Here is a 60,948-nt window from a genome sequence, read left to right as displayed (position 1 = left end):
AGAACCACTAATATGGATTCATTTGTTCATCAAATATTTATCGAATGCCTATGCTATGCCAGTACAGTGTTATATACTGGAAACGAGAACTAGATGGTGGTGAATCACTGACAGAAATTTAAAGAAAACAGGAAGGAGCCCGAGGAGGAAAGTCCAGAATTAGTCAAGACACACTGAAGAAAGTAATTGAAAATTTTAAAGAGCCTAAAGATATCTTTTATTTGATATTGACAGACATTTCTATTTGTACATACACAATGTCATAACAATACTATGGCAATGGAAACAAAACACAGGGAAAGTTATGGTGGTGAAAACTGAGATGAAATGGATTTATATTAATACGTAATTCACATCTCTAAGCTGCTGATTCTGAAAATAGAACGCAATTTGTTCCCCAAAAACATTTTTAAAATTTAATTATCAGGTGGATTGATCGTCTGTGTTTCCTACTTCTTGTAATTGCAGTGTTTTTGGAATGATAGTTTGCGGGTCACCTGGGTGGCTCAGTTGGTTAAACGTCTACCTTCAGCAGGGTCCTGGGATTGTGCAGGCTCCCCGCTCATGGGGAGATTGCTTCTCCCTCTCCCTCTCCCTCTCCCTGCCACTCCCCTTGCTTTTGCTCTCTCTCTGTCCAATAAATGCAATCTTAAAAGAAAGAAAGAAAGGAAGGAAGGAAGGAAGGAAGGAAGGAAGGAAGGAAGGAAGGAAGAAATGAAGACTTGCTTTCACAAATGCAGAGATAAACTCTTGGTCTGTCACACACATGACTTATCATGAGGGCTTCCACTTAAATTTTTTTCACCGTAAACACATAATTTTCCTCTTCCTCATGCCAATTACAATTTGCTTCTTAACATTGCCCTGGCCCTGAGATTTGGCACTGAGGGGATGGAGGTGGGTGGGGGTGAGGGAAGGTCACTCCCAGCCATCAGTGGGACTGTCAAGGACACCTGGACTCCACTCCACTTCATAGGGTAATTCCGGACTCCACCACTTGTCCATTGGATTCATGCCTCCAAGCTAAATGGTAATCCATGTTTCTTCATATGGAAGTTACCTTACTCCTTATCGTCCTGTGAATAAAAACTTACTGTCTAAACTGTGGACACTGTAAGTTTACCCTTGTTTCTTTTTCAATTTAAATAAGTCAAGTCATATCAGCCCACTGTTTCCTGAGCCTGAGGGGAATTCAGTTCATGCTCCTTGGTTGGGTATGCATAGAATCTCTGTTTCATAGCATATAGAAACACCTAATGGTTTGTACAGTAAATCTCAGTGTCTCATTTTATTTATTTTTATTTTTTAAAAGATTTTATTTATTTATTTGACAGAGAGAGATCACAAGTAGATGGAGAGGCAGACAGAGAGAGAGAGAGAGAGGGAAGCAGGCTCCCTGCTGAGCAGAGAGCTGATGTGGGACTCGATCCCAGGACCCTGAGATCATGACCTGAGCCGAAGACAGCGGCTTAACCCACTGAGCCACCCAGGCGCCCCAGTGTCTCATTTTATAGGTGAGGATGCCATGGTTCCTAGAACTCAAGCTTGAAACCAGCAAAACTAAAACTAGAATCTTCCATTCTGCGTTCCTTCCTGGAGCTCCTTTTACAATGTTAAATTTCTAGAAGACACAAAACATCAAGATTACTTTCCTTCAGTCCTTTCTGGGCAGAGTTTGGTGGCTCTAACACTGCCCAGGTCACTGTACATTTAGTAGTTGTCTTACATGGATGATGGGACCCAATAGCTCAGAAGAGCCACTGACCCCCTCAGTCTTCTGAAAGGAAGTAAATGTACCCACAGGCCAGTTTCTTGGCTGACAGGGACCTTGAGGGTGGATCCCAGTAGAGACAAATGCTCATTAGATGTAAACACAGGAGCAAGAGAAAAGTAGGTATAATGATTCATTCTGCCCAGGGGGCTCCATTTCCTACAGTGCAAACAGGATTCCATCTCTCTCCAGTTAATACATTGTTCAGTGATTTCCCTAGTGCCAGGGAAACTATGTACTTCTCAGGTGTTCCCACCTTAACAAAAAGGTCATGTCACAAAAATCTTTTTGGTTGCTGAGGGAAAGAGCAGGTTACTCCCAAAAAGTTGTCTTCCTTTTTCTCACAGAAATAAAATTTTTCAAAAAACCCCCAAATAATCCCATTAAAAATGGACAGAGGACTCAAATAGATATTATTCTAAAGAAGACATACAGATGGCCAACAGACACATGAAAAGACGCTGATCACTTATTATCAGGGAAGTGCAAACCAAAAATACAATGAGCTATCACCTCACCTCTGTCAGAATGGCTAGAATCAAAAAGATAAGAAACAAGGGACGGTGAGAATGTGGAGAAAAGGGAATTCTCCTGCGCTGTTGGTGGGAGGGCAAACTGGTGCAGCCACTGTGGGCAACAGTATTGAGATTCCTCAAAAAGTTAAAAATAGAAAACCATATGATCCAGTAATTCTGGGTATTTACTCAAAGAAAGTGAAAGCACTACTTTGAAAAGATACATCCACCCCTATATTTATCATAGCATTATTTACAATGGCCAAGATATGGGAGCAACCTAAGTGTCCGTCTATGAATAAATGGATAAAGAAGAGGATGTGTATGTATCTACAGTGGAATATTGCTCAGACATAAAAAGAATAAGATCTTACCATATGCAACAACATGGATGGACCTAGTAGGTATTACGTAAAGTGAAATAATACAGAGAAAAACAATACTGTATGATTTCACTTATACGTGGAATCTAAAAAACAAAACAAACAAAAGGCAGAAACAGACCCATAAATACAGAGAATACAGTGATGGTTGTCAGAGGGGAAATTGGTGGGGGATGGGCAGAATGGGTGAAGGGGAGTGGGAGACAGAGTCTTCTATTTATGGAATACATAAGCCAGAATAAAAGAGCCAGCCTAGAGGATATTGTCAATGGTATTGCAGTGGTGTTGTATTGTGACAGATGGTAGCTACACTTGTGGTGAACATCGCACAACACATAGAGATGTTGGATGATGATGTACACCTAAAATTATATAACATAGGGTGTCAAGTATACTTCAAAAAAATACTCAGAAAAAGGAAAAAAAAAAAAAAGGTTTTTTAGCCTCGTCCCTGTCTGCCCAGGAAAAAAGATTATATTCTCTCACTCCCTTTGCTTTGAGAATGGTCACGGGATCAACTCCTGGCTGGTGGGACACAGGGGGCAGTGTTGGGTGCAGTTTGCCTCACTGGGACAGACTGGGCTTTCCCTGTCCCTTTCTTCTTCCCTGTTGAGAGGAATGTCAATGTGACAGGGAATCCTTTTGGAAATGAGGGTGTGATACAGTGGTAAGGGAAATGCTGACAGAGCAAGAAGATTGTCGTAGTTACTCAAGCTGCCATAACCAAATACCATGGAATGGACAGCTTAAACAACAGACCTTTCTTCAGTTTCAGAGGCTGGGAAGTTTAAGATGAAGGTCCCACTAGATGGTCACCTTATTACTCATGTGACAGAGAGAAAGTGCTCCAGTTTTTCTTTCTGTTCTTCTAAGGACACTAATCTCATCATCTAAACCTAATTCCTTCCCAGAGACCCCCCTCCCAATACCATTACACTGGGGTAGGACTTCAACATAGCAATTTGAAGGGGATGCAAAGTTCCGTCCATAACATAAAGAAACCTCACCAGCCTAGGCCCCATGGCACCTTGGGCTTCTACAGGAGAGAGATGTGTTTTTCTAACTTGTTAAGCCACTTCTACTGCCTCTTTCACATTCAAACAAATGTATGACACGTTAAATACAGTACTTTAAATTTGTTCTTACTAATATCAAATAACGTTTTCTCTCATCATCATTATGGTATACGGGATAAAGACCCACTCTGTGAGGACGTCTACAGATTCTTACCATACACAGCCTCGCAGGACGCAGGTGGCAGAGTTTACTTATGACTCGCCACATGTGACTGACCAGAAAGCCGCTGTGGTTGGACCATGACTGGTTCACTGAGCAACTTCACTGAGTCACAGACTGTGCAGAGCCCTGGGGGAGGGCACTGGGCACCATTAGATTGTGTCAGGCACTCATTTGATTCCGAAGTCTTTAATTTTTGCCACTGGAAGGGAGGGAAGGAGGAAGAGGTGTTGTGGGCTGAAGGAAAGGGCGCCATCTTCATTCGCTGGGGCTGCCCTCACAAAGTACCACAAAATGAAGGGGAGGGGGAGTTTGAACAACAGAAATTTTCTGCCTCACAGTTGCAGAGGCCAGAAGTCTGAAACCCAGGTGTCAGCAAGGCCATGCTCCCTTGGAAGGTGCTGTGAAGGATCTGCTCTGGGCCTCTCTCCAAGCTTCCGCTGGTTCCTTGGCTCATGACAATGTAACTCCAGCCTTCGGGGGGTGTCCTCCCTGCCTGGAGAATGTGCCCACACTCTGCCTGTCTCTGTGTCCACATCTCCTTTAATAAGGACACCAGTTGTACAGGGTTAGAGCTCACCCAGATGATCTCATCTAAACCCAATACTTTGGCAACAACCCTATTTCCAAATAAGGTCACATCCTGCAGTGGGGGCGGTGGGGGGGGAGGGCCGTGGTTAGGAATTCCACATGTAAATTTTAGGGGGACACAATTCCGCCCATCACAGGGATATGAGCTGAAAGAATATCTTGGCCAAATTATTCCATCCCACCAGCATCAGGAGAAGGGAACCAAACTGTATCAGAGAGCTCCACAGGAAACCCAGTGTGGGAGTAAGGAGGCATTTCCCCACCAGCTCTGCAGTGAAGCAGATCTCCCTGGATGCTCTCCCCGTAGCAGCACAGCCCACGGCAGCCAGGACTGCAGGGTAAGTGGAAATCCAGGACCCCAAAGCCGGGCTGCCAGCTGCTCATCTAGACCTCTGTTCCTGCCTCTCAGCTACCCTTCCCTCTTGCCTGGGAGCCATGGATAAAAACAACTACCTGCTCTGTCTGGAAACCAACACCAGAGGCTGGTGATGTATTTTAAGAAATATATTTTATCCTTTCTTGATGATAAAAATAATGCATGCTCATTATAGCTCACTTGGAAATGACACAGAAGTTGAAAGCCCATAGGAAAATCGCCCCTAATTCTAAGACACAGTCAACCCATTAAATTTTGATTTCTCTTTCATCCATTTTTTTTCTTTTTCTATGCATATTTTACAGAATCTGGACCATGATCTCTATTTCGTTCTATGCTCTCATTTTTCACATAACATAATGTGAAATTTCCTGTTATTACAAATTATGCTTAAATATTCTTCCAACAGCGGAAGAATATTGAGATGGCCAAATAATAATAATACGGAGAAGCTGATATTTCTGCATTCCAGACACAGTTTTAAGCAATTTATATACATTTTCCCATTTAATCCTGACAAGAGCCCAACAAAGTGGGAATTATTTTCAATGATACAAATTGTTAAAAAATATTGAGGCTCAGAGTTTTAGTAATGTGTCTAACATCACACAATTATTAAACAGCCAAAGAGAGATTTATAGACAAGTTTGTTTAAGGCTACTTTCCTTGCTTCTGATTACTGTTTAATTTCTCTATTCTTGGATATGGGGCTTGTTTCCACATTTTTACTGTTATAAATACTGCAATGTACATCTTTGGACAGAACAGTTTTCCCCCAGATAAATTCACAGAACTGGAATTACTAGAAGATTTGAACATTCAAAAACCCACATTTTTTGTTACATTATCACTAATTTGCTTTCCAAGAAGGTTATGCCAACTTGCATTCCCTCGAGCACCATTCTTGTTTCTTTATGCCGAGCATTGGACAGTCAGTCTTACTAAGCATTCCTGCTATTTATGATAGCTGAAAACAGATTGGTTTTGCTTTTTATTTGCATTTTTTTTTGGTTATTAAGTTACATGGTTTTTCATGTGTTTGAAGCCATTTATATTTTCTACTAATAGTCTGGGCCAATTTATCTGTTAAAGCTTTAGTATTCTGATGAGCCATAGGCAACTGAACATTTTTTTTGTGGGTCAAAAACTTGTTGACTTTCAGCTCCAAGTTTTTTTCAAATGCATTAAGAATATTAATCTTTAGATATATTGGCCATAAATATTTTTGTTGATGTTTTGATATAGATGTTTTTATTTCCAAAATGAGCACCCAGTAATCTGGAAAGTATTTGAGTAATGAAAATAGCATGCTAATGAGTCCATAGACTGACTTTTTTTTTTTTTTTTTTTTTTTTTTTGCTTTAGCATCTTATTTGCATTTCCTTCTCTTCCTCCGCCCTCTCAGATCTGAGTCCAGAATGACATACCTGTATGAGGAAGATCACGGCTTGGCATCAACTTTAGAGACAGAATAGGAAATGTCCTTGAAAGAATTACAGGTGCCAGTTAAAATGAGAAAAAATAAATAAAAATTAAAAAATAAAAATAAAATGAGAAAAAAATAATGCATCTTCCCTATGGGCAATGACCTCTTAAAGGAAAATATAAAAATGTAAACTGTAGCCTGAAAGCATGTGGAGGGATTACTTTTACTGTGGTAGCTTAGAGGCTCTTTAAGGGAAGAGTGATGGTGGTGTACGTGCAGAGATGCACCTTGCACGCCTGACAACTCCGAATGGGCTGTGTCTCATTCGTAGCCAAATGCAGAGAAAGCCAGACCATCTGGCTCTGCAACGATTTCATGTCTTCTCTTTCCTGTAGGTAGACGGAGAATCATTTGAAAGAAAACCTTCTTGGCTGCAGATTGCACACATATTTTTGAACATCTCAGAGTAAAAAGGAATGGTTCAAGTCGCTTGTCAAATCTAAGCGGATGGTAAGAGAGACAGAAACACTGTTTCAACAGCCAGGAATCTTTGAAATCAAAGGTTACTGATAAGCATTTGCCTTTTAACATCTCCTGCTCAAGACCCTTTGTAGAAACAGTTTCTGTTTGCTTGTGTTCCTCTGGGGAAAGGGATAGCGTTGTATCGCAATCTGCTGCCTTGAGCCTCTGGTTTAAATGATTTACATCAACTCTCCCTTGGCCTTCAGTACTTTTTCATGTCAAGTACCGATGCCCTGACCCAAAGATGGGAAGCAAATCTTGGCTCCTCCTGTGTCCAAGCCTTTGATCAACCCGATGTATTGTGCTGCCTGTGTAAAGTGTAAATGAGATTATATTTTGTATTTACAGCGTGGCTCCTGGGAGGGTAGCTGAAGATATTACACACAGGGTGCCTGCAAAAACAATAAACCATTCTCCATGGGTGAGGATGACATTCCTGACCGGCCCTCGGAGAGGAGGAGCTTACAGTTGCTTTCCCTGGGGAGACCACCACTCCTGTCACCTGGTTGCCATTTGTCGCTAGCCCGCCGGGTTGGGGGCGCAGCTAGGTGAAGAGAACAAAGTTTGCCTCTGTGCAAAGCTAACTGACCCATTCACCAATCCCACCAATCACACTCCTGACGTCAGTCTTCCTGGCAGGAGCCACAGACCCACATGTCTAACTGCTCCATAGGAACCAATGCGTCTGCAAACAGACTTCTGCCCCCCAGAGCAGGCTTGCTCTGGAGGGCTGGAGTCTGTGCACAGAGCTCTGCCCCCTGTCACCGCCCCCTGCACCCTGGGCCTCTCCTTGTGAAGATGGCTTACACACGCGTCCCAGATGTTCCCTGAAGCCGAGAGCCCTGGAAACGGCTGCGTAAAAACACATGCGCTTGCTAAGGGCCGGACTGGAACGTCACCAAATGGTCCCGGGCTGTGGTCTGATTACTGGGCAGTTTAAGACCCAACCCTGTTTTCTCCTCTCTGAGCTGTGATGGGGCATGATTCTAACAGCTGCGGTTGTAGTGAGGGTTTCTTGGAAATACCATGGGTATAATGGTCATAGTACCACAGGAACGTTAATGTTTTTTTTTTGTTGTTGTTTTGTTTTTTGTTTTGTTTTTAAAGAGAGCAAGAAGAACACAGAGACGAGGAAGCCGATTTGATAGCTGGTAATGAATATGTAGGAAATCTGATCATAGTTTTGGAATGATAATATGGTCTCCTCTTTGCTTTCCAGCAAAATTTATATATGTGTGCCCACCTGCCTCCCCCACCACCGGAGTGTAAAGCTCTCCCTTGGAAGAATGTCAGTAGTGACAACGAGGTCAATCTATGCAGCTGTGGTGTAAATCTTCCCTGAAATCAACTGCACGCATGTGTTCGTCCTCCCTGGGGGCCTGCGGCCGAATAAGGCAGGCTGTGTGACTGTGTCCCTGACTGGCTCCCTGCCCCCCACCCCCTCTCGGTGCAAACCCGTCCGGCAAGCTGCCGTCGCTGGCATCCTCCAGGGGCTTAACCAGCAATAAGCCATCTCTGCAGAGAAGGACATGTGAGGGCTTTGAGCTCCATCATGTGACACGCGCTGGGCGTGAAGAGCAGTTGCTTCTCCTTGGCTTTGGAGACCCTCCCTATTCGGTCACAATCCTGCCTTCCAAAGACCCCTTCCCTCCACCAGTGTACCTGAGCCACCCCGCCCCCTTCCAGCTTCCCAGACCCGCTGCGACCTCCTGCTGTAAACTTCCCTGTGATCTGAACCTCTTCTTCCCAGCGCTCTTCCCCATCCTTCAGTGCGTCTTCCTCATTGGTTAACTGAAGTGTCTGGCAGATAGGGGCTTCGAAAATGTTCGCTCACTGCAGGAGAGAGGGCTTTAGCAGCCCAGTCTGAGTGTTTCATTTAGCTGTTTGCTCAACACGGCAGGACGGTTCCAGGCCAAGCCTCGGCCACCGTTGTTTTCTCTACCTGGGATGCCCTTACCTCTGCCCCACAATCCACATCCTATTTACCCTTCCTACTGGGCTCATTCTCCTCTCCAAGGCCACCCCTCTTGCCTACCCCATCAGATCCAGTGGGAGTTTTCCCTTTTTTTTTTTTTTTTTTAAAGATTTTATTTATTTATTTGACAGAGATCACAAGCAGGCAGAGGCAGACAGAGAGAGAGGGAAGGGGAAGCAGGCTCCCCGCTGAATAGAGAGCCCAGTGCGGGGCTCGATCCCAGGACCCCAAGATCATGACCTGAGCAGAAGGCAGAAGCTTTAACCCACTGAGCCACCCAGGCGCCCCAAGTTTTGCCTCTTCTAAATTCCTGGCGTTCTCATTGCTCAGGGACCTAGGCCTTAATCACATACTTCCCTGCAGGGAGACCTGAATTTTCCTGGGTTCCCTTATCAGATCTGTATCCACCTCCCCCAGTTCCTCAGGGTCCTGACAGTTGCTGAGCACAGACCAGCTGCTCAAACATGTCTGATGGCAATTGGGCACTTTCTACCTCTCCAATTCCCCATATCCTGTCTGTCATTCAAAGTCCCGCTCAAGCCCAGCTTCCTCCATGGTGGCTCTGTGGATGATGCCCCACACTGATCCACAGCTGGCCCTGAGGCCACACTTTCTGTATCTCACACACCTGTGGGATGACATGTCCGGGCACCAATCCCAGCGTGTATGCATATTCCATAACTTGTGACCTTTGTGTGTGCCCAGCTGTGTCCTGGCTCTCTGGGTCCCCGGTGTACTCCCAGGTAACATGCACCCCCACTGAGGCCCTCTTGAGCTGACACTTCTTTCGTTCATCCAGACACACCAGAATACTCAAGGCCCAGAATGTGTGACTGGGTGCCTACTGCCCTCTCAGGATGACCTTCTGTGTGAGTCACAACTTCTGCTCCTGGAGTTTGATCCACACACTTCTCAGTATGGAAGGCTGACAGCAGAGCTCTTTGAGACCAAGTCACCCACCAGCAGGAGACTGAGCATTTCTGGAGCACAGAGAGATGCTCTTAGTCCAAAGAAGGCTCACTGTGCCCGGCACATAGTAGAAAGTCAGTATGCCTTGAAATAGAATAAAAACAACCATGATCCTTGATGGTAAGTGTCCTACTCCAGCATCTCCAAACGTTGGCTTATCCACCTTGTAAAACAATTTTGAAAACCTATGTACTCATCCACACATTTTTACATTGACATCTAAAATTTTTCACACGTTTTTTTTTTTTTCTGCTTCACTTGCTTTATTTTTTTTTTTATTTTTTATTTTTTATAAACATATATTTTTTATAAACATATATTTTTATCCCCAGGTCTGTGAATCACCAGGTTTACACACTTCACAGCACTCACCAAATCACATACCCTCCCCAATGTCCATAATCCCACCCCCTTCTCCCCAACCCCCTCCCCCCGGCAACCCTCAGTTTGTTTTGTGAGATTAAGAGTCACTTATGGTTTGTCTCCCTCCCAATCCCATCTTGTTTCATTTATTCTTCTACCCATTTAAGCCTCCATGTTGCATCACCACTTCCTCATATCAGGGAGATCATATGATAGTTGTCTTTCTCTGCTTGACTTATTTCGCTAAGCATGATACGCTCTAGTTCCATCCACGTTGTTGCAAATGGCAAGATTTCATTTCTTTTGATGGCTGCATAGTATTCCATTGTGTATATATACCACATCTTCTTGATCCATTCATCTGTTGATGGACATCTAGGTTCTTTCCATAGTTTGGCTATTGTGGACATTGCTCCTATAAACATTCGGGTGCATGTGTCCCTTTGGATCACTACATTTGTATCTTTAGGGTAAATACCCAATAGTGCAATTGCTGGGTCATAGGGCAGTTCTATTTTCAACATTTTGAGGAACCTCCATGCTGTTTTCCAGAGTGGCTGCACCAGCTTGCATTCCCACCAACAGTGTAGGAGGGTTCCCCTTTCTCCGCATCCTCGCCAGCATCTGTCATTTCCTGACTTGTTGATTTTAGCCATTCTGACTGGTGTGAGGTGATATCTCATTGTGGTTTTGATTTGTATTTCCCTGATGCCGAGTGATATGGAGCACTTTTTCATGTGTCTGTTCGCCATCTGGATGTCTTCTTTGCAGAAATGTCTGTTCATGTCTTCTGCCCATTTCTTGATTGGATTATTTGTTCTTTGGGTGTTGAGTTTGCTAAGTTCTTTATAGATTCTGGACACTAGTCCTTTATCTGATATGTCGTTTGCAAATATCTTCTCCCATTCTGTCAGTTGTCTTTTGATTTTGTTAACTGTTTCCTTTGCTGTGCAAAAGCTTTTGATCTTGATGAAATCCCAGTAGTTCATTTTTTCCCTTGCTTCACTTGCCTTTTGCGTTGTTCCTAGGAAGATGTTGCTGCGGCAGAGGTCGAAGAGGTTGCTGCCCGTGTTCTCCTCAAGGATTTTGATGGATTCCTTTCGTACATTGAGGTCCTTCATCCATTTTGAGTCTATTTTTGTGTGTGGTGTAAGGAAATGGTCCAATTTCATTTTTCTGCATGTGGCTGTCCAATTTTCCCAGCACCATTTATTGAAAAGGCTGTCTTTTTTCCATTGGACATTCTTTCCTGCTTTGTCGAAGATTAGTTGACCATAGATTTGAGGGTCTATTTCTGGGCTCTCTATTCTGCTCCATTGATCTATGTGTCTGTTTTTGTGCCAGTACCATGCTGTCTTGATGATGACAGCTTTGTAATAGAGCTTGAAGTCCGGAATTGTGATGCCACCAACGTTGGCTTTCTTTTTCAATATCCCTTTGGCTATTCGAGGTCCTTTCTGGTTCCATATAAATTTTAGAATTATTTGTTCCATTTCTTTGAAAAAGATGGATGGTACTTTGATAGGAATTGCATTAAATGTGTAGATTGCTTTAGGTAGCATAGACATTTTCACAATATTTATTCTTCCAATCCAGGAGCATGGAACATTTTTCCATTTCTTTGTGTCTTCCTCAATTTCTTTCATGAGTACTTTATAGTTTTCTGAGTATAGATTCTGTGTCTCTTTGGTTAGGTTTATTCCTAGGTATCTTATGGTTTTGGATGCAATTGTAAATGGGATTGACTCCTTAATATCTCTTTCTTCTGTCTTGCTGTTGGTGTAGAGAAATGCAACTGATTTCTGTGCATTGATTTTATATCCTGACACTTTACTGAATTCCTGTATAAGTTCTAGCAGTTTTGGAGTGGAGTCTTTTGGGTTTTCCACATATAGTATCATATCATCTGCGAAGAGTGATAATTTGACTTCTTCTTTGCCGATTTGGATGCCTTTAATTTCCTTTTGTTGTCTGATTGCTGAGGCTAGGACCTCTAGTACGATGTTGAATGGCAGTGGTGATAATGGACATCCCTGCCGTGTTCCTGACCTTAGCGGAAAAGCTTTCAGTTTTTCTCCATTGAGAATGATATTTGCGGTGGGTTTTTCATAGATGGCTTTGATGATATTGAGGTATGTGCCCTCTATCCCTACACTTTGAAGAGTTTTGATCAGGAAGGGATGTTGTACTTTGTCAAATGCTTTTTCAGCATCTATTGAGAGTATCATATGGTTCTTGCTCTTACTTTTATTGATGTGTTGTATCACATTGACTGATTTGCGGATGTTGAACCAACCTTGCAGCCCTGGAATAAATCCCACTTGGTCGTGGTGAATAATCCTTTTAATGTACTGTTAAATCCTATTGGCTAGTATTTTGTTGAGTATTTTCGCATCTGTGTTCATCAAGGATATCGGTCTATAGCTCTCTTTTTTGGTGGGATCCTTGTCTGGTTTTGGGATCAAGGTGATGCTGGCCTCATAAAATGAGTTTGGAAGTTTTCCTTCCATTTCTATTTTTTGGAACAGTTTCAGGAGAATAGGAATTAGTTCTTCTTTAAATGTTTGGTAGAATTCCCCCGGGAAGCCGTCTGGCCCTGGGCTTTTGTTTGTTTGGAGATTTTTAATGACTGTTTCAATCTCCTTACTGGTTATGGGTCTGTTCAGGCTTTCTATTTCTTCCTGGTTCAGTTGTGGTAGTTTATATGTTTCTAGGAATGCATCCATTTCTTCCAGATTGTCAAATTTATTGCCGTAGAGTTGCTCATAGTATGTTCTTATAATAGTTTGTATTTCTTTGGTGTTAGTTGTGATCTCTCCTCTTTCATTCATGATTTTATTTATTTGGGTCCTTTCTCTTTTCTTTTTGATAAGTCGGGCCAGGGGTTTATCAATTTTATTAATTCTTTCAAAGAACCAGCTCCTAGTTTCGTTGATTTGTTCTATTGTTTTTTTGGTTTCTATTTCATTGATTTCTGCTCTGATCTTTATGATTTCTCTTCTCCTGCTGGGCTTAGGGTTTCTTTCTTGTTCTTTCTCCAGCTCCTTTAGGTGTAGGGTTAGGTTGTGTACCTGAGACCTTTCTTGTTTCTTGAGAAAGGCTTGTACCGCTATATATTTTCCTCTCAGGACTGCCTTTGTTGTGTCCCACAGATTTTGAACCGTTGTATTTTCATTATCATTTGTTTCCATGATTTTTTTCAATTCTTCTTTAATTTCCCGGTTGACCCATTCATTCTTTAGAAGGATACTGTTTAGTCTCCATGTATTTGGGTTCTTTCCAAACTTCCTTTTGTGGTTGAGTTCTAGCTTTAGAGCATTGTGGTCTGAAAATATGCAGGGAATGATCCCAATCTTTTGATACCGGTTGAGTCCTGATTTAGGACCGAGGATGTGATCTATTCTGGAGAATGTTCCATGTGCACTAGAGAAGAATGTGTATTCTGTTGCTTTAGGATGAAATATTCTGAATATATCTGTGATGTCCATCTGGTCCAGTGTGTCGTTTAAGGCCTTTATTTCCTTGCTGATCTTTTGCTTGGATGACCTGTCCATTTCAGTGAGGGGAGTGTTAAAGTCCCCTACTATTATTGTATTATTGTTGATGTGTTTCTTTGATTTTGTTATTAATTGGTTTATATAGTTGGCTGCTCCCACGTTGGGGGCATAGATATTTAAAATTGTTAGATCTTCTTGTTGGACAGACCCTTTGAGTATGATATAGTGTCCTTCCTCATCTCTTATTATAGTCTTTGGCTTAAAATCTAATTGATCTGATATAAGGATTGCCACTCCTGCTTTCTTCTGATGTCCATTAGCATGGTAAATTCTTTTCCACCCCCTCACTTTAAATCTGGAGGTGTCTTCGGGCTTAAAATGTGTTTCTTGGAGGCAACATATAGATGGGTTTTGTTTTTTTATCCATTCTGATACCCTGTGTCTTTTGACAGGGGCATTTAGCCCATTCACATTCAGGGTAACTATTGAGAGATATGAATTTAGTGCCATTGTATTGCCTGTAAGGTGACTGTTACTGTATATGGTCTCTGTTCCTTTCTGATCTACCACTTGTAGGCTCTCTCTTTGCTTAGAGGACCCCTTTCAATATTTCCTGTAGAGCTGGTTTGGTATTTGCAAATTCTTTCAGTTGTTGTTTGTCCTGGAAGCTTTTAATCTCTCCTTCTATTTTCAATGATAGCCTAGCTGGATATAGTATTCTTGGCTGCATGTTTTTCTCGTTTAGTGCTCTGAAAATATCATGCCAGCTCTTTCTGGCCTGCCAGGTCTCTGTGGATAAGTCAGCTGCCAATCTAATATTTTTACCATTGTATGTTACAGACTTCTTTTCCCGGGCTGCTTTCAGGATTTTCTCTTTGTCATTGAGACTTGTAAATTTTACTATTAGGTGACGGGGTGTGGGCCTATTCTTATTGATTTTGAGGGGCATTCTCTGAACCTCCTGAATTTTGATGCTCGTTCCCTTTGCCATATTGGGGAAATTCTCCCCAATAATTCTCTCCAGTATACCTTCTGCTCCCCTCTCACTTTCTTCTTCTTCTGGAATCCCAATTATTCTAATGTTGTTTCGTCTTATGGTGTCACTTATCTCTCGAATTCTCCCCTCGTGGTCCAGTAGCTGTTTGTCCCTCTTTTGATCAGCTTCTTTATTCTCTGTCATTTGGTCTTCTATATCACTAATTCTTTCTTCTGCCTCATTTATCCTAGCAGTGAGAGCCTCCATTTTTGATTGCACCTCATTAATAGCTTTTTTGATTTCAACTTGGTTAGATTTTAGTTCTTTTATTTCTCCAGAAAGGGCTTTTATATCTCTCGAGAGGGTTTCTCTAATATCTTCCATGCCTTTTTCGAGCCCGGCTAGAACCTTGAGAATTGTCATTCTGAACTCTAGATCTGACATATTACCGATGTCTGTATTGATTAGGTCCCTAGCCTTCGGTACTGCCTCTTGTTCTTTTTTTTGTGTTGAATTTTTACGTCTTGTCATTTTGTCCAGATAAGAGTAAATGAAGGGGCAAGTAAAATACTAAAAGGGTGGCAACAACCCCAGGAAAATATGCTTTAGCCAAATTAGAAGAGATCCAAAATCGTGAGTGGGGAGAAAGGGGATAAAAAGAGGTTCAAAAAGGAAGAAAGAAAAAAGAAAAAAAAAAAAAGAAAAAAAAGAAAAGAAAAGAAAAGAATTTTTTTAAAAAAAGAAAACACCTAAGAAAAATGTAAAAAAATATATATATATATATTAGATAAACTAGTAAAAAATCGTTAAAAAAGAAAAAGGTAACAGTTAAAAAAAAAAAATTTTACCCGAAGGCGAGAAAAAAAAAAAAATGAAAAAGAAAAAATTAAATTAACTGCAAGACTAAAAAAAATCACAGGAAAAAAGCCATGAGTTCCGTGCTTGGCTTTCTCCTCCTCTGGAATTCTGCTGCTCTCCTTGGTATTGAAACCGCACTCCTTGGTAGGTGAACTTGGTCTCGGCTGGATTTCTTGTTGATCTTCTGGGGGAGGGGCCTGTTGTAGTGATTCTCAAGTGTCTTTGCCCCAGGCGGAATTACACCGCCCTTACCCGGGGCCGGGGTGAGTAATCCGCTCGGGTTTGCTGAGGAGTGGGGCCCTGGGCTCTCGGCTCCTCCGGGCCGGAGACCAGGAGGCCGCCATTTGTATTCCCGTCCTCTGGAACTCTACGGAAAGCGCTCAGGGAACAAAAGCTCCTAAAATTTTTCACACGTTTTAAAAATAGGTTTTACTAATAGGAGACAGGAAATGTTAACTATTATGTATGTTGAAATGAGATGAGGATTGACTATCGTTTGAATCAATATTTTATATTATTGGATAAAATAAATTTTCATTACTTTACTGAATAAAGCCTGTATAGCTCGAGGATAGCAGGTGAAATTTTTTTTGTGTGTTTGATTGATTGTATTTCGGAAAATCCAACTGCCCTGCAAAAACTACATTTTAAAGGATCAACACCGTGAGCTTATGCTACTTTGATATTCTGAATGATGAGCCCCCATGGGTCAACATGGCCTTCTTGCAGAAATATGTATAAGACAGGGAAGGACACAAAGCCTTATGAGCGGAAGGGATTTGGTTCATCATTAATTTTAATTTATCCCATTGCTTCAGGGGCCCTCCTGCAGCAAAGAACTAAAACGAGATTTGGGATGGGCAAGGGATGTATCCTTCTTTTGTAAATTGAGGAAGATACTTTCTTCCAAGCAGATTACCATTAGCAAAGAATACCTGTGGGCATGGATGCCATTATGGCTATCCTTGCCTGAGTATCTTTTGGAAAGTGTTCAGATTTTCCAGAAAGTGTGTACCCCTATTGGAGGAACACAGGCCCACTGTTGCAGTTTAACAGTAAGAAAGCTGGAGTGGAGGGGTGAGCAAGTCCTGGTCCAGGCCCCTGAGCTCATGCTCCCCCTTTGGCTCCATGGAGAGGACAGCCTTCATCTTCCCTGTGAGGCAGGTTAATATGGAAACTGGGGAAAACTGTTAGGTGTTACACTGTCAAGCATTAGAAACAAAAACCGCCCCTGAGAGGTAGCTAAGCCAGAGAGGCACAGTAGAACACATCCGCTCTCAGAGGAGTCAAGGGCAGACAGTGGTAGGCAGGCACAGCTGAGGAAGGGGGGCAGGAGGGGAAAAAAGGCAGACAGAGGAGCTGGAACAGATGTGTGGTTGGTCTAGACCAATTCAAGGGCCCTGTGCTTCTTTTTGCCAGCCCTGCACCAGAAAGCCCAGAGCTCAGGTTCCTGGCTCCCCAGCTTGCAGCTTTGTCTTACAGAAGGAAAGCTGTTTAAACTTTATTGTATGAAGTGCTATAAATATAGTCTGGCTTCAAAGTCTTTGTGGCTCTGACACCTCCTGAGGCTCTCCAGGCTCATGTTCTGGTCCCTGTGTCTTATTTTTCTTGGACAAACCAAACCCCGCTGGTCTTATGCACCTGAGTCACCTCTTCCCCCTAGAGCACCTTGCCTAAAGCACAAACGATTGCTTCTTTCTCCAGCATACGCACCCCACCTCACCCCGTAGAGCAGAATTTCTCCAAGTGGGATCCACTACTGCATCACCATTATCTGGGATTTTTGTGGGGAAAAAAAGAGGAGAATACATTGCGAGGCAAATCTGGAGATCAAGATTTCAAATCTCTAATATTTGGAACCCCTAGGACAATACATAGGAACTTGCCCTCTCATAAGCTGCCCAGGTACTCCTCTGTGTTCTAAGGCTTGGAATCCATCACTGCTATGATCTGAATGTTGGTGTCCTCCAAATTCATATCTTGAAATGTTAATCCCCAAGGTGATAATATTTGGAAGTGAGGCCTCCGGGAGGTGTTTGGGTCATGAGGATAGAGTCCTTATAAAAGAGACACCCAGAGATCCACTGCCCTTTCTACCAGGGAAAGACACAGGAAGAAGACAGCCATCTGGGAAACAAGAAGCAGGTTCTCACCAGACACCAAATCTGCCGGCACCTTGATCTTGGTCTCCCAGCCCTCAAAGCTGAGAAAACAGTTTCTGCCGCTTAGAAGCCATCCAGTCTGTTGTTTTCTTTAATGCAGCCCCAGTGGACTAAGAGAAGGGGTGTGCCATCAGGGACTTTCTCAGAGTCCCTGGGCTTCCTTCCCATGTCTACTGTAACACTCGCCATCACACGGCAATTTCTTTGTGTACGAGGTTGTTCCCACTAGTCTCTGAATTCTCAAGAAGAGAGACACTCTTCACCTGTGTTCACTCCACACCAAGCACAGTACCTGGTACATAGTGCGACTTAATCATTGCTTTTCTTCCCTTCTCTTCCCTTCCTTTTCTTCCTCCCTCCTCCTCTCTCTCTTCCTTCCTTGTCCTTCTTTCTTTCTTCTTTTTTCTTTCTCTCTCTCTCTCCTTCCCTCCCCCTTCTTTCTTCCTCTCCCTCCCTCCCTCCTTCTTTCCTTCCTCTTTTCCTTACCTCCTTCCTTCCTTTCTCCAAAATAGCTTTTTATTAAAGAGTAAAGCACAGTTGCAACACAATGTTAAGTGTTTGTAAGTTAGGTCACAAAAGGGGTGCAGAATGTTTGCAGTATAACTATTAGATTCATGCAGCTAAAGTCATCCATCATATCTTATACCAATCCAAAAGTAAGTATTCCATCATTAAAAGTAACTCAAATCTAACTACCAAAATGATGTTAGTGGATCTCTTATCCTATTTAACATTTTAACCTTATTTTTAATACTAAATTTCTTACCAAATGGAATCTACAAACTAAATTTTTAGAAACTGTCAAAGTGATTAAACATTACAAACCAAGTAGTTAGGTTAACAGAAAATACTGGGAGAAATAGTGACAGAAAATACTGAGAAAGTATCGCCAGTTACAGGCGTTTTATTAATGATTTTGATACTAATATACTCTAAAGGGATTTTGCAAAAGTTGATCTGCTGGCTTCTGCAGATAAACCTTGACACTAAACTCTTTGTAACTATTCTTTTTTTTTTTATGAAGAATTATGTGATTTTATTAACTTTTCTATGTATGTTGTTTTGCCTGGGAGCTAACACAAATCAGAAAAATCACAAATGCCAGGTTCTATCCACTTGAGGAAAGCAAATAAGCCTAACTATTAACATTGCAATTTTTACTTCATAATATTTTTACAAAGGTTTGTCTTTGAAATGGAATGACTTAGCTGAAGTATTACATTTCTTTTTTTTTTAATTTTTTTTAATATAATTTTTTATTTTTTATAAACATATATTTTTATCCCCAGGGGTACAGGTCTGTGAATCACCAGGTTTACACACTTCACAGCACTCACCAAAGCACATACCCTCCCCAATGTCCATAATACCACCCCCTTCTCCCAAACCCCCTCCCCCTAGCAACCCTCAGTTTGTTTTGTGAGATTAAGAGTCACTTATGGTTTGTTTCCCTCCCAATCCCATCTTCTTTCATTTATTCTTCTCGTACCCACTTAAGCCCCCATGTTGCAACACCACTTCCTCATATCAGGGAGATCATATGATAGTTGTCTTTCTCCGCCTGACTTATTTCGCTAAGCATGATACGCTCTAGTTCCATCCATGTTGTCGCAAATGGCAAGATTTCATTTCTTTTGATGGCTGCATACTATTCCATTGTGTATATATACCACATCTTCTTGATCCATTCATCTGTTGATGGACATCTAGGTTCTTTCCATAGTTTGGCTATTGTGGACATTGCTGCTATAAACATTCGAGTACACGTGCCCCTTTGGATCACTACGTTTGTATCTTTAGGGTAAATACCCAATAGTGCAATTGCTGGGTCATAGGGCAGTTCTATTTTCAACATTTTGAGGAATCTCCATGCTGTTTTCCAGAGAGGTTGCACCAGCTTGCATTCCCACCAACAGTGTAGACTATTCTTTTCTAGATGTGGTTGACACAAGATTAGTCACATTTAATCTATTCTCAGATATACATTCCCCAAAAGATCTAGTCTGTGCCAGAGATCATGCAAATCTGGAGTAAAAACATTTGGAGTTGGTTATTACTGTATGCCAAGTACTTTTCCTATCTTATTTCCATTTTTCTCAAAGTTTCCTATTACAAATATATAACCAGAGCTCATCTTTTTAGATACCAAGTGGGTTATTTTGTGCAAAAGGGAGTTTTTATCAACAAACCTTCCCAATTTGGCAATTCAGTGGCAAAGAGAAGTCTTCATATGTGTAGTCTCTGTTTTCAATTGAGTAAAGAGAAACCAACAATCCTGTCTTAATACTAAGGCAAGCCCTAACTGTAAAAGTATCTTATTTTGGTTAAGTTTCAACAGTTCAAGCTCAGGTTACTCTCACAGATGACTAATCACTAAACTTACTTCTACAAGTGTAAAACCAACATTTCCTTATGGGAGGGGAAATGGGAAGGAAGAAGCAAATGGAGTAGAGGCACCACGTGGCGGACGGGGTACATACAGCTATATGTTCGGTGCATGATTTTGGTCACTTTTCACAACATGATAGCTATTTTCTTGTGTCTCTTCCTGAACCTACAATAAAAGAAAGTGCTAAAATTTATGTTGACTGACATAACATAATAGAAATAATAATAATAATAAATAAAGTTAAAAAGAAGAAAGTGCTAAACCTATAAATCAAAGCAAATTGATAAAACATTCACTTTCAAGTTTCATAAATAAATGCTTTTCTTTCTTTTTTTTTTTTTTAAGATTTTTTTCATCAGAGACAGAGAGAGTGAGCACAAGCAGGGGGAGCACCAGCAGAGGGAAAAGCAGGTCCCCACTGAACAAGGAGCCTGACGTGGGGCTTGATCCCAGGACCCTGGGATCATGACCTGAGCCAAAGGCAGATGCTTAGCCTACTGAGCCACCCAGGTGTCCTAATATACGCATTTCTAATTATAAAGTTTCTACAAGACATTTGCATGTTTACATAGACTAACATATATCACACAAACTCATGGATGTCTTCTATTATGCTCTTAATTTTGCCTAGATCTGACATTATCTTCATAAATATTCAATTAAGCCACAAACAAAAAAACTAACTTTTTGAATCTATCCAAGTTTTAAACAACAAAAAAAGATCAGCAGCAATCCTATAAACCAGAAAACAGAAGGGATGTCAATCCCTTACTTTCTTTGGCTTTTTGTGTCAGTTGTTTGAAAAACACTAGAAGCTGACATGAGGTTTTCTAAATATTATCCAAGAACTCGGTTTTCTGATTTTAGCTTCAGATTTTCTTTCTTAACTGCATCTACTCTTGCTCACAGATCTTCAAGTGCATGTTGGCGTTCCAGCAGTTGATTAATAAGTTGCGTTTTTTTCTCCAGTTCCACCTGATTTTCAGCATCAACTGTATCCATGATGGCATTCATCATCTCCAGTAACAGACTTTTGGGCATTGAGTACAGAATCCTTGATAAATGGTCTGCCATTGGAGGTGCTGGGAGTGGGAGGGATCTATTCATTGTTCTTCAGTGGTCAGGCATCCCTAATAAAAGGCAACAGACAGAAGAGAAACATCCCCATTGTTCCCCTTGAGTATCAGTGAGCATAATGCTCTCAGATTCAAAGACAACAACTTTCTGGTTCTAGGATTAAGCTAACTGGGTCAGAAAACAAGATGCAAAGAGTGGACCCAAGGCAGAAAGTGGTGGTGAAATATCCTGCAGCATACGTCCAGCCTCAGTCTGTGGACTTCTGCCAGCTGGTCAGAATTGTTGGGGACAGTGATGAGATGTGCTATGGAAGCAGTGTGTGGTGAGGCGGCGTGGTTCTGGACCACCTCCCAGAGCACAACTCTTACAGTGAAAGTAAGCATTCACACAGTCTAGACAGCCTCTAAGACTTGCCTGTAATGTGTGCAGTATATTGGACTCCTTGTGGGACAGTGACAATAATGAAGGACCCATTTCCCCTTTCTTCCTCAGTATCTGAATTTTTGGAAGGCAACAAGGTATGCAGCTGAAAAACTGCATTTTCCAATCTCCCCTTGTGGATGGGATTGGTGATGAGATTTAGGCAGAAGTCACTGTGCCCGCCCTCTGCTCTTCCTTCTTGCAGCCCGCAACATGGACTGCAGCTGTGAAAGCCGTTCTGTAACCATGGATGGATGCCATCAACAGGGAGCCAAAAGCTAGAAACAGTCAGGGTCACTGGTAACATCACAGAACCAGCATTTTAGCCATGGATTGCCAACCTCTGGACTACTTTTACATGGGAAAGAAAACAAACAAGCACACAAAATCCTATATTGTTTAAGTTACTGATATATACGTTTTTGGTATAACCTTGACATTCACATTGCTGGAATCATTTGGCTTATGAGCTGATTGATCAGTATGGATTTCTTGTTTGCTGTTCACTGACCTCTTAGAGAGGCAAGCTCAGCCTCCACTCTTACTATTGCTGCTCCCAGTTCCATGAGGTCATTGAGGCTCTCTGCCTGAGACTATTTAATCTTTTAAGTTACCTGAAAGCAAGCGCCTGGGTACACTAGCCACTTGCGATGTCAACCAGATGGGTCTTCAAACTGTTGGCTGAGCCCACTGTGACTGGGGAGCTCTGAAGGACGCTTTCATGGACTCTTTAATTTGGACCCAGAGGAACCACACAGCTGGGAACCTATTACTCCTGAGATTTTCTTCCGAAAAGAGGGTTGCTTTTGAATCTTAACTGTCTATGTTTAAATCTTCCAATTTGCAATAGACACAAGATTTCCTGAGTAGTAAATACCAAACTTATAAGGGAAAACTACAAGGAAAACCTCATGATACTCCCAGAGAAAGAAACAGCATGTACAAAATAATGTGTAATTGGGGGGGGGGGGTAGGCATTTAAGGTATAAGACTTCAAGTCTTCCAGTGTGAAGGAGATTTTACAGTCAATAAATCCAGATATCACCACTAGGAAGATCCAGATAAAGCTGTAACCATCATCCAGTGCTAATGAAACAAAGGCATGTCTTAAGTCTGTCCAGAATATTGTGTGTAAATCAAATCTAGCCAGGGGAAGATCAAATAATCTGTATGCAGTGACCAAAATAGTAGAAAAAGAGGTTTGGGGAAGTGCACCAACAGGGGCTTTGAGAGTCAAAGAGAACTGGGTTCAAATCCCCTTTTCTTCTTTAGAAACAGGTGGTTATCTTGGCAGGGCTGTTGAGGATGAAATAAGAAGTCGTGAGTAAAAGGGCCTGGCCATCAAAAACACAGAATAGAAGCATGGGAGAGATGAACACAGTGGTGATAGGTAGGGGCTTTGCCATCCTAGAGTGGAAGGTCTGAATCTAGCCTCCTTTATTTACTTCTCCATGACCTTGGACAATTCAGCTAAACTTTTCAGGTCTCAATTATCTGATTCAGAGAATAGGGATAATAAACTACCTTATTGAGTGTGTTGTTGTGGGAATTATATAACAAGTGGCATGTCATACAAGCTTTTAGCAAAATGCTGAAAACAGAACAGTATTTATATGAATAACACTGCTGGGGGGCAGCTTCTTCCTCCTCCCCCCACTCTTGTATTTCCTAGTCCCTTAAGCTTAGGTGGGCCCATATGACCAGTTATGGACCATGAGAGGTTAGTAGAAGGGGTGTGTACCATTTGAGTCAGAGCATGGAGAGTGAGCACTTCTCCATGTGCTTTCTTCTCCAGCCTTAGCAAATCTTGGAGTTACATGTTTGAGATGGTCATAGAGTGCTGGAACCTCCATTAACTTGAGATCCTGAGTGGCTATGTGGACCCACCTTGGCTGTGTTTGGCTACTGGATCTTGAGACTGACTTGTTACAACAACATATCCTAGCTTATTCTCACTAATATAAATACTTACAAGTGCTGTTGAGATGAGACACAAAAAACCACTTCAAGGTCAAATAAGCTTAGGAAGTTCTAGGTTACAAAATAGGGTTCCCCCCCTTCCCGGACTTAGGGAGCCCTTTAAATGTTACTGTCCCTTGTAAAGCTCTAAGGTCTTCCACAGTAATTTGACAAAAGATTATTATTACTATTATTATTTTAAGGAAGTGTGTTTCAGAACTCCAGTGTTCCATAAAACACACTGGAAAAGTGTGTTTGGTTAATCGACGGCTTCCTACTGAGACCCTACTCTTGTTTCTCTACCTGCACGTGGATTCGAGCAATGTATTCCTGCAGCTCCCCACTGAACGCATTTCCACATTGCATGGCTTCTTAGCACTCTCCAGCCTCTTCCCTACCTCTGAATTCCAAACTGCTGGGCTCTTCTGGAAAATGTTAAGGGATGAAAACTGATTGGACCTCCAACGCTGTTGCTCTGTATGCACTGTTGAGCTTCCAGAATCTGCGGTATTTTATTTCATTTTCAGTCAGTCACCTACAAACCCCCCACCATAGCTTTTCTTATGGTTACTTTGCTCACACCTCAAACTTACCCTCGTGCCCCTCCTTTCAGCAGGAAACCTCATTTTCTACTTTATGGAAAGGATCAGAATCATCCAACGTAAACTCTCGATGCATGCATTCTTTCCTCTTCCTGCTTTATGTAGATCATTACCATTCTGTCTTATTTAAAAGAAAAATTTGTTTTCTATTTTAGATACTCCCCAAAACCTAAACAAAGCTATTTTTTTTTCTCTTCCCTGTTTCTGTTAAGCAGTATTTAAGCTTTTAGCAAATGAACACAGTAACCACCAAGGAGTCACTAACAGCTTCTTAAAAGCCCTGACCCTCAAAGTTATTATTTTTCACCCTGTGGCTCTCCCCTTGGCCAATTCACATCCTCTTGTAACCTTGATGTAATTTTGCAGGTATGTTATGAATCTAGGTTTTCTTCTTTCTTGTTCTTAAAGATTCAGATTTTCATCTGTCAACTGTGCACCCCCATATGAATGTCTCAGGTATCACACCATTCAAACAACACATTTTCTTTCCTCTGTCATGTACTCTTCCTCCTCTGCTTCTCCCAGAGTTGGCTTCCCAGGAAACCAGCTCAAAATCTCACAGATATCTGTGCTTTTTCCTTTTCTTAGCTCCCTTTACTGTGTAGATAAAAGACCTCTCTTTCCTTTTCCACATCTGTTGCTTTAGTCCTCATTCCTCTAATATGGACCAATAAAATAGTTCCTCAACTGGCATTTCCAATTCCAGACCCCACACACAATCTACCTCCTAATTGGTGCCAAAGAGGATTTTTAAAAAAAGATTTATTTATGTAATTGTTTGATATATAGAGACAACAGAAAGGGAATACAGCAGGGAGAGTGGGAGAGGGAGAAGCAGGCCTTCCACGGAACAGGGAGCCCGATATGGGGCTTGATCCCAGGACCCAGGGAGTGTCTCAAGCGTCTGAAGGCAGATGCTTCATGACTGAACCACCCAGGTGCCCCAAAGGGGATTTTTAAAAAAATATTTTTATTTATTTATTTGTCAGAGAGGGAGAGAGAGAACACAAGGAGAGGAAATGGCAGGCAGAGAGTAGAAGCAGGTTCCCCACCAAGGAAGGAGCCTGATGTGGGGCTCCATCTGAAGACCCTGGCATCATGACCTGAGCTGAAGGTGGTTGCTTAACCAACTGAGCCACCCAGGAATCCCAAAGAGGAATTTGACAGAATTAAACCAACTCACGACTCAAAAATAGTAAACAAACAAACAAACAAACTTCCGGGTAACCTAGAAATAGAAAGACAACTACAGTGATAAAGATTGTTTGTCTCAAACTTACAGCCAGACCTATACTTATATGTGAAACATTGGGGCATGCTCATCAGGGCCATGAATAAGCAGAGATGCTTGCCATTATAATTGGTCAGCATCATAAGGAAAAAGAGACATAACTACAGTTACGAGTAAAGCAAAATTATCTTACAGTATTTATTGATTTTTTTTGAGCCAATGGATGAAAGATTGAATGGCATGGGAAAATTTTTATGATACATTGTTAAGTGAAAAAATAGTGGCTAAAAAAGTATATAAAGAGTATGATCCTAAATTTATGGGGAAAATAAATGCATACTTATTTAGTGAATGAGGAAAAATTTCATGACTGAAGAGAATTAGTTGACAGAACACTTCTACACTATAATTTTATTATATGTTTTCCCAAAATAGATCTTTAAATATGTAAACCAAATTTCATTTTTTTGGGGGGGTGTATTTCGTATGTTCTATAAAGAAATAGATTCTTTTGAAATCAGCTAAAGTATAGGTTCTAGTCTAGATACCAGGTGAATTTTAATATCCTACCATATTCCTGTGGTTGTCTAAAGATTAGCTACTCTTCACCCCTTTGCACAAGTTTTAATCCTCCCTCTTAAATATAGAATGCCTTAGTCTGTTTTAAAGACAATCCTAGTCTGTCTTAAATGCTCCTAAGGAGCATTCTTTTCTGTCTAAGAACTCCGAGGCATAAAATACCCACAGGGACACTTTTCTATTTAGAAGTGATTTGTTAATTGGTTTCTCTCTTCTTAGAAATTTGGTGAGCAAATCATAGACCCTAGACCAGGAATTTGCCATTTGAGTGGGAAGAGAGAGAAGAGCATTGTTGTCTTGTTTAAAGCAAGGGAATTTACACTAAACCTTGAGCCACAAAGAATATTGTCCAGCCCTGCTTCTGTTAGAAATCAGGAAGAATATTTTTGGTGCTTATGACCATAAACTGCCACACAAAAACCCAGTCTAATTAAAAATTAACGAATCCTTCTGATTCAGGAAATTTAGCTGCACTTCCCAATGATGTAAGCCTCCTTTGCTTGTTACCTAATTTATTGGATCCTCCTGTCCTCAACTTGACTTGGTCCTAGTTTTTAAAATTTCTGATTTCCTTATTGTGAATTCCGTTACTAGCTCCCAGTGCTGGCCCTCAGACCATGCACCTCTCAAGTTCTCTGGGGTCCATCTCTGGCCAGCTAGTGAGGTTGAGCATAACATTGCATGCTAGCTGCACATTCAGTTAATAAATCTGGTCAGGCAATAAGCAATGGTAGGTGCTAACACAACAAACCATAGGGTATGCTTTCATGTATATTCTTGCTTGGGGTTTACCAAGTTTTTTGGAACTGTGAGTTTATAATTTGTGTCAAAGTTAGGAAATGCCCAGCCTTTTTATCTTCAAATATTTTTTTCTCTTTTTCTCCTTCTGGGATCCAATTATGCATTAGATAATTTGTTATTGCCCCACAGGTCTCTGAACTATTAATTTTATTCAGTCTTTTTTTTCTTTTTCTCCTGTCTGTACTTTATTTTTGGTAGTTTCTATTTCTGTTTCTTCAAGTTCATTCACCTCTTCTTCTGCAGTGTCTAATCTGGTGTCAAGCGCATCTAGTGATTTTTTTTTTTCCACCTGTTTCCACATGTTGTACTTTTCAGCTTTACAGATTCATTTGGTTCTTTTTTTTTTTTTTTTTTTTTTAATTCTTCCACTTTTCTATATCTTATGGTCATGGTTCATTTTATGCCCTGAGCATTTTTATGATAGATATTGTCATTTCTAGTTCTGATTCCATTGAATGATTTTGCTTTCTAGGTTGTGGATATGTGGGTCTCATTTACTATTTCTTCAATATCTCGTAATTTTTTACTGGATGATGGCCACTGTGTTATTGGGGTATTTATTGTGTGGGTTTTGTTGCTTTCTTATGAATAGTATTGGGCTTTGTTTTGTCAGGTTGTTAAGCTGCTTGCAAATCAGCTTGATCCTTTCTAGGACTGTTTTTAAGTTTTGTTACAGCAGGTCTAGAATAAGTTTTACTCTAGAGCTAGATAAGCCCTCCCCCTCCATTTCCTCTGTGGTCTCTACTGAATGCTGTGGGTATTTGAGAATCCTCACTCTGGATTATTGGAACTCCAGTGTCTCCCATCCCTCTGTAAGCTTCAGGAGTTGTTGAGTTTATAGCTTCCTGGCAATTATTTACCTGGCCTTGTGGGGTTTCACTCTCTGTAGACTCAGGGGGACGCCTAATCAGTTTTCTCTGTATAGCTGTCCCTTTTCTGGTACTTGCCAATTGCAACTGAACTCTGAACTCTGACCTCTATCTCCTCAAATCAGAGAGCTTCCCTACATTGTTTGGGTACCTTCTTTCCATCTTTTGGTATGGACAGTGTATCCAAGCAGAAACTTCTTGTGATTATAAGCCTTATGTCTATGTTTCCCCTCTCTTAGGGATCATAGCTCTGTGCTACCTTTTGTGCAGTGTTTTTAGTTGTTATAATGGGATGGGAGTCTAATATCAGTTCTCCAACATGGCTAGAAGCAAAACTTCACTTTACTTGTATTTTTTATTTAAGTAAGTGGTATTGTGATAAATCGATCTCATTCTATATTTTACCATTGTCTTTTTAAAATTTAGAACTATGGTTGTCAGATTAATTCAGGTTGATATGCTTAAATCTAATTTTTTTCTAATTATTGCATTTGGTTCTTTTTTTTTTTTTTTTTAAATTCTTCCACTTTTCTATATCTTATGGTCATGGTTCATTTGATGCCTGGGGTCCTAAGGAACAATAAGAATATGGAGGGTTGTTTTAAGATCTTTTCTTTTTTAAGAACTTTATTTTTTAAAAATTAACCTGGCAGGGCAATCAGGGCTAAATTAGAGAAGGGGCTTGTTTATTTATTCACATTTCTACAGTTTTTCTAAATCTACTTTCATTAACAAAAATACCTTTGCTCATCCTCCCTGTCAAAATATGCTTGTCACTTACTTTTTATTATTTTTTTTATTTTAGATTTTATTTATTTTCAGAGAAAGAGAGAGAGAGAACAAGCAGGGGGAGTGGCAGGCAGGGGGAGATACAGGCTCCCCGCTGAGCAAGAAGCAAGAAACCGAATGCAGGTCTCCATCCCAAGACCCTGGGATCATGACCTGGGCTGAAGGTAGATGCTTAACAGATTGAGTCACCCAGGCTCTCTGCTTGTCACTTTCTTAACACTTAAAAAAATAGAAACTATATTTCACTATATAGAAATACATAGATAAAACAGAAAACAGTATAGTAGATATATACACAGATAGAGATATAGATATAGATATAGATATAGATCCCTATCATCTAGATTTTAAATACACACACACACACACACACACACAAATTAAAGATTTTATTTATTTTTTGACAGAGAGAGACACAGTGAGAGAGGGAATACAAGCAGGGGGAGTGAGAGAGGGAGAAGCAAGCTTCCGGCCAAACAGGGAGCCCAATGTGGGGCTCAATTCCAGGACCCTGGGATCATGACCTAAGCCAAAGGCAGATAGATGCTTATCAACTGAGCCACTCAGGCACCGCTAGATTTAAATATATTAATGATTCTATGTCTGCATTGTGTGCATGCTTTTTTGTAATGATGATAGAAAATAAGATGTTTCAAAAACAGCTAAAGTCCCAATTTCATACATTTCTCCCCTACTGCCTACCTTAGGAAACCATGGAAGTTGCTGTGTATTTCCCTATGCATGATTCTGTATTTTTATTATATATGTGTTGCTTCATAAAGACATAGTGTTTTATGTGATTTAAGACTTTATAGAAATGGCATCATGTTGTGTGTATCCTTTTGCAACTTGATTTGTGGCTTAGTATTAGGTCTGAAATTTTGATTTATTGAAACTGATAGGTGTGATTAATAGATGTTAATTGTCATATGGGATTCTCTCAACTATTTCATCTGGAGTTCCTTTATCTATCCTCCTACTCAGGGAAATTTCACCTTTTATTCTTATAGCTATTTCCTTGTCCCCATATATCCTTATGCTCACTTCATCAAATTGGCAACAATTTAAAAAGCCAGTAACACTAAGTGTGGTAAGAATACAGGGAAATGTAATATCTTATATAATGTTGATATAGGTGCAATTCTGTACACCTGTCTGAGAGATGGATTTAGTGATACTAACACTGACAGTGATCAAAGGCCCATTCCATATTTTGGTGAGAAAACCGTCAGAACCACTTATTTGGTTCTACTTCATAAATTTTGATGACAAGTAAATAGCTTCTAGCCATCTCAAGAACTGAAAACTGCTATAAGACTTTATTCTTTTTGGGGAACAAAGACCCCAAAGGATGGAAAAAATAGAGTATTAAAAATTGTTGAGTGAGTTTAGGTTCAGTTACACCTGGAATTATTAATAGAAAGTAAAATTATTGATCTTTCACTGTACCCTGCAGCAGTGGCATTTTATGACTTTCCATAGTTATACAAAATGTGTTTTAAGTTAGCTCCCCCGTTAGCTCTAAATGTCCAGCATCTTTACTCTCCATCTCCTCTTTTCTCTGGTAAGGTTATCTCTCTCTCCCTCTGTCACTTAATATACTTCTATGCTCATGAAACAACGACAACAGCAACAAAAACCCAGCGGTTCTCTACTCTAGCTGCTGATTGGGACCACCTGTATCAAAACACCCATCCCTGGGACTCATCCCCAGAGATTCTGATTAAATTGGATTTAGAGCCACTGAATTACACAATTCAATTTACCAGTATGGAGCTTTACATAAAACATTCAATTATGCAAAATATATCTCTATATAATGCACTCATAGATCTTCTTTATCTTTCACTTTCTTTTGGAGCCCATAATTTGGGCATATTTTTCACACGACCACCCCCTCCCAGTTCCTACCAACTAATTGTGTGAATTTGGAGAAATTTCTTAATTTTCATGTAGTATTTCCCCCCTCATCTGTAAAACGGAAATAATAATCACAACATACTTTTCAGGGCTATTGCAAGAATCAAATTAAATTATACATGCAAGTAAAATGGAAAGCAATTTACAAATGTTAATTATTATGAGTTTCTCTGCTCAACATTACCATATGCTGTTTGGATCATATCCGCATATAATTCTGTATATGTTGAATTGTTGTAATTTCCTGTTTATTTTTATATGTATCCTTACACTTGCATAACTTAAATCTCAATTCAATTAAGACATTTTGGGGGAAAGAAGTGAATTTAGACTTCTTTAGTATATTTTATTTCCCCATTACCAAATACAAAACAAGAGGCAAAAGCTGTTGAGTGGAACATATTAACAGAAACATAGTTCATAATTTAAAAATTTTTTCTGTTACAGTACATATTAACTTTGGCTAATAGAAAATTGTTTTTTCACACAGTAACTTTTATTTCCTACCCATGTTACTCTTTTTCCTTTCTACAATTTCGATCAGATACTTGGTTCATTGAGAGTTGGTTAATTTTCTGACGAGAGGGTTGTGTCAAGATCAAAAGCACAGGGGGCACCCGAGGGGCACAGTGAGTTGAGCACCAACTCTTGGTTTCAGCTCAGTTTGTCATCTCAGGGTCAAGAGCTCGAACCCTGAGCTGGGCTCTGAGTTCAGCGGGGAGCCTGCTTGAGTTTCTCTTTCTCTCTTCCTCCGCCCCTGCCCCCCACTAAAACAAAAAAACAAAAGAAAACACAAAGCAAACAAACATCAAAAATAATCTATGTGTCTTTTTTGCCTCTCCTTTCTAAAAGTCTAAACTCAGAGCCGGTGAGAAGATTTGGAGCACAGACAAAATGCCCCATGAAACCATGGAGAACACAGAATTTGTCCATCTCCAGGAGAAAAAAAGATTTACCTGAGTTTAAGAGAGAGATGAACAGAAAAGAAAACTGCAGGGGCATGGCAAGATCTTAGAAAAGGAGACTGAGGGGGCATTGAGGCAGTTGGGCAGCCTTGAGCAGACTCCAGTGTCCCAAACATGACTGAGAGATTGACAGCACCTGGACCTTGAGGAACTGCTATGACAGGAAGGTGGACATTCTCCATGGCAACTTTGTAGACAGATGGCAAAGGAAAGGATTTCCTCTAACTCCCCAGGCCTTGCCACTGTACAGGATTTTGAAGCCATGCACAACTCTGGCTGTTGTGGTAGAGGCACAAACTCATGAAGAACCAGGTTAACATGTCTTAATAGCTTAGTAGCCAAACAGGAAGTAGAGTGCACAAGAAATTAAAGAATGTTCTATTTCTTGCACATTCGGAAACGTGGGCTGTAATATCCACCACATATATGCATATGCATGTAGTTATTTATATTTTACATTTACACACACATACACACCACAGAATTCAGGGTATCCTGCCAGAAATGACATTTATAGTTTTCTCTTCTCTAGGAGGATAAATGCCTACAAATCACAGCCTCAAAGAAACTCAGAGGTCAGAGGTCAACCACATATATTCCTAAAGGACAAACTTACATCAGTGTTAACATTTTCCCATTGCTGACATGTTTTGGTTGATAGGAGGGTAGAGATACAGTTTTTATGATAAATATTAAAAAACTAATGTGATATCATTAGCAATGACAAATAGACACAATGACACCCAGTGGCTAGTGATTTCCACAGCACGGCATGGCTGGGTTGTTTTAAACGTCAAAATGAAGGCAGTCCAGAGTTTCTCCCGTACAGCCTGGAGCATACATCCTCAGAGACTCTGGTTTTTAATTCCTATGAGAAGGAAGGTAAAAAATGGGAAACAAGAAAATTTTGTGGGGGAAAGAAAAGCTGCTCAAAACTTGGAATTGTATCTCTCTTACCACCATATGCTCCCTCTTTGCAATGCAGCTGAGAGGTTAGTAATAGAGAATTTGTCTGGGATGCAATAGCAGTCCTGCAATCTTGAGACAAAGCTACTTGGTAAGTAAGAAAGGTAGAGCTGGAAGACAGAAGGAAACCAAGTTCTTGATGACTGCTGGAAGCCATTGACAGTGGCCCATGACTGCCTACCTCTAGACTTCTTGTTATAAGAGGAAAATAATCTTCTGTCTTCAGCCACTGTAGTTGGATTTTCTGCTCTTTGCAGCTGAATGCTCCCTCATCTCAAAGCCATGTAAACAGCTGTGATCGGCTAATATCCTAAGGAACAAGATATGCTTAGAACAGGGCTCCTATTTAATAATAATATTAAATGTCAACCTACATTTACAAGACAGGGAGCTGTCTTGAAGATGTTTGGCCAGGCCCTTGTTCAATTATATTGTATTATCACTACTTTTACTCACAGTGGGGCTATTTAGAGCCCAGGCCAGGAGAAGAGGTGCCAATTCTGCCACTATCTTGCTGTCCACTTATGCTTACAGTATTAGTATTATCTTTAGTCCAAAGGAATTTTTGTTTTGGTAGGAATCTTTAGAAGTCACTGCTGTATCTTAGGAAAATGAGCTTAATTAAAAGGTTGTAATGCATATGCAATGTAATTCTCTATATTAAAGAAGGGGATGCACCCATGTAATCAGTCACATAAAGTGCCAAAGGAGTTTCGATTCTGATACCAACCAGAAGGAGTTTTCGCAACCTTCTTCCATCACCAGACATGAAGGTCTTCCCCTTTCTTGGGAGCTGGTGGGCCATATGCAATGTGTACCTGAGCAGGAACGATACTGTTAGCCACAACGCCTGGCAATAATGGGACTTACTTATTTTACTTGTTTGTTTGTTTTTAAGATGTTATTTATTTATATGACAGAGAGAGTCACGGTGAGGGAGGGAACACAAACCGGCAGTGTGGGAGAGGGAGAAGCAGGTTTCCTACCGAGCAGCGAGCTCAATGCAGAGCTCGATCTCAGGACCCTGGGATCATGACCTGAGCTGAAGGCAGGCACCCAACAACTGAGCCACCCGGGCTCCCAACTGACTTATTTTAGGAATTAAAATAGATACAGAGGAGATTATACTGAGTGAAATAAGTCAAGCAGAGAGAGTCAATTATATGGTTTCACTTATTTGTGGAGCATAACAAATAGCATGGTGGACATGGGGAGTTAGGAGAAGGGAGTTGCGGGAAATTGGAAGAGGAGGTGACCCATGAGAGACTATGGACTCTGAAAAACAATCTGACGGTTTTGAAGGGGCGGGGAGTGGGAGGTTGGGGGAACCAGGTGGTGGGTATTAGAGAGGGCACGGATTCCATGGAGCACTGGGTGCGGTACAAAAACAATGAATACTGTTATGCTGAAAATAAATAAAAAATAAATTAAAAAAATAGACACAGAGTTTGGTGAATTGGATACTCTAAAGGGACATTCAAGCAAACTTCTTCTATACATCTTGGATACCAGCCCTTTATCTCTGGTGTCATTTGCAAATATTTTCTCCCATTCTGTGGGTTGTCTCTTTGTTTTGTTGACTGTTTCCTTTGCTGTGCAGAAGTTTTTTTTATCTTGATGAAGCTCCAGAAGTTCATTTTTGTTTTGTTTCCTTTGTCTTTGGAGACGTGTTTTGAAAGAAGTTGCTGTGGCCGATGTAGAAAAGGTTACTGCCTGTATTCTCCTTTAGGATTTTAATGGATCCCTGTCCACATTGAGGTCTTTCATCCATTTAGAATTTATCTTTGTGCATGGTATAAGAAGATGGTCATGTTCCATTCTTTGTATGTAGCTGTCCAATTTTCCCAGCACCATTTATTGAAGAGACTGTCTTTTTTTTTTCCATTGGATATTTTTTTACTGCTTTGTCGAAGATTAGTTGACCATAGAGTTGAGGGTCCATATCTGGTCCATATCTCTATTCTATTCCACTGATTTATGTGTCTGTTTTTGTGCCAATACCATGCTGTCTTTGTGATCACAGCTTTGTAGTAAAGCTTGAAATCAGGCAATGTGGTGCCCCCAGCTTTTTCTTTTTCAACATTTCCTTAGCAATTCGGGGTCTTTTCCATTTTCCATACAAATGTTAGGATTGTTTATTATAGCACTTTGAAAAATGCCATTGGTATTTTGATTGGGGTGGCATCGAAAGTATAGATTTCCCTGGGCAGCTTAGACATTTACACAATGTTTATTCTTCTGATCCATATGCATGGAATGTTTTTCCATCTTTTTGTGTCTTCGATTTCCTTCCTAAGTGTTCTGTAGTTTCTAGAGTATAGATCCTTTACCTCTTTGGTTAGGTTTATTTCAAGGTATCTTAAGGTTTTTGGTGCTTTTGTAAATGGAATCAATTCCCTAATTTCTCTTTCTACAGTTACATTGTTAGTGTATAGGAAAGCAACTGAGTTCTGTGCATTGATTTTGTATCTTGCCACATTATTGAATTGCTGTATGAGTTCTAGTAATTTGGAGGTGGAGTGTTTTGGGTTTTCCACATAAAGTATCATGTCATCTGCAAAGAGAGAGAGTTTGACTTCTTCTTTGCTAATTTGAATACGTTTAATTTTCTTTTTGTTGTCTGATTGCTGCTGCTAGGACTTCTAGTGCTGTGTTGAACAATAGTGGGGAGAGTGGTCATCCTTGTCGTGTTCCTGATCTTAAGGGAAAGGCTCTTCACTTTCCCCCATTGAGAATGATATTGACTGTGGGTTTTTCATAGATGGTTTTTATGAAATTGAGGAATATTCCCTCTATCCCTACACTTTGAAGAATTTAAATCAGGAAAGGATGCTGTATTTTGTCAAATGCTTTTTCTGTATCAGTTGAGAGGACCATGTGATTCTTGTCTCTTCTTTTATTTATGTATTCTATCACATTTATTGGTTTGCGAGTATTGAGCCACTCTTGCATCCCAGGGATAAATCCCACCTGGTCATGATGGATAATCCTTTTAATGTACTGTTGGATCCCATTATCTAGGATCATGTTGAGAATTTTGGCATCCATGTTCATCAGGGATATTTGTCTCCAATTCTCCTTTTTGAAGGGGTCTTTGCTTGGTTTGGGGATCAAAGTAATGCTGGCCTCATAGAATGAGTTTGGAAGTTTTCCTTCTGTTTCTACATCTTCAGGAGAATAGGTATTGTTTCTTCTTTGAATGTTTAGTAGAATTCCCTCAGGGAATCCATCAGGTCCTGGACTCTTGTTTTTTGGGAGGTTTTTGATCATTGCTTCAATCTTATTACTGGTTATTGGTCTATTCAGGTTGTCAATTTCTTCCCATTTCAGTCTTGGTAGATTATAGTTTCCAGGAAGGTGTCCATTTCTTCCACATTGCTTAATTTATTGGCATATCATTGTTGATAATAATTTCTAATAACCACTTTTATTTCCCTGGTGTTGATCATGATCTCTCCCCTTCCTTCATAATTTTATTAATTAATTTTAGAGAAATTTAATTTAATTAATTTCTCTTTTCATTTGGTTAAGTCTGGCCAGTGGTTTATCGATCTTATTAATTCTTTCAAAGAACCATCTTCTAGTTTCATTGATTTGCTCTACTGTATTTCTGGTTTCTTTTTTTTTTTTTTTTTTTTTTAATTTTTTATTTTTTATAAACATATATTTTTATCCCCAGGGGTACAGGTCTGTGAATCACCAGGTTTACACACTTCACAGCACTCACTAAATCACATACCCTCCCCAATGTCCATAATCCCACCCCCTTCTCCCAAACCCCCTCCCCCCGGCAACCCTCAGTTTGTTTTGTGAGATTAAGAGTCACTTATGGTTTGTCTCCCTCCCAATCCCATCTTGTTTCATTTATTCTTCTTCTACCCACTTAAGCCTCCATGTTGCATCACCACTTCCTCATATCAGGGAGATCATATGATAGTTGTCTTTCTCTGCTTGACTTATTTCGCTAAGCATGATACGCTCTAGTTCCATCCATGTTGTTGCAAATGGCAAGATTTCATTTCTTTTGATGGCTGCATAGTACTCCATTGTGTATATATACCACATCTTCTTGATCCATTCATCTGTTGATGGACATCTAGGTTCTTTCCATAGTTTGGCTATTGTGGACATTGCTGCTATAAACATTCGGGTGCATGTGTCCCTTTGGATCACTACATTTGTATCTTTAGGGTAAATACCCAATAGTGCAATTGCTGGGTCATAGGGCAGTTCTATTTTCAACATTTTGAGGAACCTCCATGCTGTTTTCCAGAGTGGCTGCACCAGCTTGCATTCCCACCAACAGTGTAGGAGGGTTCCCCTTTCTCCGCATCCTCGCCAGCATCTGTCATTTCCTGACTTGTTGATTTTAGCCATTCTGACTGGTGTGAGGTGATATCTCATTGTGGTTTTGATTTGTATTTCCCTGATGCCGAGTGATATGGAGCACTTTTTCATGTGTCTGTTCGCCATCTGGATGTCTTCTTTGCAGAAATGTCTGTTCATGTCTTCTGCCCATTTCTTGATTGGATTATTTGTTCTTTGGGTGTTGAGTTTGCTAAGTTCTTTATAGATTCTGGACACTAGTCCTTTATCTGATATGTCGTTTGCAAATATCTTCTCCCATTCTGTCAGTTGTCTTTTGATTTTGTTAACTGTTTCCTTTGCTGTGCAAAAGCTTTTGATCTTGATGAAATCCCAGTAGTTCATTTTTTCCCTTGCTTCCCTTGCCTTTTGCGTTGTTCCTAGGAAGATGTTGCTGCGGCAGAGGTCGAAGAGGTTGCTGCCCGTGTTCTCCTCAAGGATTTTGATGGATTCCTTTCGTACATTGAGGTCCTTCATCCATTTTGAGTCTATTTTTGTGTGTGGTGTAAGGAAATGGTCCAATTTCATTTTTCTGCATGTGGCTGTCCAATTTTCCCAGCACCATTTATTGAAAAGGCTGTCTTTTTTCCATTGGACATTCTTTCCTGCTTTGTCGAAGATTAGTTGACCATAGATTTGAGGGTCTATTTCTGGGCTCTCTATTCTGCTCCATTGATCTATGTGTCTGTTTTTGTGCCAGTACCATGCTGTCTTGATGATGACAGCTTTGTAATAGAGCTTGAAGTCCGGAATTGTGATGCCACCAACGTTGGCTTTCTTTTTCAATATCCCTTTGGCTATTCGAGGTCCTTTCTGGTTCCATATAAATTTTAGAATTATTTGTTCCATTTCTTTGAAAAAGATGGATGGTACTTTGATAGGAATTGCATTAAATGTGTAGATTGCTTTAGGTAGCATAGACATTTTCACAATATTTATTCTTCCAATCCAGGAGCATGGAACATTTTTCCATTTCTTTGTGTCTTCCTCAATTTCTTTCATGAGTACTTTATAGTTTTCTGAGTATAGATTCTGTGTCTCTTTGGTTAGGTTTATTCCTAGGTATCTTATGGTTTTGGATGCAATTGTAAATGGGATTGACTCCTTGATATCTCTTTCTTCTGTCTTGCTGTTGGTGTAGAGAAATGCAACTGATTTCTGTGCATTGATTTTATATCCTGACACTTTACTGAATTCCTGTATAAGTTCTAGCAGTTTTGGAGTGGAGTCTTTTGGGTTTTCCACATATAGTATCATATCATCTGCGAAGAGTGATAATTTGACTTCTTCTTTGCCGATTTGGATGCCTTTAATTTCCTTTTGTTGTCTGATTGCTGAGGCTAGGACCTCTAGTACGATGTTGAATAGCAGTGGTGATAATGGACATCCCTGCCGTGTTCCTGACCTTAGCGGAAAAGCTTTCAGTTTTTCTCCATTGAGAATGATATTTGCGGTGGGTTTTTCATAGATGGCTTTGATGATATTGAGGTATGTGCCCTCTATCCCTACACTTTGAAGAGTTTTGATCAGGAAGGGATGTTGTACTTTGTCAAATGCTTTTTCAGCATCTATTGAGAGTATCATATGGTTCTTGTTCTTTCTTTTATTGATGTGTTGTATCACATTGACTGATTTGCGGATGTTGAACCAACCTTGCAGCCCTGGAATAAATCCCACTTGGTCGTGGTGAATAATCTTTTTAATGTACTGTTGAATCCTATTGGCTAGTATTTTGTTGAGTATTTTCGCATCTGTGTTCATCAAGGATATCGGTCTATAGCTCTCTTTTTTGGTGAGATCCTTGTCTGGTTTTGGGATCAAGGTGATGCGGGCCTCATAAAATGAGTTTGGAAGTTTTCCTTCCATTTCTATTTTTTGGAACAGTTTCAGGAGAATAGGAATTAGTTCTTCTTTAAATGTTTGGTAGAATTCCCCCGGGAAGCCGTCTGGCCCTGGGCTTTTGTTTGTTTGGAGATTTTTAATGACTGTTTCAATCTCCTTACTGGTTATGGGTCTGTTCAGGCTTTCTATTTCTTCCTGGTTCAGTTGTGGTAGTTTATATGTTTCTAGGAATGCATCCATTTCTTCCAGATTGTCAAATTTATTGCCGTAGAGTTGCTCATAGTATGTTCTTATAATAGTTTGTATTTCTTTGGTGTTAGTTGTGATCTCTCCTCTTTCATTCATGATTTTATTTATTTGGGTCCTTTCTCTTTTCTTTTTGATAAGTCGGGCCAGGGGTTTATCAATTTTATTAATTCTTTCAAAGAACCAGCTCCTAGTTTCGTTGATTTGTTCTATTGTTTTTTTGGTTTCTATTTCATTGATTTCTGCTCTGATCTTTATGATTTCTCTTCTCCTGCTGGGCTTAGGGTTTCTTTCTTGTTCTTTCTCCAGCTCCTTTAGGTGTAGGGTTAGGTTGTGTACCTGAGACCTTTCTTGTTTCTTGAGAAAGGCTTGTACTGCTATATATTTTCCTCTCAGGACTGCCTTTGTTGTGTCCCACAGATTTTGAACCGTTGTATTTTCATTATCATTTGTTTCCATGATTTTTTTCAATTCTTCTTTAATTTCCCGGTTGACCCATTCATTCTTTAGAAGGATACTGTTTAGTCTCCATGTATTTGGGTTCTTTCCAAACTTCCTTTTGTGGTTGAGTTCTAGCTTTAGAGCATTGTGGTCTGAAAATATGCAGGGAATGATCCCAATCTTTTGATACCGGTTGAGTCCTGATTTAGGACCGAGGATGTGATCTATTCTGGAGAATGTTCCATGTGCACTAGAGAAGAATGTGTATTCTGTTGCTTTGGGATGAAATATTCTGAATATATCTGTGATGTCCATCTGGTCCAGTGTGTCATTTAAGGCCTTTATTTCCTTGCTGATCTTTTGCTTGGATGACCTGTCCATTTCAGTGAGGGGAGTGTTAAAGTCCCCTACTATTATTGTATTATTGTTGATGTGTTTCTTTGATTTTGTTATTAATTGGTTTATATAGTTGGCTGCTCCCACATTGGGGGCATAGATATTTAAAATTGTTAAATCTTCTTGTTGGACAGACCCTTTGAGTATGATATAGTGTCCTTCCTCATCTCTTATTATAGTCTTTGGCTTAAAATCTAATTGATCTGATATAAGGATTGCCACTCCTGCTTTCTTCTGATGTCCATTAGCATGGTAAATTCTTTTCCACCCCCTCACTTTAAATCTGGAGGTGTCTTCGGGCTTAAAATGTGTTTCTTGGAGGCAACATATAGATGGGTTTTGTTTTTTTATCCATTCTGATACCCTGTGTCTTTTGACAGGAGCATTTAGCCCATTCACATTCAGGGTAACTATTGAGAGATATGAATTTAGTGCCATTGTATTGCCTGTAAGGTGACTGTTACTGTATATGGTCTCTCTTCCTTTCTGATCTACCACTTGTAGGCTCTCTCTTTGCTTAGAGGACCCCTTTCAAGATTTCCTGTAGAGCTGGTTTGGTATTTGCAAATTCTTTCAGTTGTTGTTTGTCCTGGAAGCTTTTAATCTCTCCTTCTATTTTCAATGATAGCCTAGCTGGATATAGTATTCTTGGCTGCATGTTTTTCTCGTTTAGTGCTCTGAAAATATCATGCCAGCTCTTTCTGGCCTGCCAGGTCTCTGTGGATAAGTCAGCTGCCAATCTAATATTTTTACCATTGTATGTTACAGACTTCTTTTCCCGGGCTGCTTTCAGGATTTTCTCTTTGTCATTGAGACTTGTAAATTTTACTATTAGGTGACGGGGTGTGGGCCTATTCTTATTGATTTTGAGGGGCATTCTCTGAACCTCCTGAATTTTGATGCTCGTTCCCTTTGCCATATTGGGGAAATTCTCCCCAATAATTCTCTCCAGTATACCTTCTGCTCCCCTCTCACTTTCTTCTTCTTCTGGAATCCCAATTATTCTAATGTTGTTTCGTCTTATGGTGTCACTTATCTCTCGAATTCTCCCCTCGTGGTCCAGTAGCTGTTTGTCCCTCTTTTGCTCAGCTTCTTTATTCTCTGTCATTTCGTCTTCTATATCACTAATTCTTTCTTCTGCCTCATTTATCCTAGCAGTTAGAGACTCCATTTTTGATTGCACCTCATTAATAGCTTTTTTGATTTCACCTTGGTTAGATTTTAGTTCTTTTATTTCTCCAGAAAGGGCTTTTATATCTCTCGAGAGGGTTTCTCTAATATCTTCCATGCCTTTTTCGAGCCCGGCTAGAACCTTGAGAATTGTCATTCTGAACTCTAGATCTGACATATTACCGATGTCTGTATTGATTAGGTCCCTAGCCTTCGGTACTGCCTCTTGTTCTTTTTTTTGTGTTGAATTTTTACGTCTTGTCATTTTGTCCAGATAAGAGTAAATGAAGGGGCAAGTAAAATACTAAAAGGGTGGCAACAACCCCAGGAAAATATGCTTTAACCAAATTAGAAGAGATCCAAAATCGTGAGTGGGGAGAAAGGGGATAAAAAGAGGTTCAAAAAGGAAGAAAGAAAAAAAAAAACAAAAAGAAAAGAAAAAGAAAAAAAAAAAAGAAAAGAAAAGAAAAGAATTTTTTAAAAAAGAAAACACCTAAGAAAAATGTAAAAAAATATATATATATATTAGATAAACTAGTAAAAAGTCGTTAAAAAAGAAAAAGGTAACAGTTAAAAAAAAAATTTTACCCAAAGGCGAGAAAAAAAAAAAAAATGAAAAAGAAAAAATTAAATTAACTGCAAGACTAAAAAAAATCACAGGAAAAAAGCCATGAGTTCCGTGCTTGGCTTTCTCCTCCTCTGGAATTCTGCTGCTCTCCTTGGTATTGAAACCGCACTCCTTGGTAGGTGAACTTGGTCTCGGCTGGATTTCTTGTTGATCTTCTGGGGGAGGGGCCTGTTGTAGTGATTCTCAAGTGTCTTTGCCCCAGGCGGAATTACACCGCCCTTACCCGGGGCCGGGGTGAGTAATCCGCTCGGGTTTGCTTTCAGGAGCTTTTGTTCCCTGAGCGCTTTCCGTAGAGTTCCAGAGGACGGGAATACAAATGGCGGCCTCCTGGTCTCCGGCCCGGAGGAGCCGAGAGCCCAGGGCCCCACTCCTCAGTGCGCCCTCAGAGAACCGCGCCCAGTTACTCCCGTCTGCCTGACCTCCGGCCGCGCTCCGAGCTCACCGAGCCTGCGACCGGTTCAAGGTAACACGGAGCTGCGAGCTTACTGTCGGCTCTGTCTCTGCAGCCGGCTTTCCCGTTCCAATACCCGCAAGCTCTGCGACACTCAGACACCCCCGATCCTTCTGTGACCCTGCGGGACCTGAGGCCACGCTGACCCCGCGTGGGCTTCGCCCCGGTTTAGCCTCTGGAGCGATGTCCCTCAGCGGAACAGACTTTTAAAAGTCCTGATTTTGTGCGCGGTTGCTCCGCCGCTTGCCGGGAGCCGGCCCCTCCCCCCAGGGTCTATCTTCCCGTCGCTTTGGATTCACTTCTCTGCCAGTCCTACCTTTCAGAAAGTGGTTGTTTTTCTGTTTCCAGAATTGCTGTTCTTCTTCTCTTCGATCTGCCGATGGATTTTCAGGTGTTTGCAATCTTTAGATAAGCTATCTAGCTGATCTCCGGCTAGCTGAAGCAGTCTCAGCTTGCTACTTCTCCGCCATCTTGACTCCTCCGTATTTCTGGTTTCTAATTCACTGATCTCTGCTCGAATTTGAAGTGTTTCTCTTCTAATTCATGGCTTAGGCTTTATTTATTGTCTTCCTCCAGTTCCTTAAGGTGTAAAGTTAATTTGTGTATTTGGGATTTTTTTTTTTCTTTTTTTTTTTGAGTGAGGCTTGGATGGCTATGTATTTTATTCTTAGGACTGACTTTGCAGTATTCCATAGGATATGGACCGATGAGTTTTCATTCTCATTGGTTTCCATGAATTGTTTAACTTCTTTGATTTCCTGGTTGACCCAGACATTCTTAAGCAGGATAGTCTTTAGCTTCCAAGTGTTTGATTTCTTCCAATTTTTTTTCTTGTGATTGAGTTTCAGTTTCAAAGCATTATATTCTGACAATATGCAAGGAATAATTTCAATCTTTTGGTATCAGTTGAGACCTGATTTGTGACCCAGTATGTAGCCTTCTGGAGAAAGTTCCATAGCATTTGAGAAGAATGAGTATTCTGTTGTTTTAGGGTAGATTGTTCTGTATATATATATATATATATATATATATATATATATATATGTATATATGAGGTCCATCTGGTCCAGTGTATCATTCAAAGGTGTTGTTTTTTTGTTGATTTTCTGCTTAGATGATCTCAAACTCAACACCCCCAAAACAAATAGTCAAGTTAAAAAAATGGGTAGAAGACATGAACAGGCACTTTTCCAAAGAAGACATACAAATGGATAACAGACACATGAAAAAATGTTCAACATCACTAGCCATCAGGGAAATCTGAATCAAAACCACATTGAGATATCACCTTATACCAGTTAGAATGGCAAAAATTGACAAGATAAGAAATAACAAGTGTTGGAGAAGTTGTGGAGAAAGGGGAACCCACTTACACTGTTGGTGGGAATGCAAGTTGATGCAGCCACTCTGGAAAACAGCATGGAGGTTCTTCAAAAAGCTAAAAATAGAGCTACTCTATGACCCAGCAATTGCACTACTGGGTATTTACCCCAAAGATACAGATGTAGTGAAAAGAAGGGCTGTGTGCACCCCAATGTTCATAGCAACAATGCCCACAATATCCAAACTGTGGAAGGAGTTGAGATGCCTTTCAACAGAGGAGTGGATAAAGAAGATGTGGTCCATATATACAATGGAATATTACTCAGCCATCAGAAAGGATAAATAACCAACATTTGCATCAACATGGATGGAACTGGAGATGATTATGCTAAGTAAAATAAGTCAAACAGAGAAAGACATTTATCATATGGTTTCACTTATTTGTAGAACATGAGGAATAGCATGGAGGACATTAGGAGAAGGAAAGGAAAAATGAAGGGGGGTTGCAATCAGAAGGGGATATGAACCATGAGAGACTATGGACTCCAAGAATCAAACTGAGGTTTTTAGAGGGGGGGGCGGGTGGGGGGTTATGGGTGAGCCCAGTGATGGGTATTAAAGAGAGTATGGATTGCATGGAGAACTTGGGGTTATAAGCAAACAATGAATCATGAAACACTTCATCAAGCACTAATGATGTACTATATGGTGACTAACATAACATAATAATAAAAAAAAGTAAACTTCTTATATAATATAGCTAGATTTTGCATAAATTCCCCCTTCTCAGATTATTTCTGATGCATTACTAGGCCTGTAAGGAAGTCTGGGAACTTTTCAAGGAACAAAAGTAACTAAATCTCACATTTTACATTTTTAAAAAAAGTAATCAATATGGATCATGAAATTAAATGTAAAATGTGAAACTATGACATTTTTTGAAAAATTAATATGAGAAAAACCTGCTGGATTCAGGATTAGGCAAAGGGTTCTGAGACTTTGCATCAAAAGCACTTTCTATAAGAGGAAAAACAATAAACTAGAATTCATCAAGACTAAAACCTTTCGTTCTGCAAAAGACCCTATTATGAGGATGAAAAATCAAGTTACGGACTAAGAGAAAATGTTTTCAAAACACATACCTGACAAAAGACTAGAATCTAGAATATATAAATGGCTCAAAACACAGCAGTCCAAAAGTGAGCAATCCAGTTAGAGAATGGTCAAAAGGTATGATGAGAAATCTCATTGAGGAAGATACAGAGATGCCAAATCAGCACATGAAAAGTTGGTCAACATCATTATTCATTAGAAATACAAATTAAAACCACAGTGAGTTATGGCACACCTGTCAGAATGGCTAAAATAAAAAAAAAATAGTGACAACCTCACATTCTAGGAAAGATGAAGAGAAACTGGTGTCTCACACATTGCTGGTGGGAATATAAATACAAAGTAGTACAGCCACTCTAAAAAACAGTTTGGTAACAACAATTATACATGCAATTACCATGTGGCCCAACAGTTATACTCTTGGGCATCTGTCCCAGAGAAATGAAAACTAAATCCACACAAAAACCAGTACATGAATGTTTATAGCAGCTTTATTTGTAATAGCCTCAAACTGGAAATAGTTTAGATGCTCCTCAACTGGTGAATGGTTAAACAAGTGGTGGTATATTCACACAATGAAATGCTAAACACTAATAAAAAGGAATAGACTATTGATACCCACAACAATCTGGATGAATCTCCTGAGAATTATCCTGAAAAAATTCAATCCCCCAATGACATACTGTATGATTCCATTTCTTAAAGATTTATTTATTTATTCATCCATTCATTTAGAGAGTGGGGAGGGGTGGATGGAGGGAGAGAGAGAGAATCTCCAGCAGACTCCTTGTTGAGTATGGAGTTTGATGTGGGGCTCAATCTTATGACCTTGGGATCATGACCAGAGCCAAAATCAAGAGTCAGTCTTCAACGAACTGAGCCACACAGGTGCCCCTGCATGATTCTATTTTTATGATATTCTTGAAATAAGAAAATCATAGGGATGGAGAACAGATTAGTACTAGGGATTAAGGGGGGATAAGAATGAAAGAGAAGTGGGCATGGCTATAAAAGGCAACATAGGGATTCTTGTGGTGATGGAGATATTCTGTATCTGAAAGTATCAGTATCGATAGTCTGGTTGCTGTATTGCACTGTGGTGTTTTGAGATGTTACCATTAGGGGAAACTGAGTAAATGTACACTGGATATTTGTACTATTTCTTAGAACTGTATCTGAATCTACAATTATCTTAAAGTAAGATGTTTCATTTATAAAGTAAATAAATAAAACAAAATATAAGCAAACTTGAAAGTTAAGGTTGCCCAGCAAATGCAAATAATAGCAGTTATGGTCAGCAGAGTAAATGTTAAGTTTGTGCCAAAATGAAGGATCTTGAACTATCTTAGGTTTCTTAAATATCTTGGGAATAAGGTAATCCCAGTTTAGGCCACCGGGATCCCCATACGTTATGTTCACCTGAATGGAAGCTCCTACTAAAAGAATGACCAAATTACAAGGAAACAAGCTTCGAGACAGAAGAGTAATAAATGAATATGATAAATGTTAGATTTAGGTTCCTGAGGACAGAAGGTATTTCCCACTTTTCTGGCACATGGTACACAATGGTCCTAAGAGGAGGAATTAAATAAAAATAAGGAAAGAATAAGAATGCAAAACTACCATTATAAAATGATTATAAGGTGAAACAGCTAGAACTTACAGAAATGAAAAATATCATTAAAGTTAAAAGTCAGTGGATGCTGACTGCCTCCATTCTAAGTTGTGTGGAGACATAGCCAGCAAAAATCAAGTTCCTTAAAAAAAGGAAATAAAAGATATAAACAATGGAACAGAAAGAGCAAAACTGTCATTATTTTCAGGTAATATAATTATTTATATAGAAAAAGGAACTCACAAAAAAATTATTAGAATAATGAGAGTTTAACAAGGTGGATAGAATATAAATCTGTATACAAAAATCAAATCACTTCTATAAACCAACAATAAATAGAAAAAGCCATTTTCAAAAAGATAACACTGACAGTAGTAACAAAAATAAATTACCTCAGCATAAGTGTGAGAAATGTCTGCAGGACTTTTATAGAGAAAACTTTTAAAACTTACTGGGAAAGAAATGGGAAACAAATGGAGAGACAAACAATGTTCATGAATCAGACAGAGTTTCAACAGTTTTTTACCCTCTCTCTTCTCCAGTGAATGCACTTGCTCTCTGCTCCACTGAGAAGAATGCAGCAGTCAGAGAACTTCGGGTACTACAGGTAAATATAAAAATTTCAGCAGTTTTATGGAACTATATACAAAAGTTTTTACCTATGTTTTGTTGAGTGTGTCTTTTGAGGCTTTTTTCTTTTAGAAGCAGTGGAATCCACATTTGATATAGCCTCTGTCCTCATCCAGCCAGGTGTAGCTGAGCCATCTGTGGGGAGAGAGTTTTCCATTATTGCTTAAATGAGGACCTTGCTACTCCTGTCCATAAGTGTCAAGAGATGGCCCACCTCCTGCCTCCATCTATGGAGAGAAAAAGGGAACCATGACATCTGTCCCTCTTTATTCCTCATCAGGCTAATCTCATAATGACCTTTATTTGTGTTTATCTCTGCTTCCATCAGTGGTCCCAGGCCCTGGGTCACCCCTCAGCTCCTGGACTTGAATCCCCACATAGCTCAGCACACCATTTCTTGCCCCATTCCCCATGATTCCCCACCATATGAAATCCTGGCATTGTGCCCTCTGTCTTTTATACTTTAAACCTCTCCTCTGGACATGTTTTCACTTTCTCGCTCTGAGGACACCTGGATTTTCCCTGAGCATTTAGTACTTCTCTTAGAGCCCTCTTATAGGATTGCTCTTTTCTCTCCCAGAGTACTTTAACCCCTGGATCTGACAGAATATCCTCTCTGCCACTCATCATTCTCAGACCATTCTCTTCTCTTCCCTCTCCCTGAAATACACCAGCCTTGAAAATCATATTGTCTCTTCTAGCCCTCATGATTAAAGCTGTCTGCTAACCTTTAAATTTACTTCACCTTATTTCTAATTAATGTAAGCCCCTGGTTTTCTGTCACTTTATTCAACATTCCCATTGTCTCCTTTCTTAGTAATCTCAATATGCACATTACCTATTCCACACTCTAAACACTCCTTTCCTTCACTGTCTCTCAATTGTCATTTTCCTCCACCCTATCTTTTCTTTTTATTCCCAAGCACATACCCTAGACCTTATCATTACCAATAGCTCCAACTCTAATATTTCTGGTTCTTTTGAGATGGTAGAATTGAACTTTCTTCTTCAATGGAAGTTAAGTATGGCTGCAGGATTTCCCTGGGTCGGTTAAATGGCCAAAAGATGCTTTATGATAAAAAGCCTTATTGCTCTTCTCCCTGTGTGATGACCAGCAACATTTGAGATGATGGCTTCCCTGTCATTTGAGACCATGAGCTCTCATTAGTGATGGGCAGAGTGCTCCTCCTGACTTATATATACCTTTATTATTTAAAACAACTGAGAATTCGGGTTTGCTTATTGCTGCAGTATTTTATGCTTCCTTCCCTTTCTCTATTCCTCCAATCTTTTGTATCACTTCCTTTAGTATCCAGATCCAAACAAACCTCTGTAATGTCAGAGAATAAAAACTGGCATATGGAAATTCTCTTTTCAATTTTGGGGATAAATCTAAAACTATGCTAAACTAAAAAGTTTATTAAAATTAATATAAGAGAATAATATCAACAAGATGGTGGACTAGGAAACTTCAGGTTCTTATTTATCCACAGGAATATTAAAACAAAATGACAACTAGATACTGGTTAAAATAACTTTATAGAAGCTCTGGAAATAAGTCAAAAATCTGCAGCAACAGAAAAAAGGGTTTAATTCTTAAAAAGCCACACCCAAATCAGTAAAGAATTTCATGACATTTTTACTTGATCTTACTCCTCTTCTTACCAGCATGATCAGGAATAAGCAGCCAGTTCCTGCTTCCCTTGAGATGGAAGGAGAAGAGTAAAACCTGTCTGCAGTTCTACTCAGAGGACTGTTTTCAGTTTTGTCTGATTTGAAGTTTTATGAGCAAAGGTAGCATGACTTGAATCACAGCTTAGGAAAGGCCAAAGAAGGTAATGGGAGATACTGGGAGATGTGAAAGCTGCAGGAGAAATGCAGATCTTCAGATGCCTGTGGCAAGAGATATAGGTAGACGAATGCAACAGAGCATTTAAGCCTCAAGAAGAAGCTTTAGAGGTGAGATTCTGGGAAATCAAGGTATTTAAAAATAGTCATGTATATGGAGGGGAAAAAAATCCTCCACCCTCCACTCTTCACACAGGCCCACACAGGATGGAGCCACAGAAGAAAAACCTAATAAGACCTAGGTTTTCACTCTGGGCTGATCCCCAGGTTCAGAACATGTTCTGATAATTAGCATATGTCAGCAGAAATCTTGCATGATGGAAGGCAATGTGATGATATATTTACAGTGCTAAAAGAGGGGTACTTGAATAGCTTAGGCATATAGGATACAACTCTTTTTTTAAAAGATTTATTTATTTATTTGAGAGAGAGAGAAGGGGAAAGGTCAGAGGGAGAGAGAGAGAGAGGGGAAGGGAGATAATCTCAAGCAAACTCTCCACTGAGCATAAAGTCTGACATAGGGTTTGATTTCATAACCCTGAGATTATGACCTGAGCTGAGATCAAGAGTTGGATGCTTAATGCTTAAACTGCTGAGCGACCCAGGTGTCCCTAGAGCATGCAACTCTTAAACTTGGTGTCATGAGTTCAAGCCCCATGTTGGGAATAAAGATTACTTTAAAAAATTAAAAAAAAAATAAAGTGCTGAAGAAAAAACAAATATCAAATGGGAATTGTGTATCTAGCAAAACTATCTTTTAAAAATGAGGGAGAAATTAAGACATTCCCAGTTAAAGAAAAGCTAAAGGAATTTATTACCACTAGACCTGCCCTATAAGAAATTTAAAGGAAGATTTTAAAGTTGAAATGAAAGGATAAGAAATGAAATGTCAGACAGAAACTTGAAGCCATATGAAAATATAAAGTTCTATGGTAAAGGTAAATATACGGAAGGATACAAAAACCATTATTATAATTTTAGTTTATATCTCTACTTTTTATTAACCATAGGATTTAAAAGATATGGGCATATAAATTATTATAAATCTAGGTTAATAGGTACATAATATATAAATATATAGTTTGTGTTATCAATAACATAAAGAAAGGGACAGTGGAGCTGTAAGGGAGTACAGCTTTTGTATCAAGTGACATTGCTATCAATTAAGAATAGATCATTACAATTTTAGGATGTTATAAGCAGTTCCTATGGGAAACAAAGGGAAAACACCTATGAACTATACATGAAAGAAGACAAGAAGGACATAAAAATGACACTACAAAAATCAACTAAACACAAAAAAGACAGTAATGAAACAAATGAAGGACAAAAAGCTATAATAGATATTGAAAAAAAATAACAAAATGCTAAAAGTTAATCTTTCTTGATTAGTAATTACTTTAAATGTAAATGGATTAAACTCAGAATCAAAAGACCTAAGATGGCAGGATTATAAAAAAAAAAACAACAGAAAAAACAAGATCTAACTATTTGTTGTCTACAAGAGTGTCACTTTAGATCTAAGGACACATATATGTTGAAAATAAAAAGATAGAAAAATACACATACAAATACATATACATACAAATAGTTACCAAAAGAGAGGAGATGGCTATACTACCAGGCAAAATAGACTTTAAGGAAAATATTGTTATGAAAGATAAAGAAGGATATTATATAAATATAAAAGGGTCAATTCACCAAAAATATATATTAGTTGTAAACATATATACACCAAGCTTTAGAACTCCAAAATACATGAAGAAAAAATAGAATTGCATTGAGAAATAGATAGCTCTACAATAATAGTAGGAGACTTCAATACCCCACATTCAATAATGGGTAGAACAACCAGAACCATGCAGAAAATCAGTAAGATGAGAGAGGACTTTAGTGAGAAGATTGAATCAGTAATTTTTAAAAAACCTCCTAATAAAAAAAAGCACAGGATCAGATGGTTTCCCTGGTAAATTCTATCAACCATTAAAGAAAAATTAACATATTTCTCAAACTCTCCTAAAAACTGAAGGTAAGAGAACACTTTCTAATTCATTCTATGAGGCCATTATTGAAAAGAAACCAAAGAAAAACACTACAAGAAATGAAAATTATAGACCAATATCCCTAATGGGTATTGATGCAAAAATCCTTTTAGAAAATATGATCAAAATTGAGTGCAAGATGTCTTGAAAATGATTAGCTGCATGACCCAATGAGATTTACCTCTGGAATGCAAGGATAGTTCAACTTGTGAAACTCAATCAGTGTAATTCACCACATTAATAAAAGGAAGAAAAAATAAAAACACGTGATCATCTCAACTGATACACAGAAAACATTTGACAATATTCAACACTATTTTATAGTAAAAACACTCAACAAACTGGGAATAAAAGGAAAGTAAAATACCTAAACATAAAAACCATACATGGAGCTAGAAATAGGATCTACCTCAACATAAAGATCATTTATAAAAATTTCACAGCTACCAGCATACTCTATCATGAAAAATGAGATTTCCTCTAAAATAGTGAACAAAACAAGGATGCCTACTTCTGCCATTTCTAACCAACATAACACTAAAAGTCTTAGCTAAAGTAATTAGCCAAGAATAAAAAGGAAAGGGCATCCAAATTGGAAAGGAAGAAGTAAAATTATCTGTTTGTAGAAGACATTCTCTTACATGTTAAAAAAAAAAAAAATCCTGAAGTGAAGCTTGACTTCCCTCAACATCAGGGAAATGCAAATCAAATCCATGATGAAGTATCACCTTACACCTGTCAGAATGGCTAAAAAAAGAGACAAGAAATAGCAAGTGTTGGCAAGGATATGGAGAAAAAGGAATTTTTGTGCACTCTTAGTGGGAATGCACATTGGTGTTACCACTATGGGAAACAGTATGGAGGTTCCTCAAAAAATTAAACAGAGAATGACCATATGATCTAGTAACTCTACTACTAGGTATTTATCCAAAGAAAACAAAACACTGATTCAAAAAGATGCATGCACTTTTGTGTTTATTGCAACATTATTTACCATAGTCAGAGTATAGAAGCAACCCAAGTTTCTATCCATGGATGAATGGCTAAAGGAAAGGTGGCACCATACATGTATATATGTGTACATATATATATACCATACATATATATATATGTATATATATATACATATATATATAATATTACTCAACCATAAAAAATAAATTTTGATAAGGGTGCCAACAGAATTCAATGGGGGTGAAAACAGTCTTTTCAACAAATGATGTCAGAAAACTGAATATCCCTTGAGCAAAAAAATAAAGTTGGACCATTACTTAACAACGCACAAAAATTAACTCAAAGTGGGTCAAAAACCTAAACATACAGAATAAAACTATAAAACTCTTAGAAGAAAACATAGGGAAAATCTTTATGATATTGGATCTGGCAATGATTTCTTGGATATGGCATCAAAACACAGGCAGCAAAAGAAAAAAATAGATAAATTGGAATACATCAAAAATTAAAAATTTTTGTACATCAAGGAAAGTAACAACAGAATAAAAAGGTAACCCACAGAATGGGAAGAAATATTTGACAATTATATATCTGATAAGAGATTAATATCCAGAATATATAGAGAACTTCTAAAATTCAACAAACAAGAAAAAAATTCAATTTTAAAATGAGTGAGGAACTTGAATAGACATTTCTCTAAAGAAGATACACAAAACCAGTAGGGGCATGAAAAAGAAACGAGGTAAATAAAATCAAAACCACAGTGAAATACTACTGGACACATTAGTGTGGCTATTATTTAAAAATAAAACAAAACAGAAAATAATGTATTGATGAGGATGTGGCAAAATTAGAACTCTTGTGCAGTATTGGTAGGAATGTAAAATAATTAAGTTGCAGTAGGATACAGTATGGTTGTTTTTCAAAAATATTAAACAGAATTACCAGTTTAGTAATCCCACTTCTAGGTGTATACTCCCAAAGAATTAAAGCAGGGACTCAAACGGGTATTTGTACACCCAGTTCATAGCAGCATTATCTATAATAACCAAAAGGAGGAAGGAACCCAGCGTGCATCAACAGATGAATGGATAAACAAAATATTGCTCACATAACCAATGAAAAGGAAGGAAATTCTGACACATGTTGCAACATGGACGAACCTTAAGGAGGTTATGCTTTGAAAAATGAGCAAGCCACAAAAGGAAAAATGTATGATTTTACTTACATGGGGTACATAGAGTAGTCAAATTCATAGAGACAGAAAGAAGAATGGTGGTTGCCAGAATTAGTGTTTAATAAGGATGGGATTTCAGTTTGGGAAGATAAAACTGTTCCAGAGCCTGATTGTGATGATGGTGGCAAAACAATGAGAGCTACTTAGTGACACTCAGCTGTCTGCTTAAAAATCGTTAAAATGGTAAATTTTATGTTAAATGCATTTCATTTTATTTTACATGCATTTATGTTTCATGCATTTTATGTTACATGCATTTCAATGTTAAAGTTGATATTAATAGACAGTCTAGTGTTTCCCCCAAATTCAATGGATTGTCTTATGCATATCTGGACCCATGTCCTCTTCTTTGGACAACATTAATCTCTAAGGTCCCTGATCCACCAAAAAGAGTCAAGACTGTGAAATATACGGGACACTTCTGTTGTGAATATACAGGACACCTACAGAACCAGATGGATAACTTCCAAGTGAGTCCAGTAGATGAGACCACCTGGAAGACTCCACCACCTCTGCCATGCACTATGTGCAATCTCCCATTTTTACCTGCCCTGCACGCTCACCTTCCCTCTCCTTGATGCATTACCAGTGCATCATAACTTTGTCACCCAGGAGTTTGGCTTCATGCCACACCTGAAGACCAATATCTCTGATTAATATTGATGCAAAATCCTAGACAATCAAATCAAGAGGTACTGTCCTAAAGTACTCAGGTTTGCTACTGGGCCACCTAGTTTCATCTCAACATGGCTTTGTTTGTTTATCTGGACCATAGTCAGAGATATAGTTTTTGTACCTGAATGTACCTCATTTTTATAGAGGAAAATGTTCTCCGAGTTGAGTGAGTCCCAGGACACTTATTAGTATCTTTTCAGATAAACGTGATTTCAATGTGTACATAACACAAGATAAGCACATTCTAATGATCTCTCGGAGAAACAAAAATATCCAATTAGGTTGGCAGGTATCCAGAATTGGTGTGTTCTGAATTGACCAGTGATAGTTAATGGATCTGATGCACCTCAGAATGCTTAATTGGCATATGTGGAATCATCATAGTCTCAGAGATGATTATTGGCTCTGTTTTGATGTTCTTTAATTTCACATTTGTTTCAACTCTTCTACCAGACCCACATATTTATTTATCTTTTCTGCATCTGTTCCCAGTATATTTCTACTTAGCAGAGAAGCAGTATCTATAAGCTCTACTGTATTGGTAAGTTTATCAAACAGCAAAATAGCTGGTCTGTGGACCAGAAATTATTGTTTTTTGTTTTGTTTTGTTTTGTTTTCAGTTCTTCCAAAGTATATCTTATAGGGAGCTGATTTCCAGGTGGTTTTTTTTTTTTTTAATTCTTTAACCTTTAGTCTGCCATGAACTTGTGAACTCACATTACATAAAATCTTTATACTTACACCAGCTTTGAAATTTCCTGAGCATTTCCATACACATTTTCTCATTTAGTTCAACAATAAATACTATGAGGCTATCATTAATTCTGTTATGGGAAAGGTAACTGATACTCAAAACCCCTGAGGAAATTTTTCTCTTTCTCTAACTCTTGAAAATGGGATCAAACTTTCAAAATGTATGAAATAAATTATACTAGCATTTCCTCATTAAATGTTTCAGGCCCCTGTAGGTATGCAGATATATTCTGCATCATTCAAGAGAACTTTATGGGACTATTTAAATTTTGTGATTTTATTTTGGTTATGATAAAGGAAACATGTTTCAGAATATCTGGATAAGCACCTTAGAAGCAACATTTACATCCATGATCATGTTGGTATTAAATAATGGTTTAAAGTTACAACCTTTTACTTTTAATACAGTGTTACTCAAGCTAGGGGAGACTTTCATGGGATCTATAATTTCCCAAACTGACCAACACTAAGCAAAGACTGACAAGGGAAAAAAGAGCTAATGTGAGTATTTGCAGAAGCTTTCTGATTCTCTTCTAAAGGAAGAGTTTTTTGTTGTTGCTTTGGGGCAATGACTTTTGTTGTGTTGGTCAACATGGTGATATCAAATTGAAAGGAACTTGAATTTATTTCTATTTCAAAGAGCAGAAAGCCTTACACAAAGGGTGGGGGGGAATAAATCCAGAAACTACTGGAGCAGAATCAGGTAGGGAAGAAGGAGTTGGGAAGGAATTGAGAGAGAGGACAGCACAGGAAGTTGGATTTGGATTTGGGGTTGCGGCTCTATTTACCATGTAAGAGAGAGAGAAAGAAAGGAAAAGAGGATTTAACAAGTGTGTTGCATGTTTGAATAAACAAGTTTCCACTTTGGTGCTTTTTAGAGATTATTTTAAAAGGCTTAAGTAACTTTGCAATTGCTTTGGATATTAAACTGGTGACCAAAGGCAATACTTAGGATGCCATGGTGACTAAATGCAATACTTAAGGGCCATCTTAAGGGCCATCTTAAGATGATCCCTGAGACATCTTGGCTTTATGTAGGTTATTTTATTAGTTAACTTGGGTTCTTCTCTGAGTGTCAGAGAACTGAAAATATCAGCTAATTAAAGGAGATAAGTACTTATATTTTTATAGATTTAACTAGTGGCCTGTAAGCCAAAGAGAAAATAGATCCCCCCCTCCAACACACCCAATGTACAATGTTATTTGTACATTGGGTGTGTTGCATAATCACAATAAAAATTTCAGTAAAGAAGTTGCTGTGGCTGATATTGAAGAGATTACTGCCTATGTTCTCCTCTAGGATTCTGATGGATTCCTGTCTCACGTTGAGGTCTTTTATCCATTTTGAGTTTATCTTTGTGTACGGTGTAAGAGAATGGTCCAGTTTCATTCTTCTACATATACCTGTCCAGTTTTCCCAGCACCATTTATTGAAGAGACTGTCTTTTTTCCTGTTTTGTTGAAGATTAATTGACCATAAAGCTGAGGGTCCATATCTGGGCTCTCTACTCTGTTCCACTGGTCTATGTGTCTATTTTTATTCCAGTGCCATGCTGTCTTGGTGATCACAGCTTTGTAATAAAGCTTGAAATCAGGTAACGTGATGCCCCCAGCTTTATTTTTGTTTTTCAACATTTCCTTAGCGATTCGGGGTCTCTTCTGATTCCATATAAATTTTTGGATTATTTGCTCCAGCTCTTTGAAGAATACTGGTGGAATTTTGATCAGAATGGCATTAAAAGTATAGATTGCTCTAGGCAGTATAGACATTTTAACAATGTTTATTCTTCTGATCCAAGAGCATGGAATGGTCTTCCATCTTTTTGTGTCTTCTTCAATTTCTTTCATGAGTGTTCTGTAGTTCCTCCAGTACAGATCCTTTACCTCTTTGGTTAGGTTTATTCCCAGGTATCTTACGGTTCTTGGTGCTATAGTGAATGGAATCGATTCTCTAATTTCCCTTTCTGTATTTTCATTGTTAGTGTATAAGAAAGCCACTGATTTCTGCACATTGACTCTGTATCCTGCCACGTTGCTGAATTGCTGTATGAGTTCTAGTAGTTTGGGGGTGGAGTCTTTTGGGTTTTCCATATAAAGAATCTTGTCATCTGCGAAGAGAGAGAGTTTGACTTCTTCATTGCCAATTTGGATACCTTTTATTTCTCTTTGTTGTCTGATTGCTGTTGCTAGGACTTCTAATACTATGTTGAACACCCATAATAACTTCTTTCAAGATATGTCTCCAAAGGCAAAGGAAACAAAAGCGAAAATAAACTTTTGGGACTTCATCAAAATCAAAAGCTTCTGCACAGCAAAGGAAACAGTCAAAAAAACAAAGAGGCAACCCACGGAATGGGAGAAGATATTTGCAAATGACAGTACAGACAAAAGGTTGATATCCAGGATCTATAATGAACTCCTCAAACTCAACACACACAAAACAGGCAAACATATCAAAAAATGGGCAGAAGATATGAACAGACACTTCTCCAATCAAAACATACAAATGGCTATCAGACACGTGAAAAAATGTTCATCATCACTAGCCCTCAGGGAGATTCAAATTAAAACCACATTGAGATATCACCTTACACCAGTTAGAATGGCCAAAATTAACAAAACAGGAAACAACATGTGTTGGAGAGGATGTGGAGAAAGGGGAACCCTCTTACACTGTTGGTGGGAATGCAAGTTGGTGCAGCCTCTTTGGAGAACAGTGTGGAGATTCCTCAAGAAATTAAAAATAGAACTTCCCTATGACCCTGCCATTGCACTCTTGGGTATTTACCCCAAAGATACAGATGTTGTGAAAAGAAGGGCCATCTGTACCCCAATGTTTATAGCAGCAATGGCCACGGTCGCCAAACTATGGAAAGAACAAAGATGCACTTCAACAGACGAATGGATAAGGAAGATGTGGTCCATATACACTATGGAGTGTTATGCCTTCATCAGAAAGGATGAATACCCAACTTTTGTAGCAACATGGACATTACTGGAAGAGATTATGCTGAGTGAAATAAGTCAAGCAGAGAGAGTCAATTATCATATGGTTTCACTTATTTGTGGAGCATAATAAATATCATGGAGGACAAGGGGTGTTAGAGAGGAGAAGGGAGTTGGGGTAAATTGGAAGGGAAGGTGGATCATGAGAGACTATGGACTCTGAAAAACAATCTGAAGGGTTTGAAGTGGTGGGGGGGTGGGAGGTTGGGGTACCAGGTGGTGGGTATTATAGAGGGCATGGATTGCATGGAGCACTGGGTGTGGTGAAAAAATAATGAATACTGTTTTTCTGAAAATAAATTAATTAATTTAAATAAAAAATTTTTTCAGTAAAAATTTTCAATAAAGAAAGAACAGGAAACACCAGTATCAATCCCTGGAGACAGAATGGAAAGATTCTCTTCCGTTAGGAGAGTGTGTGCCCTGGTTAGTCCATTTGGTGGCTCCTGTTGAGGCAATAAACCAATCCAGCCAACAGAAGACACTCCATAACAATATAAAAGAGAAAACACAATTTATCTTTGAGTAAGCATTAATATAACACATGTGTGGCAGGTCTAGATTGGATCTCACACATTTATACAGAAAGTAGGAGTAAGAATATTAAATCTTCTCTTATCTACTGGGATTGTCTCTGTTAACCCCTTGGGTGACTTGGAAGTTTATATTGGAAGTAGGTATTTATAGCTCCAAAGGTCAAAAGGTCCATGACCTTCTATTGCAAAACCAAAACTTTGGACCTCTTATTGGACTTACTATATTTTCAAGGAGACACCCTATGTAGAGTAGAGAACATGTGCTACCATGCTCTGTTCCCCTTCTCTGGCTGGGTGTGCCCTTTTGCAGGGAGAGGTGAAGGGGCACTTCTTTGTGGGTTGCCAGGTTGGGGGACCTCTAAAGGGAGCACTGGAGATGACACCCTCTTATGGGTTGCACATGCTTCCAGCCAGGCCAAGTTTGGAGTTCTGATTGTTGCTCAAAGATTCAGGCTATTTCCAGCCAACTTTGTATTTCTTAGTAGTTTGGCGTTCTCAAAAGTTTAAGCTTTCCATCTATTTGGCTTTAATTAGCTTCTTGCACAAATAATCACAAATGAATATCTCTGTAGACCAAATTTTGAACCTGAAGACAATTAACAGCCTCTGGGCTCTGCCTATCTATTTCTCTTGCAACAGGAATGAGGCTTCCTCGAGGTCATCTGATGCTATGGGCTTAAGTGGGAAGACAGAAACCTTAATTTGCTGAAGAGGTTCCTATTGTTCAGCAAAGATACCCCAAATTAGGAAGTTGTTTAAAAACAAAAAAACAAAAAAACAACTTGTGGCCACAGGCTGTCACCTTGAAGTCCCTGCTTATAATATCATAAGTTTGGGGTGCAGAAGTCATTGACATTTTCAGTTCAGAAAGTCTCAGTGATGAACTCTCAGTGAATTTTGATGGCAGAACACAGGCAAAGAATCTCACTTTGCAAAGTAATCCTCTGCCAATAAGCTACCTATAATCAGAATTAATGCTCTCATGTAGGCCTTTGTTGAAAGTGTCAGAAGTTGCCAACGCATGTAAGTATTCTACATCTCTCCTACTGGTACACCCTCGAATGGCAAGTGGGGTAACCTTGAGGTCAGGCTGGGACTGGGGTGAGGTGAGCAAAGGGTTCATCTCAAGTACAAAATTTTAAGGGACACCCATCCCCCTCTGCAGTAGTCAAGATAAAGATAAATAATATTTCAATGAGATATTTAAAAAAAAAACCTAATGCAAAAAATCTGTGACAAAGTATCCCAAAATTTTAGATGAAGACAAGTTCAATATTGCTGACTTTTCTTTTTGCCTCAGGCTCCAGTGTGGCTCAGCAGGGCCTTGCTCACAGTTGATAATTTCACCAACTATTTTGCAATTAAAATAATGGGAATTGCCAGTTTTCCAGCCTGCAATACTGAGTGTTCATCACATTTTGCCACACAGCTTTCAATAAATCACCTCTAGAATCCCACTCCTGGTACCAAATTGTATTTTAAGATTAGGTTGGGTTAAAAAAGACAGAAAATCCAGAGTAGCAGGACCTTAAACAAAACAAAAGTTTATTTCCCTGTCAGATAAATATGGGGAGGCCAAGGTTGATGTGCTTAGTTCCATTATCACTAAGGACCCAGACTCCTTCTTTCCCAATCTTCCATTCTCATCCAAGTGTGGTTTTCACATCATGGTTCCAAAAAGCCGTTCTAGCTCTAGCCATCATGTCCTCATTCTAGCCAGCAAGGTGGGAAGTGGGAAGAAGGCTAAGTACACTCTCACTTGTTTCTAAGAAATGTTCCTTGAAACTATTACACGGAGGCACATATGCTCACGTTCCACTGGCCAGAACCAAGGCTACATTTACCTGCAAGGGAGGCTGAAAAGCGTAGTCTTTGTTCTGAGTTGTCATGCGTCAGATAAAAATGCTATTACTATGGAAGAAAGGGAGCTCAGGCACTGGGGACAACAGTCTCGTGAGCTGTGAAGAATTTGGCTGTATCTGCTGCATTAGCTTCATTTGGGTTGTCATAGGAGGTGACCCACCATGATGCTGGCCAGGTAATCACTACCACTCTCAAACATTTTGTCACATTGTGCCTTTGACCACAGTTTCCATTAGTTAGCTCTGATTCAGGTCTACTAAGATCTAATTTTAACCACATTATTAAACCTGTGAGGTGAGAAAGATACTTTGAAATGTTAACTGATGTGTCCTTTTCTCCCTGTATATCCTCCTACTCGATCAGCTAGCTACCCATTTTTCAGAGAAGGGATAAAATAGTAGAATGATAATGCCAAGAATAAAATTCTTGCCTTTTGAATTTCAAAAGCCTAAAGACTGCAGATAAATTGGGAAGACTACATCACCAACCAGAGCTGGTGTGTCCCCCGTGGTTCCTCCCCTTCTAAGCATGCATACGTTTTCCTGGACTGAGGGGAGGGTAAAGAGCAGAGGTGAAGAGGAAGGTTAGATGCTTATGTGAGTCCCTAAGAAGGGGCTAATGGTGTTGGGTGGGGAGTGGGGTAGAATAACCTGAATAAATTTAGGATCCAAGAGCAGAGGACTTTGTGTCTCCAGTTCCCAGGGAAAAGCTCAGGAAGCCTAAAAAATGATTGCCATGTAAGGTTTCTGGGATGAAGAAGTGTCCACATTGTGTATCCAGTGTATTTTCAGGGTTCTCCAGGGAAACAGAACTAATATGAGATTTATTGTAAAGAACTGGCCCACATGATTATGGAGGCTAAGAAGTTTCATAATCTGCCATCTGCAAGCTGCCACCCAGGAAAGCTGGTGGTGTAGTTCTAGTCCAAAACCAAAGGTCTGAGAAGCAAGAGAGATGAATGTGTAATTTAAGTCCCAGTCTGAAGGCAGGAGAAGACTGATGTCCCAGATCAAGCAGTCAAGCAGAGACATGATTCTCCCTAACTCTGCACACTGGGAAGGGCTACCTGCTCTGCTCAGGCCATTGATTCAAATGCTGATCTCTTCCAGAAACACCCTGACAGACATACCCTGAAATAACATTTAACCAAATGTCTGGGCACCCCACGAACCATCCAATCCAGGCCAAAGGGTCTGTTTCTATAGCCGAACATTCTATTTTATGTGCAATAAGGTGCCATGGGACAGTTTGATCAGGGAAATAAAGGATGTGATGCACATTTAAAAGTGGTAACACTGGTGCTTTCAGCTTCCACATCTTTGAGTGCTGTGGGAGAAGACTGTCTACAGGGAGGGCTGAAAACCAAGAAGTGGCAGGGTAAGAGAAGCAGGTGTGTCAGGCTGTGGGAGTGTTAGGTGGAACATTCACCATCTGCAGGGCCGATGTATGTTGGGTGGGCCTGGGGACAGCAGGTTCAGAGGTGGCCGCATTATCTTTATTTGTTCTAAGCTTTAGGAATCTGATTTAAACCCTTCAGGGAGGTTGCCTTAGTCCCTAAGCTGTCTCTGGATCCAGCAGTACATGTATGATTTGACTCAGAGTGGTGGTTCTCTAGCTTGAGCTTGCA

At 39.4% G+C, this 60,948-nt stretch overlaps 1 long non-coding RNA gene and 1 pseudogene across 3 annotated transcripts; one reads left to right on the top strand and one right to left on the bottom strand.

Annotated features, from left to right (window-relative positions):
* Positions 1-4,583: 4,583 nt before the first annotated feature.
* On the top strand, positions 4,584-10,004 carry LOC131834480 (uncharacterized). Of its 3 annotated transcripts, none has more exons than XR_009354908.1 (4): positions 4,584-4,981; positions 6,278-6,371; positions 6,694-6,808; positions 8,040-10,004. It is a non-coding gene; the product is annotated as an uncharacterized LOC131834480 (long non-coding RNA). The 3 variants fall into 3 exon arrangements; XR_009354907.1 differs by having other exon boundaries at positions 6,238-6,371; XR_009354909.1 differs by having other exon boundaries at positions 6,238-6,371; positions 7,169-10,004.
* A 10,773-nt stretch (positions 10,005-20,777) lies between these two features.
* On the bottom strand, positions 20,778-21,116 carry LOC131834716 (short coiled-coil protein B-like; annotated as a pseudogene).
* Between the last annotated feature and the right edge of the window lie 39,832 nt (positions 21,117-60,948).

Source organism: Mustela lutreola, chromosome 6 (assembly GCF_030435805.1).
Source record: "Mustela lutreola isolate mMusLut2 chromosome 6, mMusLut2.pri, whole genome shotgun sequence".
Classification (NCBI taxonomy): Eukaryota; Metazoa; Chordata; class Mammalia; order Carnivora; family Mustelidae; genus Mustela; species Mustela lutreola.
The sequence above is the reverse complement of the archived record's forward strand: the minus strand, read 5'-3'. Positions and strand labels throughout refer to the sequence as shown.